Raw genomic sequence first — 72,089 nt, 5'->3', positions numbered from 1 at the left:
CTCAACATAATAAAAGCTATTTATGATAAACCCACAGCCAACATTATACTCAATGGGCAAAAACTAAAACCATTCCCTCTATGAACAGGAACAAGACAGGGATGCCCACTCTCACCACTCCTGTTTGACATAGTACTGAAAGTACTAGCCATTGCAATTAGACAAGAAGAGGAAATAAAAGGCATCCAAATTGGAAAAGAAGAAGTAAAGTTATCCTTATTTGCAGATAACATGATATTGTACATAAAAAACCCAAAGGACTCCATTAAAAAACTAATTGACTTAATAAATGAATTTGGCAATGTAGCAGGATACAAAATTAATGCCAAAAAATCCATGGCTTTTCTATACACCAACAGTGAAACTACAGAAACAGAGGCTAAAAAAGCAATTCCATTTACCATCGCACCAAAAAAATTAAGATACCTAGGAATAAATTTAACTAAGGAAGTAAAGGACCTATTTGCGGAAAACTACACGACACTGAAAAAAGAGATAGAGGGAGATGTAAAGAGATGGAACAACATACCATGTTCATGGATTGGTAGAATCAACATCATCAAAATGTCCATACTTCCTAAAGCAATCTATAGGTTCAATGCACTCCCCATTAAAATACCAACAGCATACTTCACTAACATAGAAAGAACTTTCCAAAAGTTCATTTGGAACAATAAAAGACCCCGAATAGCCACAGAAATCCTGAGAAAGAAGAGTAAAGTAGGAGGGATCTCAATACCAGACTTCAAACTATATTACAAAGCCACGGTTCTCAAAACAGTGGCACAAGAACAGACATATAGATCAATGGAATAGAATCAAGAACCCAGATATCAACCCAAATCAATATGCTCAATTAATATTTGACAAAGGAGGCATGAATATACAATGGAGTCAAGACAGTCTCTTCAATAAATGGTGTTGGGAAAATTGGACAGACACATGCAAAAGAATGAAACTAGATCACCAACTTACACCATTCACAAAAATAAACTCAAAATGGATACAGGACTTAAACATCAGACGGGAAACCATAAAAATACTAGAAGCATCCACAGGCAGCAAAATCTCAGACGTATGCCAAAAGAACTTCTTCACTGATACTGCCCCTAGAGCAATGGAAGCTAAAGAGAAAATAAACAAATGGGACTACATCAAAATAAAAAGCTTTTTTATGGCAAAAGAAACCATCATCAAAACAACAAGAAAGCCTACGGTGTGGGAGAATATATTTGCAAATAATACCACTGATAAAGGTTTAATCTCCAACATTTACAGACAGCTTATACAGCTAAATAAAAGGAAGATGAATGATCCAATTAAAAAATGGGCAATGGACCTAAATAGAATATTTTCAAAAGAAGACAGAAGGAAGGCCAAAAGGCACATGAAAACATGCTCAAAGTCACTAATTGTCCGAGAGGTGCAAATCAAAACAACAATGCGGTACCATCTCACACCTGTCAGAATGGCCAACATCAACAAATCAACAAATGACAAGTGTTGGCAAGGTTGTGGAGAAAAAGGAACCCTCATGCACTGCTGGTGGGAATGCAGACTGTTGCAACCACTGTGGAGAACACTGTGGAGTTTCCTCAAAAAACTGAAAATGGAACTCCCATTTGACCCAGTAATCCCACTTCTAGGAATATATCCCAAGAAACTGGAAACACCAATCAGAAAGGATATATGCACCCCTATGTTCATAGCAGCACAATCTACAATAGCCAGAATTTGGAAACAGCCTAGGTGTCCATCAGCAGATGAATGGATCCAAAAACTTTGGTACATCTACACAATGGAATACTATGCTGCCATAAAAAAGAAGGAATTCTCATCATTTGCAGCAACCTGGATGGAATTGGAGAGCATCATGCTGAGTGAAATAAGCCAATCAATGAAAGAGAAACACCACATGACCTCACTCATTTGTGGATGATAAAGAACATTATAAATTGATGAACCAAGAGACAGATATAGAGACAGTAAAACAACAGGCAGACTGTAGAATTATAGTGGGGAGGGGAGGAAGATCTGGGGGAGATAATAGATCAACCGAAGGACTTGTGTACAGCCATATAAGTACAACCAATGGACATAAAACTCTGGGGAGGGAGGGTACGTACGGGAGGGAGGGAGGGGGCAAAAAAAATCAATAAAATACATTTAAAAAAATAAAATAAAATAAAATAATATAATATAAAATAATATAAAATAAAATTAGTCACAAAAAAAAAAGAATTTTAGAAATCTGAGACAGGACTTCTAGAATTCTGTGGAAGAGTTGACCTCTAGAATTTTGTAGAATATGGTATTTCTAGAATTCGGAGGAAAGGAGGACTTCTACAATTCTATTGAATAGGGGATTTCTAGAATTCTGTGGAATAGAGAATTTTTAGAAATCTGTGGAATATTAGAGTTCTAGAATTCTTTAGAATAGATCTTGTGTATAATTCAGAGGAAGGGAGGATTTTTAGAATAATTTGTAATATGAAATTTCTAGAATTCTAAGGAATAGAGGACTTCTACAATTCTGTGGAAAAGGGATTTTCTAAAATCTGAAGAGAGGACTTCTAGAATTCTGTGGAAGAGAGGATTTCTAGAATTTTGTGGAAGAGAGGCCATATAGAATTCAGCGGAATAGAGAATTTTTAGAATTCTGTGGAAGACAGGACTTCAGGAATCCTGTGGAATACGGAACATCCAGAATTCTGTGGTAGAGTAGACTTCTAGAATTCTGTGGAATAGGGGATTTCTATCATTCTGTGGAATAGATGATTTGTAGAAGTCTGTAAAGAGAGGATTTCTAGAATTCTGTGGAAGAGTTGACTTCTAGAATTCTGTAGAATTGGGGATTTCTAGAATCCAGAGGAATGGAGAAATTCTACAATTCTGTGAAATAGAAAAATTTCTAGAATTCAGAGGAAAGGAGGACTTCTACAATTCTGTGGAATAGGGAATTTCTAGAAATCTGAAGAGAAGACTTCTAGGATTCTTTGGAATACAGGATGTCTAGAATTTTGTGGAAGAGAGGCCATATAGAATTCAGTGGAATAGAGTATTTTAGAATTCTGTGGAAGAGAGGACTTCAGGAATCCTGTGGTATGTGAAATATCCAGAATTCTGTGGAAGACTGGACTTCTAGAATTCTGTGGAATAGGGGATTTGTATAATTCTGTGAAAGAGATTATTTCTAGAATTGGAGGAAGGGAGGATTTCTACAACTCTGTGAAATAGGGTATTTCTAGAAATGAGGAAGAGAGGACTTATAGAAACCTATGGAATAGAGTATTTCTAGAATTCTGTGGAATAGCAGATATCTGAAATTCTGAGTAAGAGAGGATATCTGGAATTCTATAGTATAGGTGATTTCTCAAATTGGAAGGCAGGGAAGACTTCTAGAATTCTGAGGAAGAGGGGACTTCTAAAATTTGGAGGAAGGGAGAACAGCTAGAATTCTGTGAAATAGGGTATTTCTAGAATTTTGTGGAAAAGAATTTTTAGAATTCTGTGGAATCGGGCATTTCTAGAATTCTTTAGAATAGAGCATTACTATTGATAGAATTCTGTGGAATAGGGGATTTCTAGAATTCTGTGGAATAGATTTCTAGAATTTTGAGGGAGTGTATATAGAAATCTGTGGAAGAGATAATTTCTAGAATTCTGTGAAATCGAAGGTTTCTAGAATTCTGTAGAATAGAGTACTTACAATATTCTGTGGAATAGTGCGTTTCTATAATCCGGTGGAATAGGAGATTTCTACTATTCTGTGGAAGAGAGTACTTGTAGAATTCTGTGGCAGAGAGAATTTCTAGAATTCTGTGAAATAGAGGATTTCTAGAATTCTGTGGAATAGAGGGTTTCTACAATTCTGTGGAAGAAAGGATTTCTGGAATTCTGTGAAATAATGAACTTCCAGAATTCTGTGGAAGAGTGGACTTTTAGAATTCTAGAAATCTGAGACAGGATTTTTAGAATTCTGTGGAAGAGTTGACTTCTACAGTTCTGTGGAATAGGAGATTTCTAGAAATCTGAAGACTGCTAGAATTCTGTGGAAGAGATGATTTCTAGAATTCTGTGGAATAGTTGACTTCTAGAATTCTGTATAATAGGGGATTTCTAGAATTCAGAGGAAAGGAGGACTTCTACAATTCTGTGGAATTTGGAATTTCTAGAATTCAGAGGAAAGGAAAATTCTTACAATTCTGTGAAATAGGGGATTTCTAGCAATCTGAAGAGAGGACTTCTAGAATTCTGCATAAGATAGGATTTCTAGAATTTTGTGGAAAAGAGGCCATATAGAATTCAGCAGAAGAGAGGGTTTTTAGAATTCTGTGGAAGAGAGGATTTCAGGAATTCTGTCAAATACGAAACATCCAGAATTCTGTGGAAGACTGGACTTCTAGAATTCTGTGGAATAGAGGATTTCTATAATTCTGTGGAAGAGATGATTTATAGAATTGGAGGTAGGGAGGATTTCTACAACTCTGTGAAATAGGGTCTTTCATTCGACCAATGAGTGAGCAGCACCGGCCAGGCTCTTCTGCTCCTCACACACAGGGGTGTAGCTCCCCACCTCTGGGAGCACTGACCCACCCCTCCTGAGGTACTTGCTAGTCACCGGGCCCTGAGGTCTGCCTTTCTGCCCCATTCACGTGGAACGCCCTTCCTTGAGGACAAGGGACCTTCTTGCTGGCATCCAGTCAGAACCATGGGAAGATGGGGCTTTTGTGGCCACTTGGGACCCCAGTCCTCATTCACAGGGCCTTATCCACTTGACCACTTCCAGGTGTACCCTGGCCCCAAACCATTCGTGACTTGGACGCTTCTGGCTGATCACCTGGCCTGCCCCCCAATACCGTCAGCCCCCTTGTTTAGGTCACCACTGCCCGGCGGCCAGCCTGACGGCCAGCAGGCCTTTCCACCATGTCCCCGCCCACCAGGCTTTCTCCTGCTTACCTCACAATAACCGGCTCTTCACTTGGCCCCACGCCCTTGTTGCCATGACTGCCTTCAGCTATTCACCTGGCCCCGCCCCCTCATTGATTTGACAGCCTTCAGCTCTTGGCCTGGCCCTGCCCCTTTGTTCCAGAAACACCGCCCCGTAGTTCATTGGACCAATGAGCGAGCAGCACTGGCCAGGCTGCCCTGTTCCTCACACACAGGGGCCTACCGCCCCACCTCTGGAAGTGGTGTTCCGTGCCTAAAAGCCCCAACTGCAGATGGCCCTTTGCTCACAGGGTGCCTCCCACCCAGGGGCCAGATCCCCAAGCATGGGAAGACCAGCCCCCCATTTAGGACAGCCATGGGCCTCCATGAGCCCCGGGGACCCCCATCGCTCCCACCACAGAACATCTCACAATGGAGTGTTCTGGGATGCCCACAGCCCTGTCTATGGTCTTTGACATCAGGGAGAGAGCTGTGTCAAGTCCCCAAAAATCACTTTCCACTCTGTGGGCACTGACCCACCCCTCCTGAGGTACTTGCTAGTCGCCGGGCCCTGAGGGCCGGCTTTCTGCATTCACGGGGAACGCCTTTCCTTGAGGACAAGGGACCTTCTTGCTGGCTTCCAGGCTGGACCACGGGACTGTGGGGCTTTTGCGGCCACTCAGGACCCCCGTCCTCATTCACAGGGCCCCATGGACTTATCTACTGAACCACTTCCAGGTGTTGCTCTTGGCCCCAACCCATTCTTGGCTTGGCCGCTTCTGGCTGATCACCTAGCCTGCCCCCCAAACCCCCCAGCCCCCTTGTTTAGGTCGCCGCTGCCGGACGGCTGGCCTAACAGCCAGCAGGCCTTTCACCCATGTCCCGACCCACCAGCCTTTTTCCTGCTTACCTCACAATTTCCCGCTCTCCACCTTTTATATACAAGGGCTAATACTCTTTTTTCTTAAAATTTAATTAAAGTCCATTGCTTTTTTTACATTCAATTAATATGAGGCTAGGCAGGCAAGATCAAAGTATAATGCCCAAGAAATGAAAATCCTGATTGAATAAGTGATTAACTAGAGATGGAATCATTAGATTACATTATCTATATGTCATATTATATTTAACACATCTTCTAGTGGAGGCATCATTATTGTTATATTATTGGAGAACATGATGTTACAACTTTAGTCATTTTATTTTTTCTACACATTTTCAAAATGTCTAAATTTCCAATTTTTTATGTTCTATTTGGTTTCTTTTGCATCAAATTTCTATCTAGTTTGTAGGATATTATTCAAAAGAAAAACATATAAAAGTAATCCAGATATACTCTAGGTCCAATAAAGCTATTAAAAGTCCAGACAAAATGAATATATTTTACCTGTTTTCCAACTAGTGTTATGAATGAATGTGTTTGCCAAAAGTGTTTTACCCAAACTCTGAAATTTAAGTTTCTTCTGATTCACATTTACTTGTGTAAGATCTTCATCAATGTTGACAGGTGATTGTTTGGGGCTATAACATGTTGGCTATTTCTTTCTCCAATTTTCTTGATTTAATGCTCTCAAAAAAAGGAAAGGATAAGGAGTTAGTTTTATAAATTACCATGCAAAAACTAAATGCTATATTATAGTCAATCCACTATATTAAAATATGTATAATTGTAGGGATAATGAACACTTCTTTGAACTAATTCATAGAACAAGGTTTTATGCCTAGATTTAGGTTTTGTGTTTTACTATGAGACACTATAAAAAGAGTTCTATCTAACTGAAACCAAAATGCAGGTTCAGCTGCCTGCCCCAAGGAAAGCCAAACTCCTGAGATGGATGTTGGTGCAAAAGAAAAGAGGTTTATTCAGGTGCCATGTGCTATAAGAAGGGTGGACTTCTGTCTCAAAGACCATTCCCCTTTCCTGCTCAAACCAGTGCTATTAAAGGGATGGAAGGACTTTTTTCTATCCAATTATCTTTCTAGCTTTTGGTGCCCTGGGCCCTCTCTCATTCATTTTCTAGATTTTGGCTCACTCAGACCCTGTCCATTCATCTTTCTAGCTTTTGCAATGCACAGGGTAAGAATCTCCCCGACTCCCCCAATCATGTTGGTTGATGGGGGAGACTCCCCCATGTACCCCGTCTACCGTACAGAACAACCACTTCAAGTGTAGAGATCAATGCAGCTTTCTTTAGCCATCATACTTTTCCAAATCCACAGAAAGCCTCGTTGTGTTATAAGGCACTGAGCCTTAGCCCCCAGGGCTCCAGACTGAAAGGTGTGCAGATGACGGTGCAGACTTCCCTAGCACTCTCCCTGTGGGCTGTCCCCTTCAGACCTCTTCTCCCCCCTGTCATTAAACGATGTGGTTTCATTTCCATCTTCTCAGGGTCTTATTCATAAAAACACAATCACCAGCACATCATTGAACTATCTCTTTCATCCCCCCACATCCCATTTTTTATGGTCATAAAACCTACCAGACTTTATTGTTTAAAATTAAGAAAAATATAACAGGGCTTCTGTAAATATTTGGCTTACAGTGAAGTGAATGCCCGCGCACCTGTTCCACAGAATTAATAATCCTCTGAACCAACACTGCTCTGTGCTGCAGCAAGACCTGAAACCTCAAACCATCGCTCATAATCTTGTCACTGGACCTTCTGTAGCCAGCACCCAGGCAGTGCTAAGAGCAGCTGTTTAATTTAAAAGTCATTAAAATATATTAAATGTTGCAAGACCAAGTCTTAAACTTTTCTCTGGTTAAATTAGCATTTGTTCTATAGCCTGGTATCAAATATTTACTAATCAAATCAGAAAACCACATCTGAAAGTGAACAAGTTGCAGAAACCATGAAGAGTTCTTATTGCTCTCCCCACTCACACCATGACCAGCAACCCCTTCTAAAAAGGAGGAAAGGGCTCAGGGATTAGGTAACTCTGTGAATAATGCCATGACCTTTAATTTGTGTGATTCCAAACAAGTCCGCTGTGACTGTGGAGTCAGGGTTCAGACTGAAGGCAATGCAGGAGATGGACTTCAGGACCTTTCTGTAGTGTTTGCTGTTAAGTTACCTCACTGAAAGTCGGGAACTACCTGTGGGGCGATGAGAGGGATGCAGAGTGAGATTCTTTACTTTGTTAATGCAGGCTGGCCATCACTGATGATATAGCAGATACAGAACCAAAGAGCCCTGGGAGTGGCTCCGTGGTTTGAGGAAAGGACGCTGTCCTAGAATGGCTCTGAACGTGGCTGCGAGTCCCTGTGGACTCCCCTGTGCTCACCACCTTCCCTCTTCTCCAGCAGCTGAGCAGCCAGGCTCTCACAGCAAGAAAGCAAGGGCTCAGAGGTGATGCAGGGTTTCAGACAGTCACTCCACCATCGAGTATGCCCCCAAGTGTCCTGTCCACACACTTATTATTGATATGGGGCTGACTCTCGGCTCTGTTCCCTACTTTTGCTAAAGGGACCGAAGACTCAGTGTGAAGGGGACCCATAAGCCAATCCAGCCATTGCAGCATGTGCTGCCCCATCACTGGATAGTGGGCTGCTTGTGATCTGATGGCATGAGGTGCCACGTGGCCTCTCATCATAGGTGAGTCATTTCCCCGGGAGGGCCCACCTGTGTGCGGGCCAGGCTGGCCGCAGTTGACCTGATGGGAAGTGGGAAGAGCAGGTCCTCCGTCAGGGGAGGGCTGTTGGACCCGCCCATGGCATCCCCGCATTCTGCACAGGTGGTTCCGGGCGGAAAGAAAGTGCGGCCACAGGTGGGACCTGCATGGATGATGGAGGCCGAGCAGCCAGGAAAGCCCCGGGGGTCTGAGGAGAGGTGGGGACAGACGTGTCTGGGGACTTACCTTCATTCTCCACGGTGGCGGCTGCTGCAAGTGCAGGAGGTTTTCCGTGTCCAGGCGGCCGCAGGGGCACTGATGGCAGTGTCAGCACCAGCGCCTCCACCTGGGACGGGGGCGCCCTCCCCTCCTCCATACCTTCTGTGTGCCCACAGGTGGGCTCATGGTGGGATTTCAGGGGAACCAGAGGGGTGTGCACGCACTGGGGGACGCCTGCTCCTCCTCCTCAGCAGCCAGGCTGCGGCCACATGGGCCAAAGGGGGATGGAGAAGCAGAGCTGCGTGCCTTCCTGGGTCCGTCTCTGACGGGGATGCTCTGGATGCTGGGATGAGTGGGCCTGGGGTGGTCACTGGCCCCAGGGCCCCCACCATCCATGGGGCCGCAGGACTCATACCCACAGGCGGGCCTGCAGGTGTAAGGCAAACTGAACTTCTGCTTCCTGGTCTAGCATCTCCATGACAACGCCACACCAGTGTGTGGCTCTGGGCTAACAGGAGCGCTGGGGAGCGGGTCCCTTCTGGGGCCAGGAGGATCCCTCGGGTGGGCTGAGGGGGTGTGGGGCCAGTGGGACGGCCTGAGGAGCAGCAGCCCTCAGGGCCGGTGGGCCGGTGCGAGGACGGCAGGGTCCCTGTGCGTCACGCTGTACTGGATTTGGTAAACCGGCAGGAACCTCAGGCTGGAGTCAGGGTAAGTTATGATTGTGCAAGCACAGCAAGTGGGTGTGGTGTCCATTTCCATGTTCTCAGTGCCTGAGGTGGAGGTCGGCTGAGAGGTGAAACCTTCATTCCCCACGGCTGTGATGGGAGCCGCCACCTGCCCAGTGTGAGGGGCCGGGGTCGGGGGGTCTGCCATCGCTGAGCCAGGAGCGGGGGAGGCAGGGGCAGACTGAGTGGCACCCCAGGCAGCCCCGGCCTCTGTGTCAGCGCCCAGGAGTGAGTCACCTGCAAGGCAGGGCAGCTTGGGAGGCGGGGGCAGCTCCCCTCGGTCCCAGCGCAGCCGGGGCAGCGGGAGCTGGAGGGGCAGGGGCAGCGGGAGCTGGAGGGGCAGGGGCAGCGGGAGCTGGAGGGGCAGGGGCAGGGTCCTCTTGCAGGGCTTCCTGGGGGCGGGGGCCGGGGGAGGGCTGCTCCTTGGTGGCTCTGGAGCCTCCATCTCCCCGCACAAAGGTGGTGCCGCGGGGCCACGGGGCCGGGGGTCTGCCCGCGGCACCCCCTCTGCGGGCCTCTGTGGCTGCAGCAGGCAGCCTGGGCTGGGGCTGGGCTGCGGGGCAGGTGGGGCATCTCCCGCGGGGCCTCCCCAGGAGCGGGGCCTGGGGGACGGTGGGGCGCCCTCACTCCAGCTGCCTCGTGGGCGCTGGGCCCTGAGGGCCAGAGGCCCGGGGCTGCTCCTGCCGGAAGGGAGGACGCCCGAGGTCTCCGGGGTCCTGGGTGTGAGTGCGGCGTCCCCAGCGCTGTAGGGGCTGGCCTGGCCACCCCGATCCTTCCTCTGTACCTGGTGGTCTGGGATCTGAGCCCTCCCTTCTGGGGGCTCTTCTCGGACCTTCACCTCCCTGTCCTTGGGGCAGGGAGGTGGGATGGCACCGGCTGGTCTGGGCTGCACAGCCCTGCCTGCCTGCCCGGGGAGAGCAAGCCTGCGGCTTGGGGGAGGGATGTAGATGGTCCTGGGGTTCCGGAAGCACAACCGGGGCTTCCTGGGGGGGTCCTCCCACCTCACCAAGGGGAGGACCCCCAGAGGGAAGCGCCTGGCCTGGGGGAGGGGACACGGCCTCCCCACCGCTGGGTGACCAGAGTCTGCCGGTGAGGGGTCCTGGGGGCGGAGCCAGCGCGCAGCGCTGGTGCAGAGGCCGCAGGGTGGGCACGCCGGGCGGGGCGACGCCCCTGCGCCCCAGGAGCGCCCCCGGGCGGCGGACACCGGGCAAGGCCCGGCGGCGGCGGGTTAAAGGACGAAACCTAGACAGCAAGTTGCCCATCGAGAGGTAGCTGTGCGCCAGCGAGCCGAGGTCAGAGCAGAAACGGAGCTTCTCCTTCGCGTCCTGCTCCTCTGGGCTCTCGCACGCACTGAGCTGACCTCATCCAGGAGCTCTGATATCTCCATGGAAACTTCAATGGAGAGAGGGGCACGTGCCAGGCCACGCAGGAAGAGAGGTCAAAGGGCAAGGAGCAGGGCCTCAACGACAGGCCAATCCCCTTCTGACTCTCCAGCACCTGGACCTCCAACTGTGGGGCAAGTGCTGGCACCCGCTGGCCCTGCAGGAGAAGCCTGTTCCAGACACCGCGGCCCCGACCTGGCTGGGGACCACACCCCCACATCCAGAGCAGAGCCCGCAGACAACAGGACCGCACCCCCACATCCAGAGCAGAGTCCGCAGGATGTAAAATCTCTACAAGTACATGGGCTTCTTTGATATCAGCCCTGCAATGAATTTTTGGGCATGCATAATGTAAACTTACTAATCATCTTCTTTTGAACATTAGGAATTAAAATGGCATGTTTTAATGTGATATTTGTGAGCACTTATTTCTTGAAGGGATCCTAATAGGTATCCACAACAAGTAATCAAAAACTCCATGGGGGTTTAGGGAATTTAGTCTTTTTAAAGAAATATATTTTTATTGGTTTCAAAGAGAAGAAGGGAGAGGGACAGAGAGATAGAAACATCAATGATGAGAGAGGATCATTGATCAGCTGCCTCCTGCATGCCCCACACTGGGGATCCAGCCGCAACCTGGGCATGCGCCCCCAGCAGAAATCCAACACTGACCTTGTTCCTAGCTCGATGCTCAACCACTGAGCCACGCCTGCTGGGTGGGAGTTTAGTTTGCTGTTGCTATCCAGGTATCTAGAATGGTGTCTATTACACAGCAGCACGTTTTCAATAAATGTTTGTTGAATAAACATATATAGTGACTATTTTTTCTCCATTTGTGATCTTTTATGTTAAAATGAATTTTGGGAGCTTGAAGATGGCGACCGAACAGTCGGACTTGTTCTGACTCTGGTCCCAGAACAGATAAAAGTAACATCTGAGTCGCTCAGGGAGGGTTGATTGGCAGCTGAGGGGCAGCAGAGGTTTCAAGGAAGCTAGGCAGCGATCCGCTGGACAGGATTTCCAGCCGGTGGCCAACACTGCCACAGCGGCGGCCGCGGCGGCTGCGGCGGCGGCAGAAACAGCGGCGGCGGTGCTGTGAGAAAGGAGTGGCTTCTCTGAGGCCTGGAAAGCCCACTGCGGAGAGGTCCATCCAGTAGCTGAGACGCCCGAGTTGGCGCTGGCGCGTGGATTCAAAGGAGTTCTTCGGTCACCCACGGAAAGGTCAGAATTTGCGGGGAAAGCCTGAGAGATCGCGGTCCCGCGGTGCCGGCAGCCACAGTAGCTGGGGAGTTCCGGCCCTGCCTCCATGCAGCGCCCGCAAAGCTGAGCCCTAAGAAGGCTGCAGCGACATCTAGTGCTGGGTTTGGCATAAGCTTCCCCAGAAGCGGGAATTTTTTTTTTTTTTTTTTTTAAAAAGCCAGGGGACACGGGACAGAGTGTTAAGAATCGCGGCTGTCCCGCCAAGGGCGGAACATCTGGACACCTCGGCGCCTGATCCCCTTCACCCCCTAGCTTCGGAATACTAGGGAAGATCAGCCTAGTTGGGCATATCCGGGGAATTTGTAGGGAGAAAGTGCCTCCCTGGAAACAAGGGATCGGAGCCAGAAGAGATAGTCTGGGAGCCAGCTGGCACCCTGCCAGCTAGAGCCATAGAGAAAGAAGGCCGGAGCAACCAAAAAGACTGGGAGGTCAAACCGGAAACACTGACACCTAAGAGCTGAATTACAAACTGCCCTTCTTTTTTTTTTTTTTTTTTCTCTCTTTTTTTTTTCCTTTCTTTTCTTTTGTCTTTTAATTAATCAAAAATAAATGGACACAAATATCTAAGATATAGTCTACTAAAAATTAAGGATTACCTTACAAAACTGAGGTGCAGTGGAAAGCTGGGAACTGCAAGACTGTCTGGTCCGAGAATCAGAAGTGCCAAATACATTAACTGAGGAAGTGAGTGACCAGTACTGGTCATTTTTATGCTAATTTTGCTATACTTTATTTTATTTTCATTTTTTACATCTTTTATTTAATTTTCATTTTTTATATCTTTTACTTAAGAAACATTTTTTTTCTTTTTTCCTTACTTGATTTTACCTTTTCAATTACTACATTTTTCAATCTCTATCACTATTACTACTGCTATTTTGCAATTTAAAAAAAAAAAAAAAAAATTTTATTTATTTTTTTTTTCTTTCTTTCTTTTCTTTTTTTTCTCTCTCTAGTACCATTTTATTTTTTCTTTATTTTACATTGGGAGTAACCTTCATTCTATTTTAATCTCTACTATAGCATCATTCAACCCTATCTCAACTCAACCTTTACACTATCACTCTCTTACTAAACTTTACCCTTTAGTCTACAGTTTATCCTATCCCTTTCCGGCTTTAGTTTTTCCTCTATTCTCTCTCTATACCCCCTGCTAAAGCTCTCACTATACTTATAGACCTAAGTTCCAACCCCTGATCCAAGTGTATAAATACCAATCTCTGCACTATATTAACTAGTTAAAAAAAAAAAAAAAAAAATCCATTCTCCCCTCTATCCTTTTCGCATTGTATGTGTGAAGGTTGATTATTGTGAATTTTTATGCCTTTTAGTGAAATTGTTATGCTTATTCCTGTATTGTTATTGTTGCTTTGTATTTTTTTTTAAATCCTCTGTTTTTGTTTGTTTATTTTACTTCTGTATATCATAGCCTTACTTAATAATAGTGGATATTGTAGTTTGTATTAATCTCCAAGTATTGTTACTGGCATTGGCTGGGTCCAGAGGTTTTTCTATGGCAATTTTCTCCACATATATATAGTTTGTTTCCCATTTCTCTTTTAGTTTGCTTCTTCTCTCTCTTTCTCTCTCTCTCTCTCCCTCTTCTTTTTTTCCCTGTTTTCCAACTTCATTTTGTCATTACTTTTTTCTTCTTCTTCTTTTTCTATCTCTTTATCCCTCCTTTTTTTTAATTTACTTAATTTTTTTTTTAATTTTAATTTTATTTTTTTTTAATTTTTCTTTATTTTATTTTTACCTTTATTCCTTCTCTCCTATCCCCTAAGTTGCCTTTCTCTAGTGGTCACCTTTATTAGAGGTTATTAATATTGTAAATACATTCCTGTTAAGTGCCGCTTGTGTTGTACCTGGTAGTGTTGTATTTTGTACCTCAAAATCAACGCAGGAGAAGGAATACCACATAACCATACATCCTGAAAAGAGAGGCCATGGGGAGACAAAAACATAGTCCGCACTTGAAAGAAAAGCAGGCATCACCAGAAAAGGAAGTAAACGAGCCAGAGGTAAGCAGCCTGCCAGAGCAAGAATTCAGAGTAATGATCATAGCATGGCTAAAAAGAATGGAAGAGAAATTTGACAAAAGCCAAGAAGAAATGAGAAAGAACCATGAGGAAATGAAGGAGAGCCATGAGGAACTGAAGAAGAACCAAGAAGAAATGAAAAGTGACATCGCTACCATGAAGAACTCAATAGAAAGCATCAAGAGTAGACTAGATGAAGCAGAGGACCGCATCAGTGAGCTAGAAGATAAGATGGAAAAAAATACCCAAGTAGAGCAACTTCTAGAAAAAAAGATTAAAAAGCAGGAGCAGAGCCTACGGGAGCTTTGGGACAAAACAAAACAAAATAATATTCGAATAATAGGGGTTCCAGAAGGAAAGGAAACTGAGGTAGACATGGAAAAAGTATTTCAAGAAATAATGACAGAAAACTTTCCTGAAATAGAAAAGAAAAAACCCACACAAATCCAAGATGCCCGCAGAGTCCCAAGCAAAATGAATCCCAGAAGACAGACTCCAAGGCACATTATAATTAAATTGGCAAACAACAACGACAAAGTAAGAATCTTAAAAGCAGCCAGAGAGAGACAGAAAGTTACATACAAAGGAACCCCCATCAGACTAGCAACTGATTTCTCAACAGAAACTTATCAGGCCAGAAGGGAATGGGATGAAATATACAAAGTCATGCAAAGGAAGGGTCTGAATCCAAGAATACTGTACCCAGCAAGGCTATCAATCAAAATTGAAGGGGAAATCAGGAGCTTCACAGACAAAAAAAGACTGAAGGAATTTATCTCCACCAAACCAGCAATGCAAGAAATGCTAAAGGGTCTACTGTAAAAATAAAGAAATAAGAAGTGAAGAAGGAACACGGGTATAGAATAAAAATGGCGTCAAATGAGTACCTATCAATAATAACCTTAAATGTAAATGGATTAAATGCTCCAATCAAAAGACATAGGGTAACAGATTGGATAAGAAAACAAGACCCATACATCTGTTGTCTACAAGAAACCCACCTCAGAAAAAGAGATGCACACAGACTGAGGGTGAAGGGATGGAAAAAAGTTTTCCAGGCAAATGGAAATGAAAAAAAAGCTGGGGTAGCAATACTTATATCTGACAAATTAGATCTCAGAGTGAAGGACATAACAAGAGATAATGAAGGCCACTTCATAATACTAAAGGGAACAATCCAACAAGAAGAAATAACCCTGGTAAATATATATGCACCCAATACAGGAGCAACCAAATACATTAAAAAACTGCTAGAGGACATTAAGGGAGAGATTAATAGCAATACATTCATAGTAGGAGATTTTAATACCCCACTGTCACCCTTCGACAAATCATCTAAACAAAAAATCAGCAAAGAAATATCAATCCTAAATGACTCACTAGACCAGATGGAATTAATTGACATCTTCAGGACACTCCACCCCAAAGCCACAGAATATACATTCTTCTCAAGTGCACATGGGACATTCTCAAAGATAGACCACATTTTGGGACATAGGCAAAGTCTCTTCAAATTCAAGAAGATAGAAATCATATCAAGTATCTTCTCAGACCATAATGGCATAAAACTGGAAATTAACTACAATAAAAATAATCCAAAGAAATCAAACACATGGAGACTAAACAGCTTGCTATTAAACAAGGACTGGGTTACCAGAGAAATCAAGGAAGAAATTAAAAACATCCTGGAAACAAATGACAATGAAAGCACAACAATCCAAAATCTTTGGGACACAGCAAAAGCAGTTTTGAGAGGGAAGTTCATATCCTTACAAGCCTATTGCAAAAAACTAGAAAAAATAGTAACAGATGATCTAACTCTACAACTCAAAGAGTTAGAAAAGGAGCAACAAGAAAAACCCAGTGTAAGCAGAAGGAAGGAAATAACAAAAATCAGAGCAGAGATAAACGACATAGAGACCAAAAAAACAATACATAAGATCAACAAAACCAAGAGCTGGTTCTTTGAAAGAATAAACAAGATAGATGGACCTCTAGCCAGGCTAACCAAGAAACAAAGAGAGAGGACCCAAATAAACAAAATCAGAAATGAAAGAGGTGAAATAACAACAGACCCCACCGAAATACAACGGATTGTTACTAAATACTACGAACAACTCTATTCCAACAAACTGAACAACCTGGAGGAAATGGACATATTCCTAGAAAAATACAAACTTCCAAAACTCAATCAGGAAGAATCTAAAAATCTCAATAGACCAGTGACTTGGGAAGAAATTGAAACAGTCATCAAAAAGCTTCCAGCAAACAAAAGCCCAGGGCCAGATGGCTTCACAGGAGAGTTTTACCAAACATTCAAGGAAGAACTAAAACCTATCCTCCTCAGACTATTCCAAAAAATTCAAGAGGAAGGAACACTTCCAAACTCCTTCTATGAAGCCAGCATCACCCTAATACCAAAACCCGATAAAGACAACTCAATGAAAGAGAATTACAGGCCAATATCCCTCATGAACATAGATGCCAAAATCCTCAACAAAATTCTAGCAAATCGGCTCCAGCAGAGCATCACAAAGATCATACACCATGACCAAGTAGGATTTATACCAGGAATGCAAGGTTGGTACAATATCCGCAAATCAATAAACGTGATACATCACATAAACAAGTTGAAAGATAAAAATCATATAGTCATATCAATTGATGCAGAAAAAGCATTTGATAAAATCCAACACCCTTTCCTGATAAAAACTCTTAACAAGGTGGGAGTACAAGGATCATACCTCAACGTAATAAAAGCTATATATGATAAACCCACAGCAAACATCATACTCAATGGGCAAAAACTAAAACCATTCCCTCTAAGAACAGGAACAAGACAGGGATGCCCACTATCGCCACTCCTCTTTGACATAGTACTGGAAGTACTAGCCATTGCAATTAGACAAGAGGAGGAAATAAAAGGCATCCAAATTGGAAAAGAAGAAGTAAAGTTATCCTTATTTGCAGACGACATGATATTGTATATAAAAAACCCAAAAGACTCCATTAAAAAACTAATTGGCTTAATAAATGAATTTGGCAATGTAGCAGGATACAAAATTAACACCAAGAAATCTATGGCATTTCTATACACCAACAGTGAGTTTATAGAAACAGAAACTAAAAAAGCAATTCCATTTACGATCGCACCAAAAAAATTAAGATACCTAGGAATAAACTTAACTAAGGAAGTAAAGGACCTATTTGCGGAAAACTACACGACACTGAAAAAAGAAATAGAGGAAGATGTAAACAGATGGAAGAACATACCATGTTCATGGATTGGTAGAATCAACATCATCAAAATGTCCATACTTCCTAAAGCAATCTATAAGTTCAATGCACTCCCCATTAAAATACCAACGGCATATTTCACTGACCTAGAAAGAACTCTCCAAAAGTTCATTTGGAACAATAAAAGACCCCGAATAGCCACAGCAATCCTGAGAAAGAAGAGTAAAGTAGGAGGTATCTCAATACCAGACTTCAAACTGTATTACAAAGCCACTGTTCTCAAAACAGCCTGGTACTGGCACAAAAACAGACATATAGATCAATGGAATCAAATTGAGAACCCAGATATCAACCCAAATCACTATGCTCAATTAATATTTGACAAAGGAGGCACTAATATACAATGGAGTCAAGACAGTCTCTTCAATAAATGGTGTTGGGAAAATTGGACAGATACATGCAAAAGAATGAAACTAGATCACCAACTTACACCATACACAAAAATAAACTCAAAATGGATACAGGACTTAAACATCAGACGGGAAACCATAAAAATACTTGAAGCATCCACAGGCAACAAAATCTCAGACGTATGCCAAAAAAACTTCTTCACTGATACTACCCCTAGTGCAATGGAAGCTAAAGAGAAAATAAACAAATGGGACTACATCAAAATAAAAAGCTTTTTTACAGCAAAAGAAACCATCAACAAAACAACAAGAAAGCCCACTGTGTGGGAGAACATATTTGCAAATGTTACCACTGATAAAGGTTTAATCTCCAACATCTACAAACAGCTTATACAACTAAATAAAAGGAAGATGAATGATCCAATTAAAAAATGGGCAATGGACCTAAATAGAATATTTTCAAAAGAAGACAGAAGGAAGGCCAAAAAGCACATGAAAACATGCTCAAAGTCACTAATTATCCGAGAGATGCAAATCAAAACAACAATGCGGTACCATCTCACACCTGTCAGAATGGCCAACATCAACAAATCAACAAACGACAAGTGTTGGCGAGGTTGCGGAGAAAAAGGAACCCTCGCGCACTGCTGGTGGGAATGTAGACTGGTGCAACCACTGTGGAGAACAGTGTGGAGTTTCCTCAAAAAACTGAAAATGGAACTCCCATTTGACCCAGTAATCCCACTTCTAGGAATATATCCCAAGAAACTTGAAACACCAATCAGAAAGGATATATGCACCCCTATGTTCATAGCAGCACAATCTACAATAGCCAGAATTTGGAAACAGCCTAAGTGTCCGTCAGCAGATGATTGGATCCAAAAACTATGGTACATCTACACAATGGAATACTATGCTGCCATAAAAAAGAAGGATTTCTCATCATTTGCAGCATCCTGGATGGAATTGGAGAACATCATGCTGAGTGAAATAAGCCAATCAATGAAAGAGAAACACCACATGACCTCACTCATTTGTGGATAATAAAGAACATTATAAACTGGTGAACCATAAGATAGATATAGAGACAGTATATCAACAAGTAGACTGTCAAGTTACAGTGGGGACGGGAGGAAGATCTGGGGGAGATAATAGATCAACCGAAGGACTTGTATACATGCATATAAGTGCAACCAATGGACACAAAACTCTGGGGAGGGAGGGGATGTGTGGGAGGGAGGGAGGGGGTAAAAAAAAAATCAATAAAATATATTAAAAAAAAATAAATTAAAAAAAAAAAAAAAGAAATATACCCAGAAAAAAATAAAAATAAAAAAATAAAAAAAAAAATAAAAAAAAAATAAAATGAATTTTGATTTTTACCAAAATCAGGATGGTCACCTCTTAGGGTGCTCTATTCAAGAACTAGACATGGTTGTTGTTAGGTAGTTTTACTTGCACCCAATATAGGAGACACACATCTCCAAAACTCTATCTTGGAGAGAGCTAGATATTTCTTATATATACTATTTGTCAACTACAGTTAGAATCTGCTCTCCAATTATCAGTAGACTATTAATACCATCTTAAGTTATCAGTAGACTGTTAATAGCATCTATTCTCTCTCTCTCTCTCTCTCTCTCTCTCTCTCTCTCTCTCTCTCTCTCTCACACACACACACACACACACACACACACTCGTTCAGCATTGTGGGAACTTAAGGCCTGTGCTTTCCTCAGTGCATGTGCAGCTGCCCCACCCATTGTCCTGTCCCATGCGCTCTGCTCTCTAGCGCTGAGTGTTTGCAGGCGGGTGAGAGTTTGGGGGGGCTGCCTCCACCTCTCCGAGGCCAGGTCTGGATGTAGATCTGGGAAGGCGGGAGGGTGGCCCAGCCCCAAGGTCTCCGGGAGCAGGCATCTTAATTATGGTGTGTCTTGGTGTGGTCCTCTTTGGATTCCTTTTGTTTGGGGTTCTATGCACTTCCTGGACTTGTAAGTCTATTTCTTTCACCAGGTGGGGGAAGTTTTCTGTCATTATTTCTTCAAATAGGTTTTCAATATCTTGCTCTCTCTCTTCTTCTGGCACCCCCATAATTCTGATGTTGGTGCACTTGAAGTTGTCCTAGAGGCTTCTTACACTATTTTCAACTTTTGGATTCTTTTTTCTTTTTGCTTTTCTGGTTGATTGTTCTTTGCTTCTTTGTATTTCAAGTCTTTGACTTGATTCTTGTGTTCCTCTAGACTGCTATTGGGTCTCTGTATAATATGTTTTATTTCAGTTAGTGTATGTTTTATTTCTAGCTGGTCCTTTTTCATATCACTGAGGCATTAGTTTAGGTGTTTACCTATGTCACTAAATTTATCGGACTTTTCTAGGAAATTTTTGAAAAACCTTACAAATGTGGTTTTGAACTCTATATCCAGTTGTTTGTTTTCATCCATTTCTTTTGTTTGTGATCTGTTTCCTTGTCTTCTCATTTTCGCTACCTCTCTGAGTTGTTAGGGTGGCTTTGTGTGCTAGGTGTCCTATATAGTTTAGTTGGTCAGTTTCTCTGTTACCTGAGGTGGTCACTCTTGGTGCACCCCTTTGTGGACTGTGTGTACAGTCTTGTTGTAGTTAAGTCTTGATTGTTGTTGATGTCACTGGGAGGAATTGACCTCCAGGCCAATTGGCTATGAGGACCTGCTATGTCTATAATGGAAGAGTTGTGGTGCTGGAGACACGTTTATGGGGCAGGACTTGTTCCAGTGGGGCTTTGGTGCTCACTGAGTCTGCCTTTTGAATGTGTCCCTTATGAGAGAAGTTGAAATCTGGTGTCTCACACAGACCACTGGATACACTAGCTTCTGGATCTCCAAAGGGGTGCAAGTCAGCTACTGTCTGAGACCACCCAGCAGGAGCTACAGTTTTCTCCTCTTTGCTTGTTGCTTGGAGGTTTTGGAGCTATAGTTGATTTGGTTAAACTGCTTCAGGGCAGGCCATTTATATGCAAAAGCCACTGAGCAAAGCTTGGGTGTGTTTGTAGATTGTGCGGGGTGGGGTCTCAGGGTGTCACTAGGCTAGGGCATAGCAAACAGTGATGGCTGCAAGTCAGTCTTTTCTGCCTTTCCTCGTTTCCAGTTCCCTTGTCCTGTGCTCCAGTGCAGTAAACAATGATTGCTGGGTGCACCTCTGCAAGAAAGTCACCCTCACTTTCCGACCTGATGGCTGACAGTCCAGCTTCTCCCCGTAGGAATTTGGGTCCCCCGCATCTCCCCAGAACTGGATTTCAGAGTAATCAGGAACTTGCCTCCCTTCAGGTTGAAAAAAAGCAGCATGACCAGTCGCTCGCCACCATCAGCCAATTCGCGTGCTTCCATACCTCAGCTTTTCAGCACTTGTGCTCTTTTCTTTTTCCTTCTAATTATAGAACTTCAGCCAGCTTTACCCTGGTTCTGAGTGATAGACATTTTGTCTTTTAGTTGTAGTTTTGAAATTGTTGTGTGATGCAGCCATTTAGGTGTTTACCTACGCCACCATTTTGGTTTCCTCAGAAGTTTAAGTTTAAAAAAATGTGGCTCTCAAAAGAAATTTCAATTGTTGTACTGTTGATATTTGGCTCTGTTGACTCTAGAGTTACCAGCAGCCTTGCCAAAAATATGCCTTTGCAATAAGAGAAGATAATGTCCAGTTAGTGCTATATTCCCAGAAAATCAGGAGATTATTGTTTACTCTGTTTTTATAATAGTTGGTAATATATAGAAAGCCTCCTTTTTAAAATATTTTCTTGGATTCTTAAGATACTTAAAATCATCTCCCTAATCCCCCCTTTTATATAGAAGTGTTGAGGGTTATGACTGGATTTGCTATCTTGTACAGGATCATCTACCCACCAGATTGGAACCATTTCACCCCAGGGGCTTGAGTTACTAAGTGGAAGCAGATGACAATGTCTCAGCTGTAGGCCCTGGGTTATGCTCTAGTCGTGATTGCTCTCTTCTCCCTGCCTGGTTGGTCTCCTTTTCAGGTCACGGACTTTTATTCCAACAGGTGGGTGCCTCATCTAAAGACATGCCTATCTGCCTGCCTGTGCAGGGCCTTCAAGCTAATAATGAAAAGTCTCTGTGAAGGCAGGAATTTTTATCTGTTTTATTCACAATGTATCCCAAGTGTATGAAACGGTCCCTGTATACGCTGGGCACTCAGAAATATTTCTTGGAGATAGAATTATCAAAGTGATCTGAACTTTTATTTTCCTTTTGTTGTTGCAAATTCTCTTTTTAGATTATTCATCATTTATTGTAGTTAAAGGAAATTATTGCTGTAAGCTCCCCCTCAAAGACCTGTTTTGGACAATATTCTAAAATTGTTAAAAGACACTTAACTTGCTCTTAATATTCAGATGTGTACACTACTGTCCTTCAAATCTTTGTCAGTTATGTTCAGTAACCTGGTGCCCAATTCAAAATTTTATCTATGTATATATCCATTTTTATTAGCATTTTAAGATTTCAGGCTTTGTTTGTAAGCACCAAGTCAAGCAATATTGTAAAACAGCAATAATGGTAAATCAGATTTTCAATGTAAACCAAGTGGGGAGACAAAAGAATTGGCTTCAGTACCATCAATTTAATCCACTGTACTAATGGTTACATTCACTTTGACTTCCAAATAGTCATGCTGGCAACTCCAAGAATATTTTTATTTTCTTGGGTTCAAGAATCTACCTCTTGGGAGAGATTTATGACCCCCAAAGGAGGGGCATAACACCTGTTCTAACCTGCCCCCTCGCTTGTCTTTTCTTGCCAGTTGCATAATTCCTCTCATAGATATCCCTGGAAGCCCAGCAGAAATAACATATTCTGTCCTGCTAGGGAAGCTTCACATTGTTATGAGGGAGAAACATGTTTGTTTTCTTGTTGGAGACTGGACAGTTTTCAAATACCATTAGACTGCCTAGCCACATGGCTTTGTTAGTGATCTTATGGTGTTCTGTGGATCAGATGGCACAACTGACAGAAAAATATAACTCAACTATCTGCTGACTGACTTGATACATAATTAATAAAATAAACTATGTGGCCTGATGTTGTGGCAGTTCTGCTATACATATACCCAAAATATTTGAAAAAGAAGTAAAAACTTGGACATGAATGTCATAGCAGCACTGTTCACAATATCCAAAAGATATAAATAATTGAAACTGTCCATCAACAGTTAACAAAATGTGGTATATTTGTAAAATAAAATATTCAGTTGTAAAAAGAAAAAAAGTACTGATGCATATTACAAAACAGACAAACCTTAAAACATGCAAAAGTGAAAGAATAGACACTAAAGGCAGACTTCACAGCAAAGGCTAATTCTAAGGTAGAAAATGACATTGCATGATAAGAAGTTCTATCCACCAAAAATACAAGCCTCTGTGTACAAAACAAGATATCACCACATGTGAAACCAAACATCCCTCTTTCAGCAATTGGCAATTCCACTCAGTAGGAAATCAGTAAGGATATAAAAGGTCTGAACAGTACCTAAACCAAATAAATATAATTCCCATTACAGATCACCAGCAACAACAGAATACACATTTCAAGAACAAATGAAACATTCACTCTGAAAGGCTATATATTATATCATTAAAAAATTATAAATTTTTAAAAATATACAGATTATGTCCTATGACTATAATGAAATCAAACTAGAAATGAATAACAAAAAGATAACAGAAAAATATAACATTTGTAAATGAATCAACACACTTATCAATATTACATGGGACAAAGAGAAAGTTAAAAGGGGAATGAAAAAGTAATTTGAATTGAATGTGTGTGGTGAGGGAGCTTGTGTGGCTTTGTGCCTTGGCTTTAAAGCAGTGCTGATGGAAATTTATATCACTAAATGCTTACATTTAGTAAAGAAGGAAGGTCATCAAGTCTAAGAGCTCATCTCAGGAAACAAACAAACAAAAAAAGAGTAAAATAAACAAAACAAGGGAAGCAAAGAATGACATAAGAGCAGGGTTCAATGATGCTGAAAACATAAAGAGAAAATCCATTAAACCTAAAGTTGATCATTTGAAAATAAAACTGATAAAAATTTACTATGACAACAACAAAAGAGAGAAGATACAAGTAACCAAATTCAGGAATAAAAATGTTACAACTGGAGTATCCAAGATGGCTGCACAGGTAAACACCTAACTGCAGCCGCACACAACAATTTCAATAAAATACAACTAAAATATAAAATGGACATTGCCGCCAGTGATGACTAGGAAAGGCTGAGCAGCTCCAGCAGACGTATAAAGAGAAGACTTCAAGCCTGGCTGGGCATGGCTTGGTGGTTGAGTGTCAACTTATGAGCCAGGAGGTCAGAGTTCGATTCCAGTCAGGGCGCATGCCGGGGCTTCAGGCTTCATCCTCAGTGTGGAGCATGAGGGAGGCATCCAATCAACGATTCTCATCATTGATCTCTCTCTCTCCCCCTTCCTCTTTGAAATCAATAAAAAGCATTAAAAAAAATAAAAAAATACTTCAAGATCTTAAAAAAATAATAATAAAATAAAATAAAATAAAATGGACATTGCCCAGAGCTACAGGAAAGTCGACTGAATGGAAATTCTACAACTAGAAGGAAAGAGAAAACCAGAAGGAAAATCAGAGGAGCTGTAAAAGCCTAAGGTACGGGGACACGCTGCACACACGGAGAGGATGGAGCCGGAGAGGAGGGGGAGGCTGAGTGCCTGGCTGGTGTTCCCTAGCGGGAAGGAGGTAAAAGCTCTAGATTGTGCTGAACCCCAGATCTGACAGCATGGAACCCCAGTTCTAGGCCAGACCCTGGGCACCCAAGCTCATACAGAGGTAGCCTGGGCTGTAAGGCGGAACCTCAGAGGAGTAGCAAAAAGCAGAACCCTCAGAGGCATGCACATTGCGCACAGAGAACGAACGGTTGGCTGTGCCACGGGATTGCCCTGGCGAGAAGGAGATAAAAGCTCCAGACTGCTCTGTACCCCACTTCCAACCCCACTTCCAACTGAACTGAACCCCAGTTCCAGGCTCATTGGGGGAGACACTAGACTGTTAGGTAGCAGGCGAAACTCGAGCGCACCTCACTCTCAGAGGTGCTTGCAGCGAGTACTGAAGAACCCTGAGAAACACTGCGATTCAGGAGCCGCATAAGGCGTGGCTGATGGAAACCAAGGCTGTAGGCTCCACCCTGAAACTCCAAGCAGAACACAGAGACTTTTAAAGCTACCAACTCAGGGAAGCTGTGAAAATGCCAAGACAAGGAAATAGATCACAAACGAAAGAAATGGAGGACAAAAAGTGACTGGATATAGAGTTCAAAACCATGCTTACAAGGTTTTTCAAGAATTTCCTAGAAAAGATCGATAAGACCTATGAGGATATGAAAAGGGATCAACTAGAAATAATAAGGGATCAACAAGAAATAAAGAATACATTGACTGAAATAAAAAATATTATATAGAGTCCTAAAAACAGAATGGAAGATCGCAAAAATCAAGTCAAAGATTTGGAACATAAAGAGCCAGAAGACACTCCTCCGCAGAAGCAAGAAGGCAAGAGAATCCAGAAAATTGAAGATAATGTAAGAAACCTCTGGGACAACTTCAAGCGAACCAACATCAGAATTATGGGGGTCCCAGAAGATGAGAGAGAGCAAGATATCGAAAACATACTGAAAGGAATAGTGACAGAAAACTTCCCCCACCTGGTGAAAGAATTAGACTTACAAGTCCAGGAAGCGCACAGAACTCCAAACAAAAGGAATCCAAAGAGGACCACACCAAGACAAATCATAATGAAAATTCCAAGAGCAAAAGACAAAGAAAGAATATTAAGAGCAGCAAGAGCAAAGCAGGTAGTTACCTATAAAGAGCACCTATACATTGTCAGCTGATTTCTCAACAGAAACTATGCAGGCCAGACAGGAATGGCAAGAAATATTCAAGGTGATGAATAGTAAAAACCTACAGCCAAAGATAATCTGCCCAGCAAAGCTATCACTCAGAATCGAAGGCCAGATAAAGAGCTTCACCAATAAAAAAAAAGCTAAAGGAGTTCATCACCACCAAACCAGAATTATATGAATTGCTGAAGGGGGTTCTTTTGGAAGAGAAAGTAAATAAAGATAAAAACTATGAACAACAAATACATAACTATCAACAAGTGAATCTAAAAACCAAGGAAATTTTAAAAAATCTGATTAACAATATTAACTGTGAATATAATAGAATCAGAGGTATGAAAGGGGAATGAACTGATGATTCTCAGGGAAAAGGGGAGGGGGGGGTGTGGGAAGAAACTGAACATAAACTGTGCACCTATGGATGAGGACAATGAAGGATGGGGAAAGGGCAGAGGGTGGGGTGGGAACCTGGTGAAAGGGAGCAATGGAGTGGGGAGGGGGGGGGGGGAAGAGGAACATTTGTAATAAAATGAACCATAAAGATTTATTTTTAAAAATGTTACAATTGGTACCACAGAAATACAAAGGCTCATGAGAGACACTATGAAATATTATATTCCAATAAATTGGATAATCTAGAAAAAATGTATGAATTCCTAGAGACTTATAACTTACCATGACTGAATTATGATAAAATAGAAAATCTGAAAACAATTACTAGTAAGTAAATTAAATCAGAAATAAATCCAAAACCAGACAACTTCATTAGTAAATCCTACCAAACATTCAAAGAAAAATTAATATCAACACTTCTCAAAACTCTTCTTCCAAAAAGAACAAAGCAAAAAAAACTCTTCCCAATGCATTTTATGAGGCCATCATTCCCCCGATGTTAAAATCAGACAAGGATACCACAAGAAAAGAAAATTACAGGCCAATATCCTTGGTAAACATAGATGAAAAAATGCTCAAAAAATATGAGCAAACCAAGTTCAACAATACCTTAAAATAGGGGTGTCGAACTCAATCAGAGAAGGGGCCAAAATCTAAAATCCAGCCTAAATCGCGGGCCGAATGGTTTACTGAACAGTCATAAACTGACAGCGGAGTGCAGTGATGACAGCGCGGTGCGGGCCACATTGCAAGGCCTGGCGGGCTGGATTTGGCCCGCGGGCCTTGTGTTTGACACGTGTGTCTTAAAAGGATCATACACCATGATCAAATAGGATTTATTCTAGGAATGCAAGGATGGCTCAACAATTTTTAAAGCAAACCATAAGATTCATCACAGTAACAAAATGAAAAATATCACATAATCATCTCAATAGGTACAGTAAAAGCATTTGACAAAATTCAACATCCATTTATGATAAAAATTTCCAACAAACATGATGCGCAAGGAACATATTTCAACATAATAAAGGCCAAATACCATATGATTTCAAGTATATGTGGAATCTAAAGAATAAAATAAAACTGAAACAGCTCCTAGAGAACAAACTGATGGTTGCCAGAGAGAAGGGAGGTTACCAGGTGAGTGAGTGAGAAAGGTGAAGATATTAAGAAGTACAAATTGGTAGTCACAAAACAATCACAGGGATTGAAAGTACAATGTAGGGAATACTACATAATAAAAGAGCAATATGAAAATTAACCATCACTCTGCTCCACAAGCCACGCCCACCAGCCAATCAGAGTGAATATGCAAATAAACCCAACCAAGATGACTACAGCTACAGAGAGCAGGAGGGGAGCTTGTCCCTGGCATCGAAGGAAGCCAAGCTTTTCACCTGCCCTTGCCAGCCTAAGCCTCCACTCAAAGCTACAAAGTTTTAATTATAGAAGGTAAACAAATCCAAACAGAAATGGCTGCCTCCACGGAGCAGCAGGAGGCTTGGCTCTGCACCAGGCTACAACGTTTCAATTGTAGAAAGTAAATATATCCTAACTTGGGTCTCTGGTGGGCGTGGTCAGCCTGCAAACAACCACAGGCCCTAGCTCAGGCCTCCCCAGCCCCCAAGGGAACCCCCACCCTGTTCCAGGACACCCTTCAGGGCAAACCAGCTGGCCCCCACCCCTGAACCAGACCTCTATCTTATCTAATAAAAGAGTAATATGCAGGTTGACCATCACTCCAACACAAATAGCTGCCCCCATGTGGTCAAAGATCCTGCCCCTCTGTGGACACAAGATGGCCAGCAGGGGAGGGCAGTTGGGAGGCACCAGGCCTGCAAGGGAGGACAGTTGAGAGGGACCAGGCCTGCAAGGGAGGGCAGTTGAAGGCAATCAACCCTGCAGGAGAGGGCAGTTAGGGGTGATCAGGCTGGCAGAGGAGGAAAGTTGGGGGCAAACAGGCTGGCAGGGGAGCAGTTAGACATCAATCAGGCTGGCATGGGAGTGGTTAAGGTGTGATCAGGGTGGCATGCAAAAGTGGTTCGGAGCAATCAGGAAGGCAGGCAGGCTAGCAGTTGGGAGCCAGCAGTCATGGATTGTGAGAGGGATGTCCGACTGCCTGTCTAAGTCTGATTTCATCAGGATCAGGCCTAAATGGGTAGTCAGACATCCCTCAAGGGGTCCTAGATTAGAGAGGGTGCAGGCTGGGCTGAAGGACATCCCTCCCCCCCATGTACGAATTTAGTGCACTGGGCCTCTAGTATAATCAATAGTGTTGTAATAACCAAGTATGATGTCAGATGGGTACTAGATTTATCTGAGGGATAAATTATATAAATGTCTAACCACTATGCTGTACACCTGAACCTAATACAAAATAATATTGTATGTCAACTATAGTTTTAAAAAATAAAAATTTTTTAAATGCATAATAAAGGCCAAATATGACAAGCCAACAGTTAACATTATATCCAATGGTAAAAAGCTAAAAGCTTTTCCACTAAGATCAGGAAAAATGACTAGGATGCCCATTCTCACCATTTTTATTCAACATAGTATTAGATGTCTAGCCAGAGCAATTAAGCAAGAAAAATAAATAAAAGGCATCCAAAATTGGGAAGAAGTAAAACTCACTATTTTCAGATGACATGGCATAATATAGAGAAAACCCTAAAGACTCCATCAAAATAAAAATTTTTAGAATAGTTAAAAACAAGTCAACTGAGTAAATTTTAAAGATCTTGTTGCCTTTATTCAGTTATTAATGAATCAAGCAGCATCCCATCTAGCAAATAGAAAGGCATTCTGAGGAGTTGTACAAAATAAAATACTTTCATAGGCAGAAAGGAACTGAACAAGTAAGTCATACCAACAAAAAGCAAATTGATTGTGGCACCGTCGGCTACCTTCTTTGGGGGACAGCGGAAGGCTACCAGACCGATTACTTCACTAGTGAGGACCATATAATGCCAGATTGGCAGGTTTACCCTCTCTGATTTCAAACTATATTACAAACTATATTTTAAAAGTGTGGTATAGAAATAGCTGGGACCGGTTTGGCTCAGTGGATAGAGCGTCGGCCCGCGGACTGAAAGGTCCTGGGTTCGATTCCGGGCAAGGGCATGTACCTTGGTTGTGGGCACATCCCTAGTAGGGGATGTGCAAGAGGCAGCTGATCAGTGATTCTCTCTCATCGATGTTTCTAACTCTATCCCTCTCTCTTCATCTCTGTGAAAAATCAATAAAATATATATATTTTTAAAAAAAGTGTGGTATGGAAATAAAAATAAACATATAGAACAATAAAAAAGGGAGATGCCCAAAAATAAACCCATGCATACAAGGCTAATTAATTTATAACAAAGGAGCCAAGACTATACAATTAGGAAAGAACTGTCTCTTCAATAAATGGTGCTGGGAAAACTAGACAACTACATGCAAAAAAAAATATGAAATCCAACCATCTTAAACAAAATGGATTAAAGACTTAAACATAATACTTGAAACCATAACATTCTGAGAAGAAAATATAGGCGGCTCCTTGACATATGTCTTGACCATGTTTTGTTTTGTTTTTTTTTAATCTGAAAGCAAAAGCAACAAAAGCAAAAATAAACAAGTGGGACTACATCAAAGAAACTTCTGCACATAAAATGAAAAGGCAACCTACTGAATGAAAGAAAATATTTGAATATCATGTATTGATAAGGGGCTAACATCCTAAATATATAAATTATCTCACACAACTCAAAATCAAAGTATAAAATGGGCTTTTTGGCCTATAACTTTACTGAGTTTGTTTATTCTGTTAAAAGAGACAACAGGTACAAAATAATTTTAAAATGGGCAAAAACAACCTGAATAAACATATTTCAAAGATAATATACAGATAACCAATGTGGAAAAAAATGCTCAACATCATAATCAGCAGGAAAATGCAAATTAAAAGCACAAGGAGATATCACCTCACACCTGTTGAATGGCTATTATAAACAAATTGTTAGCAAGAATGTGGATAAAAGGCAATATTGTGCACTGTTAATGGGAATGTGAATTGATGCAGCTCGGCTAGTATTGCTCAGTGGGAGAACCAGGAATCAAGAGATCACCAGTTTGATTCCCAATCTGGTCACATGCCCAGGTTGTGGGCTTGATCCCAATAGGGGGTAAGCAGAGGCAGTCAATTGGTGATGTTCCTCTCTCATCAATGTTTCTACCTCTCTATCCTTCTCCCTTCCTTTCTCTCTCTAAAAAGTAATAAAAACACATTAGAAAACAAACAAAACACCAAGCAAGTTCCTAAAAAAATTAAAAATAGGATCCAGCAATTCCCCATCTGGGCATTTATCCAATGAACATGAAAACACTAATTGGAAAAGATATCTGCACCTTATAATCATTGCAGCATTATTATTTTAAAACTAGAGGCCGATGCATGAATTTCCTGCAAGAGTAGGCCTTCCTTCCCCCAGCTGCTGGCACCAGCTTCCCTCTTGCACCTGGGACCTGGGCTTCCCTAACAGCCCGGGCTTACAGAAGGTCATCTGAAAGGATGTTTGGTCCAATTAGCATATTACACTTTTATTATTATAGCTATATTTTCATTTATTTCAGAGAGGAATGGGGAGGGAGAGAGAAACATCAATGATGAGAGAGAATCATTGATCAGCTTCCTCTTGCACATCCCCTATGGGGATCAAGTCCACAATCCGGGCCTGTGCCCTGGACCCCAATGGAAACTGAGACCCTTCAGTCCACACACTGACGTTCTATCCACTGAGCCAAACCAGCTAGGGCCACTGCAGCATTATTTACAATGGACAGGATATGGAAACAACCTGTTTCCATTGATGGGTAAATGGATAAAAAATTGTGATACACACACACACACACACACACACACACTGAGTGGCCAGATTATTATGATCTCTGAATGCATAATAATGTGACCACTCAGTGTGTGTGTATGTGTGTGTGTGTGTGTGTGTGTGTGTGTGTGTGTGTGTGTGTATTAGAGGCCCAGTGCATGAATTCGTGCACGGATGGGGTCCAGCCAGCCTGGGCATGGGGAGAGGACATGGGCAGTTGGCCAGCCTTCCTGCTAATTGAATTCCTGATTGAAGGGACAATTTGCATATTAGCCTTTTATTATATAGGATTATACACTGAGTGGCCAAATTATTATGCGATCAAAGATCATAATAATTTGGCCACTCAGTGTGTATGTATCCATTGAATGGTTGTTTCCATATCTGAGCTACTGTGAATAATACTGAAACAAACCTGGGAGTGCATATATAATGTTTCAATATCCTGTTTTTATTTCCTGTGGGTATATACCCGAAGTAAATTTGTTGGGTCTCATGGTAGTTCTATTTTTAGTTTTTTTAGTAACTTCCATAATGTTTTCCATAGTGGCTGTACCAATTTACATCCCTATCAACAGTGTGCAAAGGCTCCGTTTTCTCCATTTCCTTACCAACATTTATTTTGTCTTTTTTATAACAGCCATTTTAACAGGTGTGAGATGATAGTTAATTGTAGCTTTGATTTGCATTTCCCTGATGATTAGTGATGTTGAGAATCTTTTGGTATACATGTTGGCTATTTACATTTGTTATTTTAAAAAATATATCTTTATTTCCAAGAGGAAGGTAGGGGGAGACATAGAAACACCAATAATGAGAGAGAATCATTGATCGGCTGCCTCCTGCACCCACCTACTGTTACAGAATTTACCAGGAGACCAAAAAATACACAGGAGTACAGGAAAAAAACATTTATTTCCAGATGTTTCAGGGAGGCTGTTTCTCTACAAATTATAAGCAAGCCAATATGGAGGAAGCTTTCCCTTTAATATCCTTTGGTTTCTTTGTGTCCCAAATATGGGATGGGATTTTCAGACTTTTCTCAGGCTCTGCAAAAAGCCCCATGTGTTGGGATGGGGGCCATGAGGCCACATCTAAAGGCCTGGCCTGGCACCAGTGCTGATAACTTCGTCTGGGGGTTGTGTATTGTTCATGGTTTATGGCCTCTCTGAAATGAGGTAAACAGGACTTGTAGAACCATATAATTAAAGAAGGGGCAGTGGCTAGACTATAGGCTAACAAGAATGTGCATTAGATAACTGACACAGATTCAATTGCTAGCCGCCCCTCCACCCCCCAATGTCTCATTTCCCCCATCATCCCCCCCTCCCTTGATCCTCAAGCTGATTTTCAGCGTTGGCGATTCAATAGAAGACTCAAAGCTAGGGTGTTCAGCAGCTCAAGTTTTGTGTGTTTGTTTGTTTGTTTTCATCTTCATCACCTAAGGGATTGTGATGGTAGTCCAGAGACCTGGTCTGGAGTAACATCTGGGGCTTCAGGGCTTACTACTTCTATTAGCTGTTCTCAACTTGTAGAGGATGGATGGTGAGTCTGCACAGGTTTCTTAATTTCCGGCCTCAGAGCAGTGAGAAGCACACCTTAAGGTCCCATCTATTTCTTCTTCTGTTGGCTCATCGTCCTTGCTCTGCTCGTGTCTGTCTAATGGCCTAACACATCTCCTCAAAGGTCGTGGCTCTAAATTCTTTCAGGGAAAATATATGTCATTGGGATCCCCTGCTACTTCCATGCTGAAGAGGGATCGAGTTTTCTTTCAGAACCAAGAGATCCTTGCTCTTTGTCAGAGGGACGATGAAGCCTGGGCACAGAAGGAGGTGGGCTTGTGACCTGGCAGAGACAAAGTGTATTATAAAATTTAGTATTATTGAGCAATTATAACAGCAAGAGTTACAACAAATGGTCTGGTGGAAGAAAAAGAAAATATTTCAGTTCTAATAACTCCTATTGAAATAGAATTTTTCTCCTTAAAATCACCCATATTTTTATTTAAGAGCCAAATTAAGACCAATTTATCTATTGCATTCAATTTGTCCTGATTGTTTGAATAAATACAACAAGAATAGTAACTGACCATCCTTGCCGGAATTGCATGATTGAATCTCATGTGCCCCATAGGGCAGGGAAGCTAAGCTATCCAGCTGCTGCCAGGCCTGCCTGCAGTATCTGCTGAGTTAGGTGAATTCCTCACCTGGAGCGACTTCATTTGGGATGGGGCCCTTGGCTTCAAGGCCCATCACAAGGCCCTCCTGCTTGTTGGAGCCTAGAGTGCATGGGGGTTCCACGGGGACACAGAGGCACCCTCATTGCTCCCCTTCCACTCTGACCAACCGCTAGCAATGGTAGGGTATGGGCCTGATGCTCCAGAGCCAGCCATTTTCAGGGCTCCCAAGCAGAATGCCAGGCTTTCTCCATGGCACTCAGAGTCCAGACAGGCTTTTTAAAACATGATACTTCAGTCAAAGTTTTTGGTCAATAAAACTACAATTGGAAACCGGTCTTATTGAATTTATGCAAAGAAATGTAATGCCATAATTCATTCATTAAGTATTGCCAAATTATGGAGGGATACTATAGGGAGAAAATTCACTGATCTGCTTTAAGATCTTCTGATTTTCCTTGCCAGTCCTTTCTATGGACTTTTCAGAGTAATATATTACCAAATGTATTATAACAAAGTAGTAACTGTCTGCAAATAAGGAGAAAGTAAAAATGACATGGTTATGGATTTCATTATAATGTAAATGATATGGAATGTTGTCCTTTCTGTAAACCCACATTCTATAATATTATAACTAATAACCATTAATTATAACTGTATTTGACAAAGATTCCTATGTGCCTTCAGTATAAAACTTTCCTTTATGAGAGAGAAAACAAACATTTGAGGCATTTTAGAGCCTAGTGGGATGATCTACTAGTAAAGCCAATTCTAGGTCAAGAGAAATTTTTCTTAAAATTCAAACCATTGAAGGATTGTCAAACTTGATTTACCAAAATATTAAATATTATGAAATATTAAAGTATATTTAATATAGGCTAGTAAACTTCAGTTCCTTTATTAAAACATAGGCTAATAAACTTCAGTTCCTTTATTAAAAGATGGTCCCTTTTTTATTAAATACCTAATTAATATAACATAATTATTTTACTAGAAAAGAACTGACCAAAATAAGGCTTATTTCCTAACTTCATTTGTCCTTGGGTGTGGACAGCAAATAACATTATTATAAGTGGATTTCTTCTATCAGTCTCCCTGAGTACTTTGGTGTAAGCTATTTACCCTCTGTTTAGGGAGGCACAATGCAAATCATTGACTTTTAAGTGTCCTTGGTTTGGGGAAGACAGAGTTTTCTAGATGGTTGCAAATTGCTGTTTAAATATGTCAGTTTCCCTGTTCTGCTTGTCCTGGCTTACTGGCCTATATCATTTAATTATTTTCTCTTTTCCTTCTTATTACATACACAACCTCACAAATTTCACACTTCCAAATTAGCCTTTAAACCTTCCTTCTTTGGGTTTCAGGATTCTTCTTCCTGTCTGGCCAGGTTTGCCATTTCTGCCTTGGGGCCACTGATAGCAAGATGACTTCAGGAAATACCAAAATACCCTGCCCCCAACTTCAAAGCCACAGATCGTTTGCCAAATGGTCAGTTCAAAGATATCAGCCTATCTGACTACAAAGGAAAATATGTGGTGTTCTTTTACCCTCTTGACCTTACCTTTGTGTGCCCCAGGGAGATCATTGCTTTCAGTGATGGGGCAGAAGAATTTAAGAAACTCAACTGCCAAGTGATTGGTGCTTCTGTGGATTCTCACTTCTGTCACCTGGCGTGGATCAACAAACCCAGGAAGCAAGGAGGACTGAGACCCATGTACATTCCTTTGGTGTCAGATCCCAAGTGCACTATTGTTCAGGACTATGGGGTCTTAAAAGCTGATAAGGCATCTCATTCAGGGGCCTCTTTATCATTGATGATAAAGGTATCCTTTGCCAGATCACTGTAATGATCTTCCTGTTGGCCACTCTGTGGATGAGACTCTGAGACTAGTTCACTGACAAACATGGGGAAGTGTGCCCTGCTGGCTGGAAACCTGGCAGTGATACCATCAAGCCTGATGTCCAGAAGAGCAAAGAATATTTCTCTAAGCAGAAGTGAGCACTGGGTCATTATAGGGTCATGTGGTGATGTACAGCCATGAGAACAGATCCTCTCCTACTATTGTCATGCTTAAAACAAAGTCTTAGAGTTAGCCCAGATGGGGCCCTTCCTGTAGGGCTTGGGGAGGGTCAGCCATACTTCTCAGGAGGAAATTATCTCATGTGAACAGTAGTGGTACATCACCTTTTGGTCTTTTGTAGTTTCTATTAAACTTGAACTGAGAATTTTAAAAAAATAAACCTTCCTTCTTTGTCCTTCAAAAATGCAAAGCCATGCCTCAGACATTCCATTAAGTATTTCTACTCTAATATTCTTTCTTTCTGTCACACCTTCAGCAACTTGTACTGGCCTTTTCCTTCCTTCCTTCCTTCTTTCTACCTTCCTTCCTTCCTTCCTTCCTTCCTTCCTTCCTTCCTTCCTTCCTTTAAAATGTATTAGAATTCTTCACTTTTAGAAACCTTAATGGTTTTTTCAATAATTACCAAAAAGTAAACAGTATTTCTTAGCTTTACTTTTATGAAAGCATTTTAAATGCACTTTTACTTTCAAGAAAATATACCTTCAACAAAGTACAGAGACCTTCTGTGATAAAAACTAAAAGCAGGCAAATTAAAACGTGTAACATTATGTTAGTTTTCTGTTTTTGCCTTTCTTATTCTTATGTACATAGATTTTCTGAGCCTCTTTTAACAGCTTTTCTACACTTCTATTCTTCCAGTTCTCCACCTTTGCAGTTTTCTTGAGATGTCAGGCCAACTATTGGTGACAAAATGTAATTTTTAATATTTCTTGGCCCAACAGGTCCATTTTGGAAGAAAATTGATCAGTGCCTTACAAAACTAAATATATTCTTACCATATGAACCAGCAATCATACACACAGGAGTTGAAAACTTATGTCTAACAGAAACGCACACTTTGAAACCTATATGTTCATGTTGACCAATGTCACCCCAATGAATTTAATGAAAAAAAATACTGCATACCAATGTTTACATCAGCATTAGTCACAGTTGTCAAACTTGGAAGCAACCAAGATGCCCTGAGGTAGAGGATGGGTAAATACTGTGGAGCATCCAGACAATGGAATGCTATTTGGCATCAGACAGAAGTCATGAAAGACAATGAGGAATTGGAAATATATATGGCAGTTGACCCTAAAACAACACGGGTGTGAACTGCATGGGCCCGCTTATAAGCAGACTTTTTCAATAAATACCTCTACTGGGGTATTTTGTTATATTTTTATTATTGATTTTAGAGAGAGTAGAAGGGAGGAGAAAGAGAGAGAGAGAGTGAGAGAAACACCAATTTTTTGTCCCACTTATTTATGCATTCATTGATTGATTCTTGTATGTGCCCTGACTGGGGATCAAACCCACAACCTTGGCATATCAGGATGATGCTCTAAGCAACTGAGCTACCCAGCCAGGGCCATGATCTGTAATTGGAAGTTAGTGGATGTGGAGGACTGACTGTCTGCATTGACCTATGACATTTTATCTAAGGGACTTGAGCATCTGCAGGTTTGGGCATCTACAGGGGTCTTGGAACCAACCCCCCTTGGATATTGAGGATAAAGTTTAGGGGGAGTCAACGTTATGGGAGGATTTCCGACTGCATTGTGTGTGTGGGGGGGGGCCCTAAGTTCCACATTGTTCAAGGATCAACTGAAAGAAGACAACCCACAAAGTCTACATATTGTATGATTCCAACCATATGACATTCCGAAACAGGCAAAACTATGGAGACAATAAAACAAAATCAGTGGTTATAAGGGTTGGGTGAGAGGGAGAGATGAATAGATGAAGCACATAGGATTTCTGGGGCAGTGAAACAGTGTTGTATGATACTACAATGGGTACATGTCTTTGCACGTTTGTCCAAACCCACAGAATGTACAGCCCAAGAGCGAACGGTAATGTAAACGACAGACTTGGTGATAAGGATGGTCGGTGCGGTTCATTGGCAGTAACAAACGCAGGCTCTGGTGCGGGATGGTAATGCTGGAGAAGACTGGGTTTACAGGGACCGGGAGGGCAACTCTTCCTATTTTCTGTCAATTTTGCTGTGAACCTAAAACTTCTCTAAAAAATACAGCCTATTTTTTTAAATTATATTTAATTCTCACTTATATAACAGGTAACAGGGGTTTTGTTCAATTTATTTGATTACATAATTCTCCCTTTCCCTTATGTGAAAATTTTGATTATTCTTTGCTTTATCCTGCAGAAGACATATAATAGTCTTGAAATCACAATGCTAATACTGGCTACTACTACTATTATTATTAAAAAGAGTAAGATTTCTTAGTATTCTGTGTTTGTTTGTTTTTTCTAATCAAAATACCCTTCTAGAGAATCCAAGATGGCTGCCCAGGTAAACACCTAGCCGCAGCTGCACACAACAATTTCAATAAAATACAACTAAAATATAAAATGGACATTACCCAGAACTACAGGAAAGTCGACTGACTGGAAATTCTACAACGAGAAGCAAGGAGAAAACCAGAAGGAAGCAAGGAGGAGCTGTAAAAGCCTAAGGTATGGAGACACACGGTGCGCGCGGAGAGGACGGAGCTGGAGAGGAGGGCGGCTGAGTGCCTGGCTGGCATTCCCTAGCAGGAAGGAGATAAAAGCTGTGACTGTGTTGGGCCCCAGTTCTGACTGCTCTGAATCCCAGTTCTAGGCCAGACCCTGGGGACCCAGGCTCAAACAGAGGGAGCTCGGCTGTAAGGCGGAACCCCAGGGAGCAGCAAAAAGAGGTCCCAGAGGTGCACACATTGCGCTCAGAGAAGGGACAGTTGCCTGTGCCGCGGGATTGCCCTGGCGGGAAGGAGACAGGGGCTCCAGACTGCTCTGAACACCACCTCCAATCCCACTACCAACTGAACTGAACCCCAGTTCTGGGCTCACTGGGGGAGAGCTTAGACTGTTTGGTAGCAGGCGAAAATTGAGGGCACCTTTCTCTCAGAGGCGCTGGCAACGAGTACAGAAGGACCCTGAGACCCAGGAGCCACATAGGGCGGGGCTGACGAAAGCCAAGGCTGTAGGCTCCACCCTGAAACTCCACCCCATCTGTAGCTGCAAAATGCGACAATGAAATAGATCACAAACGAAAGAAATGGAGGACAAAAAGTGACTGGATATAGAGTTCAAATCTACGCTTACAAGGTTTTTCAAGAATTTCCTAGAAAAGATCGATAAGACCTATGAGGATATGAAAAGAGATCAACTAGAATTAATAAGGAATCAACAAGAAATGATAAGGGATCAACAAGAAATGGTAAGGGATCAACAAGAAATAAAGAATACATTGACTGAAATAAAAAATATTATATAGAGTCCTAAAAACAGAATGGAAGATCGCAAAAATCAAGTCAAAGATTTGGAACATAAAGAGCCAGAAGACACTCCTCCACAGAAGCTAGAAGGCAAGAGAATCCAGAAAATTGAAGATAATGTAAGAAACCTCTGGGACAACTTCAAGCAAACCAACATCAGAATTATGGGGGTCCCAGAAGAAGAGAGAGAGAAGATATCGAAAACATACTGAAAGAAATAGTGACAGAAAACTTCCCCCACCTGGTGAAAGAATTAGACTTACAAGTCCAGGAAGCGCACAGAACTCCAAACAAAAGGAATCCAAAGAGGACCACACCAAGACAAATCATAATGAAAATTCCAAGAGCACAAGTGATGAAGGCTTAGATCTGGATGTGTTGAGTTAGTATAGTGCTGGGGTGTTGATCTGTGAGTGCCTTGGGTGGGGCCTGGATGAGGCTGGTTGACCTATTTGGAAATGTCTTTTGTGTGAAGTGTATCATTGGGCATGTGGAGGTATTATTGATATGAGAAAATGCTAAGTAACTGATTTACTATCTGAAAAGGGATTTACTATCGGGGAAAGGGAGGGAGGAAGAGACTGAACATAAACTGTGCACCTATGGATGAGGACATTGGGGGATGGGGAGGGGGCGGAGGGTGGGGTGGGAACCTGGTGGAGGGGGGAAGAAATGAGGAACCTTTGTAATAATATGAACAATAAAGATTGAAAAAAAAAAGACAAAGACAGGCTATATTCCTATAAATTATGATCACTTTTACAGCATGTAAAATTAATAGCATGCAAATTAGAATTACCTGAACTCAATAAGCTCAAATTAAAATATTCCAGAAGAATTTAAAAAATAATAATAATAAAATAAAATAAAATAAAATTCCAAGAGCAAAAGACAAAGAGAGAATATTAAAAGCAGCCAGAGCAAAGAAGGTAGTTTCCTATAAAGGAGCACCTATACGATTGTCAGCTGATTTCTCAACAGAAACCATGCAGGCCAGACGGGAATGGCAAGAAATATTCAAGGTGATGAATAGTAAGAACCTACAGCCAAAGATAATCTATCCAGCAAAGCTATCACTCAGAATCGAAGGCCAGATAAAGAGCTTCAATAATAAAAAAAAAAGCTAAAGGAGTTCATCACCACCAAACCAGAATTATATGAATTGCTGAAGGGGGTTCTTTTGGAAGAGAAAGTAAACAAAGATAAAAATTATGAACAACAAATATGTAACTGTCAACAAGTGAATCTAAAAACCAAGGAAATTAAAAAAAAAATCTGATGAACAATATTAACTGTTGAATATAATAGAATCAGAGGTATGGAAGGGGAGTGAACTGATGATTCTTGGGGAAAAGGGGAGAGGGGATGTGGGAAGAGACTGAACATAAATTTTGCACCTATGGATGAGGACAATGGGGAATGGGAAAGGGCAGAGGGTGGGGTGGGAACCTGGTGGAGGAGAGCAAGGGTGGGGGGGAGGGGGGAAAAGGAACATTTGTAATAATATGAACAATAAAAATTTATTTAATAAATAAATAAATAAATAAATAAATAAATAAAAAGAAATTTAAAAGTTTTAAACAAAGAAAATAAAATTTTTTTTTAAAAATACCCTTCTAGGGATGTAGAGTAAAAATGCTATGTTTTAGAGACATTTGAAATAGCTCTTTAATATGTGGATATGCCATTAGCTTGGAATACAGCTATGTTCATTTATGTTTATTTTTTTCAATTAAGGGATTGTATTACAATTGAATTAGCCAACAAAAAGGCTCATACTAGAGTCAAAACTTACTTTCCTACTTAGCTCTGAGGTTTTCTCTCAGTTTGTCCAGTTTTTTCAAACAGAAGAGTTCACTGGACCTATGAGATAGTAGGTGCTCAATAAGTGAGTGTTGATTATTAAATGGATGAGGGAGTAAACAAATAGACTTACCATCTTTACTTCTCTTCAGTGATGGATTTCCCAACAATCCAAATAACTAGATTACAATTCAACATGAAATGAGAATGTTTCCCTAAATCCAAGAATTCCTGCATTTCAAACTGGCTTTTACATACTGATGAAACCTTATTTCTTCATCTGTTTACTAAATTGTTGTTTACTACTTACTAACTTCATAAAGAAACACTCAGTGACATGGGCTGGCACGTTTTAAAGAAAGAATAAAAGGTTGGTTCCCTTTGCCAGGCTGATGTGGCTCAGTGTTTAAGCATCTACCTATGAACCAGGAGGTCAGGATTGATTCCCCACAGGGCGCATGCGGGGCTGCTAGCTCAGATCCCCAGTGTGGGGCATGCAGGAGGCAGCCCAGCAATGATTCTCTCATCATTGATGTTTCTTTTTTTTTTCCTTTTATTAATAAACCTTTATTGTTCATATTATTACAAAAGTTCCTCTTTTTTCCCCCTCCACCAGGTTTCCACCCCACCCTCTGCCCTTTCCCCACCCCCCATTGTCCTCATCCCTAGGTGCACAATTTATGTTCAGTCTCTTCCCGAACCCCCCACTCCTCTTTTCCTTGAGAATCATCAGTCCACTCCCCTTCCATACCTCTGATTCTATTATATTCAACAATTACTATTGTTCATCACGTTTTTTAATTCCCTTGGGTTTTTTTTTTATTATTGGCTTCCAAAGGGGAGTTTAAGGTCTAAAGGAGCTTCCAGTGTGCCCAGATCCCTTTCATCAAAATCTGGGTAAGCTCCCTATTTTTTGGTACAAGATTTAGCTTATCGAGACCTGAGTGAGTCAAGGTCCTCATTCCAAGCACATGGATTAAGAAATCAGCACTGATAAGAGGATTCTGCCAGTGACCTCGGGCTCAGCTGATAAGAATTAAAAGAATGTCCATGTGCCCTCTCAGGCGGCTCTCTACATCTCACCTTTTTTTACTAATTAAAATAACATTTAATCTGTCAGAATGGCCAACATCAACAAATCAACAAACAACAAGTGTTGGCGAGGTTGCGGAGAAAAAGGAACCCTCGTGCACTGCTGGTGGGAATGCAGACTGGTGCAACCACTGTGGAGAACAGTGTGGAATTTCCTCAAAAAACTGAAAATGGAACTCCCATTTGATCCAGTAATCCCACTCCTAGGAATATATCCCAAGAAACTAGAAACACCAGTCAGAAAGGATATATGCACCCCTATGTTCATAGCAGCACAATCTACAATAGCCAGAATTTGGAAACAGCCTAGGTGCCCGTCAGCAGATGATTGGATCCAAAAACTATGGTACATCTACACAATGGAATACTATGCTGCCATAAAAAAGAAGGAATTCTTATCATTTGCAGCAACCTGGATGGAATTGGAGAACATCATGCTGAGTGAAATAAGCCAATCAATGAAAGAGAAACACCACATGACCTCACTCATTTGTGGATAATAAAGATCATTATAAACTGATGAACCAAAAGATAGATATAGAGACAATAAAGCAACAAGCAGATTGTCAAATTTCGGCGGGGAGGGGAGGAGGATCTGGGGGAGATAATACATCAACCGAAGGACTTGTATACATGCATATAAGTACAACCAATGGACATAAAACTCTGGAGAGGGAGGGGATGTGTGGGAGGGAGGGAGGGAGGGGGGCAAAAAAAATCAATAAAATATGTAAAAATAAATAAACAAATAAATGGTTAAAAAAATAAAATAAAATAAAATAAAATAACATTTAAACATCAATAATAGGGCTCTAAAATTAAAAACAATTGCAAACAATGCCAATGCAAAAACTAAACCACATACATGCTATTTTCAAAACTTGAATGTCAAGAGCAAAATTCTGGCTATTAAATAATAACAACAATGCCGATGCCAAACAACAAAATGAGAAATCAGAATTATGGACATATTAATATTTTTAACTACTAAATGAGTTTCTTTTGTTGCTGGTGTAGATTTACTCAGAGTCCTTGGACTTGCTGCACAAGACTTTGCAGAAGACTGGAAGCTAACAGATGCATGAGCTGGAACATGCTGCTCAGGGCCTGGCTGCTCCGGGCCTGGCTACTCTGGGCCTGGCTGCTGCTGCTCAGAGCCTGTCTGCTCTGGGCCTGTCTGCTCTGGGCCTGGCTGCTGCTGCTAAGGGCCTGGTTGCTACTGCTCCTGGCCTGGCTGCTCCAGGCCTGGATATTCTGGGCCTGGCTGCTGCTGCTCCTGGCCTGGCTGCTCGGGCCTGGCTGCTCTGGGCCTGGATGCTCTGGGCCTGGATGCTGCTGCTCCAGGCCTGGCTGCTCTGGGCCTGGCTGCTCTGGGCCTGGCTGCTCCGTCATCATTGATGTTTCTATGTCTTTCCCTCTCCCATTCTCTCTGAAATCAATAAAAAATATATATGCATATTTTAAAAATGTAACTCTAAACTTAAGATCTGTATAGTACACCATTAATGATTACTTGGGAAAGAAAGTGGCAGGGATTGGGTTGAAGACGGAATATAAACTAACATAGTAGCAATGCTATTGGATCCCATATATGGTTGTCCTGGGTAAGGAAATCCTGGGCACCTGGTTCTCCTGAGAAAGAACTCAGGTCAGTTGGAGAGACTGCTTTCTTCCTAAATAACCCTTGTCTCCCCTTGGACCCATCTTACTCTTCCTACCAGGAGTGTTTCTGTCAGCAACGCCCAGGCATCCAGACCTGCGGGGCGGGGTGGAAACCGAAAGCCGCACATCCTCACCTCGGAGCCGCTGCATGCAGAAGCTCAACCCGGTGACCCACTCCGTGAGCAGCCCGCTTCCCGGCGCCCTGTACCTCCCGCTGCGCCTGGCCTCCACAAGCCCCGCCTCCCACTGCGCCCGGCCTCCAAAAGCCCCGCCTCCGCAAGCCCCGCCTCCTCAAGCCCGGCCTCCACAAGCCCCGCCTCCCGCTGCGCCCGGCCTCCACAAGCCCCGCCTCCCGCTCGCCTGGCCTCCACAAGCCCGGCCTCCCGCGCACTCCGCCTCCCAAAGCCGCCCCCAGCCCTCCGCTGAGCCCCGCCTCCCCGTGACCCTGTGCCCACCTCGGCGCCTCCGTGTCCCACTCACTCGGGCCCACGAAGCCAGGGCGCGATGGCCGCCCCGATCACGGCCCCGATCACGCGGCAGGTCAGCGGCCGCACCGCCACAGTCCCGGTCCCGGGCGGCCCCGCGCGCGGGCAGCCCCTGGCCGCCGCCGTGGCCGGGCTTCCGGTGCTGGACTCGGACCGGAGGCGGGTGCCGTTCGGCGCGCTGTTCCGGGAGCGCCGGGCCATCGTGGTCTTCGTGCGGGTGAGCGCGGGCGGCGGCCTGACCGGCGCAGGGACCTCGGCCGCAGCTGGGGTGGAGGTGGCCTCCCCAGCCCGGGCGGGGAGACCCTTCGGGGCCCCGGAGGGCGGGGTCCAAGGCGGACTCCGCCCGGCCCTTCCCATGGCCGCCCCCTAGGGGCGTCCGACCGCGCCAGCGAGTCCCGGTCTTCAGCCTGAGGAGGCCGAGGGAACGGGTGCGGCCCGGCTTTAAAGTGCATCGGCCTCCGCGATACCTTTTCCACCCAACCGGGGCGCTGGGTTAGCACCCTTCCCACCCAACCGGGGCGCTGGGTTAGCACCCTTCCCACCCAACCGGGGCGCTGGGTTAGCACCCTTCCCACCCAACCGGGGCGCTGGGTTAGCGCCCTCTCCACCCAACCGGGGCTCTGGGTTAGCGCCCCTTCCCACCCAACCGGGGCGCTGGGTTAGCGCCCTTCCCACCCAACCGGGGCGCTGGGTTAGCACCCTTCCCACCCAACCGGGGCGCTGGGTTAGCGCCCTCTCCACCCAACCGGGGCTCTGGGTTAGCGCCCCTTCCCACCCAACCGGGGCGCTGGGTTAGCGCCCTTCCCACCCAACCGGGGCGCTGGGTTAGCACCCTTCCCACCCAACCGGGGCGCTGGGTTAGCACCCCTTTCCACCCAACCGGGGCGCTGGGTTAGCACCCTTTCCACCCAACCGGGGCGCTGGGTTAGCACCCCTCTCCACTCAACTGGGGCGCTGGGTTAGCGTCGTGCGAAACGAAGCTCTTGGTCTTTGCGGAACCCGGAGGGTGTCCCTCGCTAACTTGTTCTTTTTGCCGGTTGGAGTCCCAGCATTTCCTGTGTTACACCTGCAAGGAGTACGTGGAAGATCTGGCCAAAATCCCCAGGAGTTTCCTACAAGTAAGTCTCCTGAGCGTGAACAGCAGTGTGCCCGCCTCCAGGACCCTGTGCCGGTCGCCGCATTGATAAGCAGCGCAGCGGGGGTCGGCGAGGAGCCGCTTATCCCTGTTATCAGCTTCCCGGACTCCCCAGCGCCCCCTAAGGGAGGGGCGCATTAGAGACCCATCCCCTTCTCCAGGTGCTGGTTACTGCGGCTTATAAACATGCTGACCACAGGAATGCTTTTGGTGTTACCTAGTAACGTGCCTATCCACAAAAGTTGAATGATAATGACCAAAAACACAAATGCTGGCAATTGAGATTTCTTTCCTTTATTTTGTAATAAGAACACCACATAGTTGTTCATTATAGGAAAATACTAATATAGCTTAAAAGTGAAAAATTGTATTAGTAATGGGGTGCACATTCCACATCCCTATGACAACCAAACACGTGTGTTTTTCATCAGGCACATACATGGAGATTTGTCCCCAGGTGAACTTTCGAGTGAAGGCATTGGGCAGCTTTTGTAAAACTCAAATCTTGGTTCCCGAGACCTTACCATTGGGATGTGAGAAAATAAAACTGATTAAATAATACTACTTTAATCATTTTTATTCTTTGCTTAAATATTTTTATTGATCTGTTTTAGAGAGGAAGGGAGAGGGAGAGAGAAACCTCATGTGGAGAGTGAAACATCAATAGGCTGCCTCCTGCATGCCCCCTAGCGGGAACTGAGCCCACAGCCTTTGGTGCTAACTGCAGGACTATTTTTTTAAGTACACCTTTGGGGGAGTGTAGGGAATTATTGACTATATTAAAGTTCTTAGCAAAAGATCATCAGAATGAAACATTTTACAGTACATTTCTTTGACTCACACACTTTTCCCATTTATTCCATCCTTCCAGAAGCCTATAGAGGCTTTGGAATGGAATGGGTGAGGGGAAGTTGTAGGAAACATAATTTCTAATAGTATTTACATGTATCTATGTTTTTTCTCCTAAAGGAGGCAGATGTCACCCTTATAGTGATTGGACAGTCATCCTACCATCATATTGAGGTAAATTTATAACAAATTGAAAAATTAGCAGATTAAAACTAACAGACATAGCAAGAATATGATTTGAACCACTAAATGTAGGTTATATTTACTGAAATTAAGTTATATTATAATTACTTTTCTCTTACTTTTTTCTTATAAAGATCTCACATATTCTCTTTTTTGTAGCCTTTCTGCAAACTGACTAGGTATTGTCATGAAATCTACATTGATCCTGAGAGAAATTTATAAAAGATTGGGAATGAAAAGAGGTGAAGAAGTTACCTCCTAACCCTCGTGCACTGCTGGTGGGAATGCAGACTGGTGCAGCCACTGTGGAGAACAGTGTGGAGTTTCCTCAAAAAACTGAAAATGGAACTCCCATTTGACCCAGTAATCCCACTCCTAGGAATATATCCCAAGAAACTAGAAACACCAATTAAAAAGGATATATGCACCCCTATGTTCATAGCAGCACAATCTACAATCGCTAGAATTTGAAAACAGCCTAGGTGCCTGTCAGCAGATGATTGGATCAAAAAACTATGGTACAGGACACTGGGAAGAGGATCCAAGATGGCTGCACAGGTAAACACCTAACCTCAGCAGCACACAACAATTTTGATAAAATACAACTAAAATATAAAATGGACATTGCCCGGAGCTACAGGAAAGTCGACTGACTGGAAATTCTACAGCAAGAAGGAAAGAGAAAACCAGAAGGAAAAGTAGAGGAGCTGTAAAAGCCTAAGGCCTGGAAACACGCTGCATGCATGGAGAGGACGGAGCCAGAGAGGAGGGGGAGGCTGAGTGCCTGGCTGGTGTTCCCTAGCAGAAAGTAGATAAAAGCTCCGGACTGTGCTGAACCCCAGACCCGACAGCACTGAACCCCAGTTCTAGGCCAGACCCTGGGGACCCAGGCTCAAACAGAGGGAGCCTGGGCTGAGGCGGAATCCCAGGGGAGCGGCGAAAGGCAGGGCCCCCGGAGTCGCACACATTGCACACAGAGAATGGATGGTTGGCTGTGCCTCGGGATTGCCCTGGCGGGAAGGAGACAAAAGCTCCAGACTGGGAAGAGCGCGATGAGGAGCTGATGAGCTGCTGCCATGGGCACTGGCAAGGAGCCGGGCGACAGGTCCCCCTGGGGGGAGGTGCCACTGGGCCTTCGACTGCTGATCATGGGCCATGGAGCCGAGACCGGGGGCTGCTTCCTGGGCGGCGCTGACCCTGGCAACAGGCTGAAGCCACGCAGGAGGCCGCGGACAACAAAGGGGCACCGTGGGCGAGCCTGCTGAGCTTCCAGGACGAGGAGGAAGAAACTGAAGAAGTTTTCAATGTGAAAAAGTCAAGTTATAGCAAAAAGATAGTAAAATTACTTAAGAAAGAATACAAAGAAGATCTTGAAAAATCAAAGATTAAGACAGAACTCAACTCATCAGCCAACATAAATGCGTTTAAAGAGAGAGAGAGAGAGAGAGAGAGAGAGAATGAATATGTTGGAGCGGCTGTGGCCAGGCCCAGAGTGGCCAGGCCGAGGGCAGTGGCAGCCGGGCCCGGAGCAGCAGCAGCCAGGCCCCAGAACAGCAGCAGCCAGACCCGGAGCAGCAGCAACCAGGCCCGGAGCAGCCAGGCCTGGGGCAGTGGCGGCCAGGGGCAGTGGCGGCCAGGCCCGGAGCAGCCGGACCTAGAGCAGCCACGCCCAGAACAGCCGGGTCAGGAGCATCCAGGCCCAGAGCAGCAGCAGACGGACCTGGAGCAGCAGCAGCCAGGCCCAGAGCAGCTGGGCATGGAGCGGCGGCAGACGGGCCCGGAGCAGCCAGCCCCAGAGCAACAGAGGCCAGGCCCGGAGCAACAGCGGCCAGGCCCGGAGCAGCCGGGCCCAGAACAGCTCGCTCCTCGCCTGCCCATGCCCCAGGGCTGCTTCTCAGACATGGCTGGAAACTTTTGGGAGAACTTGAGGGTCTGCTGAATCAGTGATGAAGCTTAGATCTGGATGTGTTGAGTTGTTGTAGCACTGGGGTGTTGATCTGTGAGTGCCTTGTGTGGGGTCTGGATGAGGTTGGTTGATCTATTTGGATGTGTCTTCTGTTTGAAGTGTATCCTTGGGAATGTGGAGGTATTATTGATTAGAGAAAATGCTAAGTAATTGATTTGCTACCTGAAAAATTTAAAGTTCTGAAAGTTTAAGGTCTCTTGCCAAAAAGAGGTTTTAAAGCTAAGACCTTAATTTTACTGGAGAAAGGGGAGGACAAGCCCACCCAGAACAGGTAATCCAATTCCAGCCAGCAGCTATCTTTAAACAATGTGTTCATTTACATTTGAATTGCTACGCCTTTTGATAGCCCAAGGGCAAGTTTACATGTGAACAAGTTTGCTTTTCAGTTCCCAGGGCAGAAAAAACAAGGCTTAAAATTATTAGATTTTAAAATTTATTCTTAAAAATATAAAAGTTTATTAATTTTTTTTAAAAAAACAAGGAAATTAAAAAACCTGATGAACAATATTAACTGTTGATTATAATAGAATCAGAGATATGGGAGGGGAGTGGACTGACAATTCTCGGGGAAAAGGGGAGTGGTGGATTTGGGAAGAGACTGAACATAAACTGTGCACCTATGGATGAGGACAATGGGGGGTGGGGAAAGGGCAGAGGGTGGGGTGGAAACCTGGTGGTTGGGGAAGGGAGAAATAAGGAACTTTTGTAATAATATGAACAATAAAGATTGATTTAAAGTTTAAAAAAGCCGAAACTGGTTTGGCTCAGTGGATAGAGCTTCAGCCTGCGTACTGAAAGGTCCCGGGTTCGATTCCGGTCAAGGGCATGTACCTGGGTTGCAGGCACATCCCCAGTAGGAGGTGTGCAAGAGGCAGCTGATGGATGATTCTCTCTCATCGATGTGTCTAACTCTCTATCCCTCTTCTTTCCTCTCTGTAAAAAAATCAATAAAATATATTTTAAAAATAAAAAATAAATAAATAAAATTAAAAAAAAAACCTATGGTACATCTACACAATGGAATATTATGCTGCCATAAAAAAGAAGGAATTTTCATCATTTGCAGCAACCTGGATGGAATTGGAGAACATCATGCTGAGTGAAATAAGCCAGTCAATGAAAGAGAAACACCACATGACCTCATTTATGGATAATAAAGAACATTATAAACTGATGAACCAAAAGCTAGATATAGAGACAGTAAAGCAACAAGCAGGCTGTCAAATTACAGCGGGGAGGGTAGGGAGATCTAGGGGAGATATTAGATCAACCGAAGGACTTGTATACATGCATATAAGTACAACCAATGGACACAAAACTCTGGGGAGGGAGGGTCTGAATGGGAGTGGGGGAATGGTAAGATATGTACACAGATAATAATTTAATTTTAAAAAATGTGAGAGGGGAGGGATAAAAAGAAGTTACCTCCTCAGGTAACTTACACATGACATGTCTCAAGTAGAAAAATAAAATGATGTATTTTTTACATTTGAATCTACATGCTTAGGGAAACAAATGGTAAGTTAATAACTCAGACCATTTTTTATGATTCCTGTAAACGATCCAGATACAACAGACCCTAAAAGATTCCTTTCTGGGGTGTAATGACATGGAAAGCTGAGAAGTACTAAACATGGGCTGTGGTGTGTGTGTGTGTGTGTGTGTGTGTGTGTGTGTGATGAAAAATATTTTAAAAGATATTGCAGTGCTAACCCTGACTAATAGAAGTGAGAAAAATGGCTTTTATGTGTTTTTAAAATGAGTACATTTTACTTTCGTGATTAAAATAAAATTTTTGATTAAACTAATATGCACGAATTCATGCACCTTGAAAGGAACTGTGAGCCATGAGCTGTGGTGGGCACAGAGGCGAGTCTCAGCACATCCTATGCAGGAACACCCCCCCCCCCCCTCCTTCTGCCACTGCTGTCTCCTGACTGCCAGCAGCCCCACCCCTGCCACCACTGCTCCAGCCGCTGACGGCACTGACTCCTCTCATATCTGCTGACCGTGTGGAGCGATTAGGGCCGGTGCCAGCAGCAGGTGCAAGTGGAGCCGGCACCGTCAGTAGGTGTGAGTGACGGCTGCTACTCCTATCACTCCTCAGGAGCAGGGGGAGGTGGAGAAGTCATCTGAGGCAATCAGGGCCAGCAGCTGCCACACGCACCTGCTGATGGCACGGAGCGATAGAAGCTGGCAGCGGGTGCCAGCAGTGGGTGCGATTGGTGGCTCTGGTGCTGGCACTGGGTACAAGTGGGGTCGGTGCCGACAGCAGGTATGAGTATTTGGTGGGACCATGGGGCACGGGAGCAAAGAATTTACAGTAACCACCAGAGGCTCACCCTGATGATAGCGACTGGTGCCCCATCTTGGTCTGGTGCCCCCACTCTCCTGCTCCACCATCCCGCCACGGCTAATGCCCAGCATGTTTTGCGCGAGCCCCCTGGTGGTCAGGGCACGTCATAGCAACCAGTTGTTCAGTTGTTCAGTTGTTCTGCCAATTGGTCTATTTGCATGTTAGGGTTTTTATATATATATAGGTACCTTATCTTCATGATTTTGAATGGTTTATGTCCTTTCATTGATGAAATCTTGGTTTCATTTGAAGCCCAACTCAAAGGGACTCTCACTAGCTCTTTGATTAGGAGTAAATGCTCCCCTCGCTGTATTGGAACGGCACCTTGCACTTCCTTGTATACTTAGTTACTGCGTGTAAAGTGGCTGGGAGTGTAGTTAGTTGAAGAGTTTGATGTTTTATTCACCATGATGTGGTCCACATTCCCTGCCCTTAGCACAGTTCTTTATAATTAATAGAGCTTGGTCAGCTCTAGGTGAGCTGCTAATCTGTGATTTATAATAGGTTGGAAGAACTTGGCTCTGAGATGCCAGTAAGAGAACTCGAACTCGGATCATTCATCTCCACAAACATTATTGAGCTCTGGCTAGTGACAACTACTGTGCTGGCGCTCCGGGGGGTGGTGGTAGAAGACAGACACAGCCCTGCCCTCTGGCACATCCTCTACCCTGAGAGCCAGAAGCAAACAGCTCATTCTGATCCAGGTGAAGGGTTTGTAAGAGAGGAAAGCATGTGCTGGGGATACCTGCACCAGAAAATCGAGGGGAGAGTGTATCTGGGAAGACTTCTCAGAGGAGGTTGTCTAAGCTCACTTTTTAAATGTTTTTATTTATTTAATTTTTTTTTTTTGAGAGAGAGAGAGAGGGAGATAAATAAACATTGATTGGCTGCCTCCTGCATGCCCCCTACTGGGGATCAAGCCCCCAACCCAGGCATAGCTTTCATGATGGTACCCAGTCATGAAATGGATCCAGTGACCTCTTGATGCATGGGAGGAAGCTCGATGCCCTGAGCCACACCGGCCAGGCTAAGCTCACTCTGGGGAAGTCCAGGTCCCTGCATCTCGCCAGAGTCTAAAAGGCAGTTTGGGAATTGGTGTGAGCCAAGGGGCAGGTTGTGGGCCAATTCATGCCGAGTATGGGGTGACTGTTCTGGAGGCAGTGTGCGGGTGGGGCTCGTACAAGTACTTAAAGTGACAAGTTATGACACAGTCACACTCCAGGTTGTAATGAAGGGTGGGAAAGAAGTGAGGCCTGACATCCTAGGGGTGGGTCACAGGAGGGGACAGATTGGGAAACTATTTATGAGTGAGTTAACATGACCCATTTCTAATGTTTTTTTAAAAAGCAGCTTAAACTTCACGAAAGCTGTTGGTGAACTGGCATAGATACTGAGTTCGCACCTTTTTTCTCTGTAGTGAAGGAACTTTCAGAGTGCCGGTGTGGACTCACTCTTTGATAGGCTGATTTCCGGTGCCGCAGTGAAGTCTCAGTGTGTCTCAGAGCATCTCAGTCTCACTTAGCACTTTAGATGTAAACTGTGAGTTTCCCTTCAGTAGCACCTCCCCATGCATTGCCTCAACAAAGACAAGGATTTGAATTTTAGACAAAACATATCCTGTGATTACAAGAGTGGGTCTAGTCACTTTTTTGAGCCTCTTTGGCCTGTGTTAAAATACTATATTTAGGTTCTTATATCATAATTTTAAAAATTTCTTCCTGAAACAGTATAAATCTCAGTCAAACTCAGAATAGTCCTCCTTGAGATCAATGCACTAAAAATAATATACAGCTATAAATTTATTTTATTGTTATTTTAATCCTCACCCGAGAAGTGAGGACATTTTTTCAATTGATTTTAGAGAGAGTGGAAGGGAGGAGGAGAGAGAGAGAAACATTGATGTGACAGAGACACGTCCATTGGTTGCCTCCCAGAGGAGTGTGCTTCTCAGCAGAGACTTAAATTCTAGGCTCTCGAACCTCCTTCAGTTGAAGTTCTAACAATTCAGAAATATCAAATGACCTCTTCTTGGACACAAGGAGATAGTTTCGATTTCTGAATATTTATTATAGGTGAAGAATCCTATAAAACAGTAAAATTTAGCCTTTCCCCATGTCTTCAAGTGAATGCTCCTGTGTTTGTTTCTTGGTAAGATGACTGCATTCTGATGTAAACATGAAAGAAATGGAGGAGTTCATGAGATGTAGGAAAATAACGGGAATCTGGGAATACTAAGAAATCGGGCAATTGGCTCAGGCTGGGTAGCTCAGCTGGTGAGAGCATCATCCCCATATGCTACAGCTGCAGGTTCGATCTCTGGTCAAGGCACATACAAGAATCAACCAATGAATGCATGAATAAGTGGAACAATTTTCTCTCTCTCTCTCTCTCTCTCTCTCTCTCTCTCTCTCTCTCTCTCTCTCTCTCTCTCTCTCCCACCCTCTCTTCTTCCCTCCCTCCCTCCCTTCTTTCCTCTCCTCCCTCCCTTCCTCTCTAAAGTCAAGAAATAAGAAAATTTAAAAAGATATCCTCACCCAGGGACACTTTTGCCCCCAGGGGACATTTGACTTTGTCTGGAGAATTTTCAGTCATCACAACTTGGTGGGTAGTGGGTGCCATGTCATCTAGTGGGTGTATATGGCAAGGGGGCTGCTAAGCACCCTACATCGCACAGGACAAAGAATGATCTCGTCTGAAGCATTGTGGAAGGCTGAAGTAGTGGAAGGCTGAAAAACCATTCTTTTAAGGAAAAATAGACAAAAGATGACACAAGAAAGAGGAGCATCATTACCTTTTTAATATCTAATCGAATATAAACTGATAGCATCTAAAGACACTTTCTAATATTTCAGGACCGAGCCCTCATATAAAGTCAAACATCCTCTCAGGAAGCATTTGGAGCCTGTGGCAGGCGGTGACTGGCCCTCTGTTTGATTTCCAAGGAGATCCAGTTCAGCAAGGCGGGACCCTTATTGTAGGTCCAGGTAAGCATCAAAGCCCAGAACCAAAGGGCACCTCGTGCGCTTTAGAAGTCCAGAGGCTACCTGCTTTCTTTGTAAAACAGCGAGAACGTAAAAATGGGCAGCTTGACATGGTAGCAGTCAGGATGCTATGCTTTCTCGGGGGCACCTTGTGCTTTCAAAGGCTTGTGTATATTTTGGTGTCTGTCTGTTGAATGTAATGTGCTCATCATCCTAGGCCCGAGGGTTTTCAGGTATTTGGGACAGGAAGTTAGCAGTGGTTTTGGTGGACTCTAAATGGCTATAACACTTGAAAGAAACTTAATGGAAACCCTGTCCAGGTGGCTCCATTGGTTGGAGCATCATCCTGTACACCAAAGGGTTGTGGATTAGATATATGCTCAGGGCACATACATAGTTATGGGTTCGATCCCTGGTCGGTGCGTGTATGGTATGCAACTGATGGATGTTTCCCTTTCACATTGATATTTCCTTCTTTGCCTCTTTTTCAAATCGATAATTTAAAAAAATCCTTGGTCTCACTGATGTGGCTCAGTGGTTGGACCCATGAACCAGAAGGTCGTAGTTCAATTTCAGGTCAGGGCATATGCCCAGGTTTTGGGCTCTATCCCCAGTGGGGGAAAGGGGTGCAGGAGGCAGCCAATTGATAATTCTCTCTCATCATTGCTGTTCCTCTCTCTCTCCCTCTCCCTTTCTCTCTCTGAAAATCAATAAAAACATTTAAAAAAAAATAAAAACATATCCTTGAGTGAGGATTGGAGGGAAAAAAGGAAGTTCAGTGGAGGTGAACATTCCAAATAGGAGAAAGTCATCAAGCACTTCTTTGGGTCAGTAGATGAGTGAACCTGGGTAGTTCTCTCTAACAAAATGAGGAGATTTGGTCCATTCGAAAAGCACATCGGCCCCAGGGACAGCGCATTCAATAACAGTCACAAAAGCCCATGCTTCCATGGCTTTATTGATCAGTTTGGAGCACCTGGAACTCCTTTGGCTTCGCTCTGCTCTGTGGGTGAAGGCTGAATCTCGGCCACCTCCCAGGACTGCAGTCAGGGACAAACACTCACAGTGACAGTGCCAAAAAGCAGTTATAAACTGTTTTCTGGGTTCTTCTTCCTCTTTAAAATGGTCCAGGTTAGTGAATGTAGCTTCTAAGAGTTATAAAATTCACACTTACTTTAATCCATTCTAGATAGCTAGAAGGAACTTAGAGGATTTTTGTCCAAACAGTATGATTTTGGGCCTGTTGTGTGTGGAGCACTACAAGCTAAACTCTGTTACTTAAGTTCCCTTTCCCTCTCGGGGATGAAGCGAGATGCAGTTAGACCCGAAACATGAAGAGTCCTGTAATTCACCCGGAACAACAGTAGCCACGTTTCCGATGGACTGGTTTCCGTACTCAGGTTGGACGGTGTTTTCTGAGACCCTCCTCTCCATGTCTCGGTGCCACCAGCCCCCACATTCAGTGTGTAAGAATGAGAGCGCAGGGAGAATGTCCTTTGTGTCCAAGTTGGGAACCACTTACTAGGAGATTTTGATGCTACCTCCTGGAGGAAATAGCTCAACTAAGGAAAAAGCCAGGTGTGTATTTATACACATCTGTATCATGGTTAAGCCAGTATTTCATTTGCTTTACTTATATTATTTGATAATAAGCCAGTTTATGATATTAAATCTCTAATGATGACTAAAGATAGCAGATAAGTGCAGTGCAGAAGATATGCCTCTAATAATGTTTCCTTAATTTATTGTTTTAAGTTAAAATTCTCATCTTGAGCCCAAGAATATAAGTAAACTGAACTGGACTATAAATTATGACTTATTTATATTTGAGCAAAGAATTGTAGACATCTAAGTGTATCCTAACTGATTGTTTTAATGTCCTTATTTTCAGCTCCTTTTGGTCTACAGTTATAATGCAGATAGACTTTTTTAAAAATATTTTTTATTTGGGAGGTGGGTGAAGATGTACAAAGGAGGGGAACACCTATAATAATGTCAACATTAAAATTTTTTAACAGCCGGGACCGGTTTGGCTCAGTGGATAGAGCGTCGGCCTGCAGACTGAAAGGTTCCAGGTTCCATTCTGGTCAAGGGCATGTACCTTGGTTGCGGGCACATCCCCTGTGGGGGGTGTGCAAGAGGCGGCTGGTCGATGTTTCTCTCTCATCAACGTTTCTAACTCTCTGTCCCTCTCAATTCCTCTTTGTGTAAAATCAATAAAATATATTTTAAAAAATTAAAAAAAATTTAACAAATAAAAATAACAGGAAAATAAAAAGATACTTGCAAAGTGAAAAGAAAAATATCTTTTTTATTTTTAGAGAGAGAGGAAGAGAGAGAAATATCGATGTGAGAGTGGAACCTCAATGGCTACCCTGCACGCCCACTATGGAGCATGAAACCCTGGCCTGTGCCCTGGCCGGAAATAGTGTGGGCGATCTTTCAGTCACAGGACAGCGCCCAGCCAACCGAGCTACACCGGCCAGTGTGTACAGGACAGTGCCCAGCTAACCGAGTTACACCGGCCAATGTGCAGACAGCCTCGTAAATCAGTATTTGGGAGTGAATATTTTTAAGCGAGTGATTTATTCCATTATTACATTTAAGAAACAGATGTGATTTTCTAGCTTGCTATCTATGTCAGTTCCATTTTCTACCTGTTTGACAGGATATTTTACTTAACTATAACCTAATACAAGGTCATAATTTAAGAATGGTGCCCCTTGAATCTCATAAACATTAAGTATCACTCTTATTTAACCACATTCTTGTCATGCTTTATTACCTTAATTTAAAATTATTATAGCACTACACATAGAATATAATGTACTCTGGATGATTAATTTTTTCCAGTGGACTAATTAAAAGTTGACAAGCGTCCTTAATTCTAGTAAGCAATAAATCCAATAAGTAATAATGTATGCCAACCTCTGCCTTTTATTCTTACTGCCTTCTAGGTCATGACATCCATTTCATACACCATGACAGCAACAGATTGGATCACAAACCCATCAATTCTGTTTTACAGCTTGTGGGAGTCCAGCAGGTGGACTTCACAGGCAGACCTTCAGTTATCCATGTGTGACAGACTGTCACATTCAAACGGACCCTCAAGACCTGGCGCAAAATGTCGGAGTGTGTATCCTTGAGTAGTGTCTGGTTTGTCAGCCATTGAGGAGCTCTGAAAACACAGAGACATGTACCAGTTAAACTGCAAGCTGAGAGGCATTGATTGTCAAAAATGTGATGTATATTTATAATTTTATGGCTTTTAAAGTTTTAAACAAATTTTATTTATACAAATACAACTTTTTTGTTACTCCTCACTTGAGAAAGTTTTCTCCATTCATTTCCAGAGAGAGTAGTATTGAAGGGAAGAGACACAGAGAAACATTAATTGAGAGAGACACATTGATTGGTTGCCTCCCACATGCACCCTGACCCTGGGCGGGGATCGAGCCTGCAACCGAAGTATGTGCCCTTGACCAGAATTGAACCTGCAACCCTTCAATCTGTAGGCCAATGCTCTATCCATGGAGCCAAACTGCGTAGGGCCAAATAAAATTTTAAAAGCCATAAAATAGTAAATACTATTCTTTATCTTATATTATGGTATATTCATTCAATTAAAGGTTTTGGAAGGGCCATAAAAGTATAAATCCTTATGAAGAACATATAAGAGGAAAGTTAAGGAATTCAACACAATTTTATCCAGTGGAAAAAGTAAAAAAAAAAAAAAAAAAAAAAAAAAAGGGAGGGGGGTAATTAAATTTTATCTATTTTATAACATAATCAAATTTTTATATGTATTTATATTTTTGTAAACTTAGAAAAAAAAAGAAATGGAATATTTTAAAAATTTATTGTTTTAAGCCTGATTCGAGAATATTTTTCCATCACTTTTTTAATTAAGAGTGGAAGAAAGGGAGGAAGGGAGAGAAAGAGAGAGAAATATCAATGTGAGATAGACACATCAATTGGTTGCCTCTTGCATGTGCCCAACCAGGTCTGGGCAACAAACCTGCATCACAGGTATGTGTCCTTGACTGGGAATCAAACCCAAGATCCTCTGGTTCCTGCGATGACGCTCTAACCACTGAGCAAAGCCAGCCAGGGCTACACACCAAAATCTTGCTTGTAGGTATCTCTGTATGGCAGGATTTATTTTCTTTTTCACACTATTCTATATTTCCCAACTATTACATAGTGAGCTTTTTTTTTTTTTTTTTTTTTTTTAGCCAGGAAAAGGTCTTTAAAAATTACATGAACGATAGTATATTCCTATACAACAAGCTCTAGGTCCTCAATGGTGCCACTATATAGGCTGCAAGGCCATATATTTCTACCGCAATTGCTCTACTCAGAGGAAATAAGGCAAACCACATCTTTCCTATAATCTGTTCAGAGCACCTGTTCACCCACACCCACTATCCACTACACTGGGACCTTTTTTGGGGGTGAGGGCAATTCTCTGATTATCAGTGGAGTTGAGCATCTGTCCATAAGCTTTTGGATATTCAGGCCATTCTCTATGGGTCACCCATTCACATCCATTTCAGTTTTCTCCTAGGTTGTTAGACTTTTCCTTACTATCTGTAAATCTGTGCACATCCTGAACCCTAACTGTGTGTCGGGTACAGGCCCTGCAGACATTTGCGCTCAGTCTGCAGCTGTCTTCTCTTGGTTGGAATGTGCTTTAGTGTTTGCCAGGATTAATTTTAATATCGGGAAATTTTCCCTTTATGATTTATGGGTATTTTTGTTTTATGTGAGAATTCTCTCTTTATACAAAAATATTATTCTCTTTTCTTTATAAAATTGTACACTTCCACATTTGGTCTTTAATGCATATGAGATTTACTTTGTATGTGCTCTGAGATAGGGATTTAATTTTATTTTCTCTATAGTGAGCATTGGTCCAGATACTTACTGAATAGTTCATTGTTCCCAATTATTCATAGTGCCTTGCCATTAAATTCAAGTTCCTAAATATGAACGGAGATCTCAGAAATTCATCCCTCAGGATTTTTTTTTGGTGGAGGGGAAGGGAAAATATACTTTAGATATTTAAGATACATATTTAAAATATGGTGGACATGTTTTGTTTTGTTTTTAAGGAAATTTTAATAATTTCTTAGCCTTGGCTGGCTTGATAAGTGGTTAAAGCACTGAGGGTGGCGAGTTTGATTTCTGGTCAAGGGCACATACCTGGGATGAGGTTCAATCCTTGGCCCCAGTCAGAGTGCATAAGGAAGGCAACCAATCAATGTGTCTCTCTCACATCGATGTCTCTCTCTCCCTCCTCCTCCCTTCCACTCTCTCTAAAAATCAATGGGAAAGAGATCCTCAATAAAACAACAATAAGCAACAGGAAGAAAATGGTTTACACTAAAAATACTTTATAGCTTAAACATATACTGTGATTTGTTTACTTTCTAGACAGCTTCCATTTCTTAACCCAAATTGCTTTTACTTAGTGGATTGTCATCCTTTATTTTTTCTAGAATCTTAATATGAAGTATCCCAGAAATTCTGATAAAAATACAGGATGGAGCAAAAGTAGGGGTTTATAGTTGCTCATATGGAAAAGAATACAATAATTACAAATAATGAACTCTGTTTTGTATACTCACAACTGTAAACCTACTTTTAGCCTGCCCGATATTGGTAATTATTAGCAAGTATAATACTGCATTGAATTTACAATTTTTTATCTAGCATATGAAGTCATTCAAAAATATATATTTAAAGTATCCAAATATTTGAATGTATTTTCATGTACATATACATGCATAATCATGTTCTTAATAAAAATAAAATTGCTCATAAAATTGAAAATTAAGCATTTTTGTGCTGTTCTATAATAAGGAAAGGCTGATTTTAAGGATCTCTCTTTTTTTTTAATATATTTTATTGATTTTTTACAGAGAGGAAGGGAGAGAGATAGAGAGCTAGAAACGTCGATGAGAGAGAAACATCGGCCAGCTGCCTCTTGCACACCCCCTACCAGGGATGTGCCCACAACCAAGGTACATGCCCTTGACCAGAATCGAACCCAGGACCCTTCAGTCCCCAGACCGATGCTATACCACTGAGCCAAACCAGTTTCGGCGGAAAGGCTGATTTTAGACTTAAAACTGCTGAGTCATAGCTTACATAAAATTTTTATACTTACAAATGTACACATTTTTTCTAAAATATATAAATGTTCTTTATGTGACTTCAGAGAGGTATAGTTACATTTACAATACAGTGGTAAACTGCCTATCCAAACAAATGTTTAAACTTGTAATAGGTGTATAAAATATATAAACACTAGAGGCCCAATGCACAGAATTGTGAGAGGGCACAGGGGAGGCTGAGGGACCCCACCAGTGTGCGAACAGGCCAGGGAGGGACTGTGGAAGGGCTCCGGGCGTGTCCGGCCTGTCTCGTCTCACTCAGTCCTGATCTGCAGAACCCCGGCAGCAGCTCACCTACCGGTCAGAGCACTTGCCCCCTGGTGCTCAGTGCACATCATAGTGAGTGGTTGAGCGGCCTTAGCATATCATTAGCATATTATGCTTTGATTGGTTCAATGACTGACCTGTTGACTGGACACTTTGCTTATTAGGCTTTTATATAAGATTTTCCACATCCAATAATATACTGGATTCAAAGTATCTTAAAACCTTCCTGCAATAAATACATAGAATACTGGATAAAAGAATAACATCTAACACAGAGGTTCCCAAACTTGTTTGTGCCGTAGACCCCTTGTCATGTTTTTCGGTTTTGGGTAGACCCCCTACTTACCTGATATTGATTTTTTTGTAAATTTCTAACTGTAGTGAAATTTAGTGTTAAAATTTAATAAAAAATAATGTACCTACTTTTCTCCGGCATTCTCAAACAAAATAACACTGACTCACTATAATTTGTATGATAAACTACCAGTTTATATTTTTTAAATATTTTCTCAGCACTTTCCTATTCAAGATTCAGGAAATGAATGAACATATTTTTCTCACATTCATATTTATAGAGTGACGAATTGAACAAGTTGGTGCAATTTCGCGAAGCTTTGAGACAAAAATTGGCAAGAATGTTTACTGCGCGTTTGCTTGTAACAAGATGATACTGGTATATCATTATGTGCAGGTTTTTATCCTACAACTTACACAATTTTATAAACATATATAATAAATTTTTTACTTCATAGGTACTTTTATAAATAATTTATATGTTTTTATATTATAAGATAATATGATGTAAGTAAATAGGTACTATCAGTGTATGTTGAGATCCACTATCGTGGACCCCCATTTTCATTTCATGGACCCCCAAATTTTTTTTCGCTGATGTAGACCCCTTGCAGGTTGTCATAGACCCCTGGGGGTCGATATAGACCACTTTGGGAATCACTGATCTAACACATATATGGTGCTAATTATTTGCCAGATACTATTTCAAACGCTTTACATACAGTATATTAGCTTTATAGAATTGATACTATCATCATCATCATTTTACAGAGAAGAAACAGCATCATTTTTAAAGCTGAGTTCATAAGAAAGTGGATAACTCCAGCACGCTGACACTAGACACTGACGCCATGGGCTGCCCTTAGGGAATTAGAGAAGGCTAGTCCTTGGTAAACTCCAAGGTCTTGCAGGGGAGAGTTAAAGGCTATGGCATAAAGTACAACCTGTGACTTAGTATGTCTAAGGGCTACAACAGTGCAAGAATGGGCTATAGTAGTGCAAGAATGGGCTACAACAGTGTAAGAATAAGCTACCATCACACCCACTCATAAATTAAGGAACTCAGTGAGGACACGTGTTATATGCCTTCTGTAATGAACAGTTGGGGCAACAAGAATTACAACAAAATGAAAGTGAATGTTTAATATTTAAAAATCAAATGCTTTTGTTTCTCAAGATTAATGATGAGCTAGTAATTGAATAAAATTTTTGTTTTTGTCACGTCCCGTGTGGAAAGGGTTCCAATTCAGGGTTCAGGTTCTGGAGAAGGGCTGCACACAAATGAAAAGAGACTTGAAGAAATTCAATTTGGTGATATGGGGTGCCAGGCGGTAGTCCAACTCTAGCTGGGAGAGCAGAAACACTCCTGTGTGTTCCAGCCTCCAGCCCTGCCCTGCTAGTGTCGGTCTGCAATGACAGACAGGTTATTCTTTTAAACTGTAAGTCAACACCATCCTTCAACACCAATGGATAAAAACCCAAACCCTCCAAACCTTCAACTCACCTTCCTGAGTGAAGAGAGACAGTGTGTTCATGACCTGGAACACTCAGCATGACCAATCTGAATGCTCCCCAAATCAATGCAGACTAGAGATGCTACAGATTCCATGCTATCAGATGAAGAGTTCAGCAGGCTTTCTGACAGAAAAAAACTTTCTGTAAACAAAGGACTTAGACAAAATGGCAGAAGAATAGATAGGCGGATTCTGAGCCTTGTCCCGAAGCAGAAAGAGAGAGCAGCTGACGGTCTCGTGCTGTGAGTGTTTATTAGCAAGCCAAGAGACAACTGAACACCAGAAGACACTGCTGGGGGGCCGCTGACCAGGGTGCCCCTCACAGGGAAGCACCCACGCCGGGCGAGGTCCCTTCTGGGAGCTACCTATCGGCTTGGACGAGAAAATATCGCCATCTTGTAGGGAAATTGAATCGTGTCAGAGGCCTGAATATCCACAGCCTCAGCGACCACCAAGCAGCTGTGACCCCCAGAACACTTGGACTCACAGGAGTGCCCCACTGCATGGCGAGAAAGTCAGACTTCGCAGGGAGAGGGTGAGTGAGCACTCGTGGAGAAGACAAAAGCTTGCATGCACAGAGCACAGGGAAACTGGAGGACAGGGGAGGTGATTACAAGTAGAAGCCCCGGCTGTTGGGCGGGTGTCACCTGTGAAAGTGGACGGGGCTCCCAATAGGGGAGATATCTAAAGAGCAACTCATTTGGATCTGACTCGGAGAGATATAGGAGAATTACAGGAGATTACAGTTGACTCGGACTTGCCCCCTCCCAGCCTCCATAGATCAGTGCTGCAGAGAGGGGGGGGAAAAAAAAAAAAAAAAAAAAAAAAAAAAAAAAAAGCTAGAGAGGCTTTAGAGCACATGTGTCAAGCACAAGGCCCGCGGGCCAAATCCAGCCCGCCAGGCCTTGCAATGTGGCCCGCACCGCGCTGTCATCACTGCACTCCGCTGTCAGTTTATGACATTGTCAGTTTATGACTGTTCAGTAAACCATTCGGCCCGCGATTTAGGCTGGATTTTAGATTTTGACCCCTTCTCTGATTGAGTTCGACACCCCTACTTTAGAGCCTGGAAAGTCAACCTAGAAACCAGAGGCTAATTCACAAACTGACCCTAGTGTAATAAAATCAAAACAAGAACGGCTTAAAAATCAGGACTGGATTACAATAAAGGAAGCGAATGACCTTCACTACTGCAAATTTTATTTAAATTTTTTTAATTTTTTTTAATTTTTTAATTTTTGTTTTTTATTTTTGTTTTTATTATTTGCAACCTTTACTCAAGAAATTATTTTTTTTCTTTTTCCTCACTTGATTTTACCCTTTTTAATTATTACATTGAATACATAATTAACATTATTACTGCTACTATTTTACCTTTCTTATCTTATTTTTTTTGGTTTATTTTTATTTTTTTTTCAGGATTATTGTTCTACAGTCTATATTTATCTTTCCTTCTCCAACGCTTTATTCTATCTCAACCCTACCTTTATGCCTTCACTCTCTTCCGAACCTTTTCCTTTGGTGCCCTGTTTATCTTAACCCTTTCCTGCTCTAGATTTTCCCCATTCTTTCTGTTTACACCCTAAAATTTCACCCTACTTGTGTATATCTAATTTCCAACCCCCTGCTCCAAGCCCATTCACATCTCCCTCGTTACTGTCCTAAAAACAAAAAACAAAACAAAACAAAAAACAGTCTTACTATCTCTTTGTAGTTGTATATTGAATGTTAACTATATTGAAATTGTATGCTTTATTTTTATAAGATTGATTTTCCTATTCTTTTTGTTTGATTGTACGTTTTTGTTAGCTGGGTTCTAGTCACCTTTGTTGGAGGTTATTAATATCGCAAACACATTTCTATTCAGTGCCTTGTGTGTTGTACCTGGTTGTGTTGTATTTCGTGCCTTTAAATCAAAGCAGGAGAGAGAACTACACAACCAGACATCCTAAAAAGAGAGATCATGGGGAGACAAAGAAATGGCCCGCATATGAAAGAAAAGCAGGCATCACCAGAAAAGGAAGTAAATGAGTTAGAGGCAAGCAACCTACCAGAGCAAGAATTCAGAGTAATGATCATAAGATGGCTAAAAAGAATGGAAGAAATATTTGACAATATAAGTAAGAACCAAGAAGAAATGAAGAAGAACCAAGAAGAAATGAAAAATGGCATTGTTACTGTAAAGAACTCAATAGGAAGCATCAAGATTAGACTTGAAGAAGCAGAGGACCGCATCAGTGAGCTAGAAAACAAGATGGAAAAAAATACCCAATTAGAGCAGCTTCTGGAAAAAAAAAATTAAAAAGCAGGAGGAGAGTCTAAGGGAACTATGGGAAAATACAAAACAAAACAATATTAGAATAATAGGGGTTACAGAAGGAAAGAAAACTGAGGAAGACATGGAAAATGTATTTCAAAAAATAATGACAGAAAACTTTCCTGAGATAGAGAAGAAAAAACCCACACAAATCCAAGATGCTCACAGAGTCCCAAGCAAAATGTACTCCAGAAGACTGGCGCCAAGGCACATTATAATTAAACTGGCAAATACCAACTACAAAGTAAGAATTTTAAAAGCAGCCAGAGAGAGACAGAAAGATACATATAAAGGAACCCCCATCAGACTAGCAACTGACTTCTCAACAGAAACTCATCAGGCCAGAAGGGAATGGGATGAAATATACAAAGTCATGCAAAGGAAGGGTCTGAATCCAAGAATACTGTACCCAGCAAGGCTATCAATCAAAATTGAAGGGGAAATCAGGAGCTTCACAGACAAAAACAGACTAAGGGAATTTATCTCCACCAAACCAGCATGCAAGAAATTCTAAAGGGTCTACTGTAAAATTAAAGAAATAGGAAGCAAAGAAGGAACACAGGGGTATAGGATAAAAATGGCATCAAATAAGTACCTATCAATAATAACTTTAAATGTAAATGGAATAAATGCTCCAATCAAAAGACATAGGGTAACAGATTGGATAAGAAAACAAGACCCATACATCTGTTGTCTACAAGAAACCCACCTCAGAAAAAAAGATGCACACAGACTGAGGGTGAAGGGATGGAAAAAGGTATTCCAGGCAAATGGAAATGAAAAAAGGCTGGGGTAGCAATACTTATATCTGACAAATTAGATCTCAGAGTGAATGACATAACAAGAGATAATGAAGGCCACTTCATAATACTAAAGGGAGCAATCGAACAAGAAGAAATAACCCTGGTAAACATATATGCACCCAATACGGGAGCACCCAAATACATTTTTTTAAAAAAATACTGCTGGAGGACATTAAGGGAGAGATTAATAGCAATACAATCATAGTAGAAGATTTTAATACCCCACTGTCACCCTTGTACAAATCATCTAAACAAAAAATCAGCAAAGAAATATCAATCCTAAATGACTCACTAGACCAGATGGAATTAATCAACATCTTCAGAACATTCCACCCCAAAGCCACAGAATATACATTCTTCTCAAGTGCACAAGGGTCATTTTCAAAGATAGACCACATGTTGGGACATAGGCAAAGTCTCTTCAAGTTCAAGAAGATAGAAATCATATCAAGCATCTTCTCAGATCATGGTGGCATAAAACTGGAAATTAACTACAATAAAAATACAGTGGTGCCTCGCATAAAGAACGCCTCACACAGCGAACGCTGCACACAACGAACTTCATTTCATGATTCATACAACGAACTTCGTTTCACACAACGAAGTCGCCCGAGCTTCCAAGACCACTTTGCCCGAGCTTCCACGACTGCTTAGCCCGAGCTTCCACGATCGCTGCCGAGGTATTGCATCCTTCCGCGCAGGCACTGCAGGCAGTCGTTAGTCACTGCGCTTAACTTAAGCATGTATCGCGGCAATCGTTCTTCATTACGAATTAAATCACGCACGTATCTTGGCAGTCGTCCTTTTAAGTTAAACTCAATACAATGTATCCGGATTCAGCTGAAGCAAACAGGATCAATGATCTTTACTCCGATACTCTTGTCCGTTATTTCCGGCAGATGTTGGAGAAAAGAGAAAAACAAACGACTTTGGACAGGTTTTTCATGAAACCATCGGCCAAAAAGCAGAAAATGGATGAAGATGTGCAAGATTCGGTAGACTCTACTTAGTCTGTCTTAAAATTAAAAAAATGTGTGTTTTTTTTTTAAAAAATTATGTTTTTAGATGTATCTAAATAAAAATAATAACAAAAAATGTATTTTTTTATGTCATCTTAGCATATTTTATGCTACAGAACGAATTATTTTTTTTAACATGTATTGTTATGGGAAAACGCATTTCACATAACGAGCTTTTCGCATAACAAACTTGCTCCTGGAACGAATTAAGTTCGTTGTGTGAGGCACCACTGTAATCCAAAGAAATCAAACACATGGAGACTAAACAGCATGCTATAAAACAAGAACTGGGTTACCATAGAAATCAAGGAAGAAATTAAAAATATCCTGGAAACAAATGACAATGAAAACACAACAATCCAAAATCTATGGGACACAGCAAAAGCAGTTTTGAAAGGGAAGTTCATATCCCTACAAGCCTAATGCAAAAAAACAAGGAAAAATGGTAACAAATTATCTAACCCTACAACTCAAAGAGTTAGAAAAAGAGCAACAAGAAAAGCCCAGTGGAAGCAGAAGGAAGGAAATAACAAAAATCAGAGCAGAGATAAATAACATAGAGACCAAAGAAACAATACATAAGATCAACAAAGCCAAGAGTTGGTTTTTGAAAGGGTAAACAAGATAGATGAACCTCTAGCCAGGCTAACCAAGAGACAAAGAGAGAGGACCAAAAATAAAATAAAATAAAATAAAATAAAATAAAATAAAATAAAATAATAAAATAAATAAATCAGAAACGACCCCGCCAAAGTACAAAATACTACAAACAACTCTATTCCAACAAACTAAACAACCTGGAGGAAATGGACATATTCTCAAGTGCACATGGGTCATTGTGCACTTGTATGTTGGCTGTGGGTTTATTCAGCCAACATACAAAAATACAAACTTCCAAAACTTAATCAGGAAGAATCTAAAAATCTCAATAAACCAGTGACTTGGGAAGAAATCGAAACAGTCATCAAAAAGCTTCCAGCAAACAAAAGCCCAGGGCCAGATGGCTTCACAGGAGAGTTTTACCAAACATTCAAGGAAGAACTAAAACCTATGCTCCTCAGACTATTACAAAAAATCCAAGAGGAAGGAACACTTTCAAAATCCTTCTATGATGCCAGCATCACCCTAATACCAAAACCAGATAAATACAACTCAATGAAAGAGAATTACAGGCCAATATCCCTCATGAACATAGATGCCAAAATCCTCAACAAAATTCTAACAAATTGGCTCCAGCAGAACATCACAAAGATCATACACCATGACCAAGTAGGATTTATTCCAGGAATGCAAAGATGGTACAATATCCACAAATCAAAAAACGTGATACATCACATAAACAAAATGAAAGATAAAAATCATATAGTCATATCAATTGATGCAGAAAAAGCATTTGATAAAATCCAACACCCTTTCCTGATAAAAACTCTCAACAAGGTGGGAGTACAAGGATCATACCTCAACATAATAAAAGCTATATATGATAAACCCACAGCCAACATCATACTCAATGAGCAAAAACTAAAACCATTTCCTCTAAGAACAGGAACAAGACAGGGATGCCCACTCTCGCCACTCCTGTTTGACATAGTACTAAAAGTACTAGCCATTGCAATTAGACAAGAAGAGGAAATAAAAGGCATCCAAATTGGAAAAGAAGAAGTAAAGTTATCCTTATTTGCAGATGACATGATATTGTACATAAAAAAACTAAAAGACTCCATTAAAAAACTAATTGACTTAATAAATGAATTTGGCAATGTAGCAGGATATAAAATTAATGCCAAGAAATCCATGGCATTTCTATATACCAACAGTGAAATTACAGAAACAGAGACTAAAAAAGTAATTCCATTTACCATCGCACCAAAAAAATTAAGATACCTAGGAATAAACTCAACTAAGGAGGTAAAGGACCTATTTGCGGAAAACTACACAACACTGAAAAAAGAGATAGAGGAAGATGTAAACAGATGGAAGAACATACCGTGTTCATGGATTGGTAGAATCAACATCATCAAAATGTCTATATTTCCCAAAGCAATCTATAGTTCAATGCACTCCCTATTAAAATACCAATGGCATATTTCATTGACCTAGAAAGAACTCTCCAAAAGCTCATTTGGAACAATAAAAGACCCTGAATAGCCACAGAAATCCTGAGAAAGAAGAGTAAAGTAGGAGGGATCTCAATACCAGACTTCAAGCTGTATTACAAAGCCACTGTTCTCAAAACAGCCTGGTACTGGCACAAGAACAGACATATAGATCAATGGAATCGAATCGAGAACCCAGATATCAACCCAAATCACTGTGCTCAATTAATATTTGACAAAGGAGGCATGAATATACAATGGAGTCAACACAGTCCCTTCAATAAATGGTGTTGGGAAATTTGGACAGATACAGGCAAAAGAATGAAACTAGATCACCAATTTACACCATACACAAAAATAAACTCAAAATGGATATAGGACTTAAACATAAGATGGGAAACCATAAAAATACTAGAGGCATCCACAGGCAGCAAAATCTCAGACATATGCTAAAAGAACTTCTTCACTGATACTGGCCCTAGGGCAATGGAAGCTAAAGAGAAAATAAACAAATGGGACTACATAAAAATAAAAAGCTTTTTTACAGCAAAAGAAACCATCAACAAAACAACAAGAAAGCCCACTGTGTAGGAGAACATATTTGCAAATGTTACCACTGATGAAGGTTTAATCTCCAACATCTACAGACAGCTTATACAACTAAATAAAAGGAAGATGAATGATCCAATTAAAAAATGGGCAATGGACCTAAGTAGAATATTTTCAAAAGAAGACAGATGGAAGGCCAAAAGGCACATGAAAACATGCTCAAAGTCACTAATTATCTGAGAGATGCAAATCAAAACAGCAATGTGGTACCATCTCACACCTATCAGAATGGCCAACATCAACAAATCAACAAATGACAAGTGTTGGTGAGGTTGCAGAGAAAAAGGAACCCTCGTGCACTGCTGGTGGGAATGCAGACTGGTGCAACCACTGTGGAGAAAAGTGTGGAGTTTCCTCAAAAAACTGAAAATGGAACTCCCATTTGACTCAGTAATCCCACTCCTAGGAATATATCCCAAGAAACTAGAAACACCAATCAGAAAGGATATATGCACCCCTATGTTCATAGCAGCACAATCTACAATCGCTAGAATTTGAAAACAGCCTAGGTGCCTGTCAGCAGATGATTGGATCAAAAAACAATGGTACATCTACACAATGGAATACTATGCTGCCATAAAAAAGAAGGAATTCTCATCATTTGCAGCAACCTGGATGGAATTGGAGAACATCATGCTGAGTGAAATAAGCCAGTCAATGAAAGAGAAACACCACATGACCTCATTTATTTATTATAAAGAACATTATAAACAGGATAATAAAGAACATTAAAAACTGATGAACCAAAAGATAGATATAGAGACAGTAAAGCAACAGGCAGACTGTCAAATTACAACAGTGAGGGTAGGGAGATCTGGTGGAGATAATAGATCAACCAAAGGACTTGTATACATGCATAAAAGTACAACCAATAGACACAAAATTCTGGGGAGGGAGGGTATGTATGGGAGGGGGAGGCAATGTTAAAATATGTACACAGATAATAATTTAATAAAAAAATTAATCTCCACCTTTGCCGAGAGAGAGAGAGAGAGAGAGAGAGAGAGAGAGAGAGAGAGAGAGAGAGAGAGAAGGAGGATTATTCTTACATTCCAAAGTTTTGTTATCATAGATGCAGGCTCAGTCAGGCTCAGTTAAGGTAAAGATTCTTTTGTCAGGGAAGATATCAGCCTAGGACATTATTACCCACCATGAGCTGCTTTTTGTTAGGAAGTTTTATTTCAGACCAACCTATGTGGTTACTTTAGGTCTCTGAGTTTATAAGGACCAACAATCAGCTCACCCCTACCCCAACTCCTGCCCCCGAGCTTGTCAGGTTTAGCATGTGGCCCTTTTAGTCCACATCCATCTAAAATGGATGTTCTCTTTGCAATTGGAAAAACACAACATTCTATTGCTTTGTACAGCTGTGGAGCATCATACAAGATAAATGTCCCATATCCCAATATATTGACTGATTTTTCTGTCTTACTAAAATATTTTGGCCACTAGGATACTATGGATTCTTTATTTTTCCATTCAGAATTTAGAATGCTGGACATGGGGTGGGGATGGGGATCAGGAGAAGTCAGAGCCTTTAACTACCGATGAGAAATTTCATTATGTTTTATATTTGAATGTGTAATTTCATTAGTGATTTTTTCTTTTCTTTTTTCAATTTCCAGTGACTATTTCACAGTTTAAAACTACAAATTTTATTTTGAAGATGTAAAAATAAATTTGACTACTTTAATTTATAATTTTGAATTTTCAAATAAAATAAGAATACATAGTGGTTGTCCTAACCTGTTTGGCTCAGTGTCTTAGGTCAAGGGCACATCCCCAGTAGCGGGTGTGCAGGAGGCAGCTGATCCATGTTTCTCTCTCTTCGATGATTCTAACTCTCTATCTCTCTCCCTTCCTCTCTCTAAAAAATCAATAAAATATATTTTTTAAAGAAAAGAATACATAGTGGTTGAGGTCCTAGCCAATGTAATAAGATGAAAAAAATAAGGAAGTATAAATAATGAAATTATGACTGTCTTACATACAAAATTCAAAATAACAAATGAGAAAACTAGTGAAAGTAGCAGGTGTTTCATCAGCTGGGCAAATATGGTTTCAACAAACAATAATCAGTAGCTTTTCTATACATGAGAAACATTGAATTAGAAAATGTAATGCAAAATAATACCCCAAAACTTAGAAACCAAACTTAATCAGTAAATTTAAATAATCCTAATGGGACTTGAAAAGTGAATCCCAAAGTTCTTCTGCAGATAAAAGAAATAAAATTTGCATAGAAAATGATAGAGTCCTATCACATGTAAAACACTAGTGGCTCTGAAATGAAACATAATGGCTTTGACCAGTGAGAATTAAGCACATGACCAAGATCATAGTTCAAAAAAGTAAAAAAGAATGGATAATGGGTTTTTTCCCCAAAAAACAAGTATTTTTGCCACATGTTTTTATTTTTTAATTTATTTTTGTTATTTTTCTTTATTGGTTAAGGTATTACATATATATCCTAATCATGTCATTGCTCCCCTATCTCTTCCCCACCTCATGCCCTCACCCCCCAGTTGCCTGTGTCCATTGGTTAGGCTTATATGCATGCATACAAGTGCTTTGGTTGAATTCTCCCCCATCCTCCCCTATCTTCCCTCTAGGTTTGATGGTCTGATCAATGCTTCTCTGTCTCTGGATCTGTTTTTGTTCATATTTTTTGTTGTTCATTATAATCCACAAATGAGTGAGATCATGTGCTATTTATCTTTCTCTGACTACCAAGAATGGATAATGTTTTAAATGGTTTTGAGACAACTGTCCATACAGGAAAATTACTATGTCTTTCTAGTTTAAGAATCACATATTCTTTATTTTTTTGTATTAAGAATCCAAATTTAAGAAGGTAAAATTTTAAAAGCACAGTCGACCCATGTACAATAAGGGTTTGAACTGCATAGGTCCACTTATACAATGATTCTTTTCAATTGACCATAGTTCAATTTGAGGCAGGTTCGTAAGAAACTAGAAAATTCCCTGGCAAATGGAAAGAGGAAGCAGCTATCAAAATTTAAAGTGTAAGTATACACTATATAGAATTACATTTCTAAAAGGCTGTCCTAGACAAGTACTCATGCATGTCTATGATGTCTAGGGAAGTACTGTTCATCATCCTATATAATAAAAGTCTAATATTCTAAGTATCTGATCAGCCATTCAACAAATCAAAGCATAATATGCTAATTATATACTAATGCCGCTCAACCACTCATTCTGATGTGTACTGACCACCAGGGGGCAAATAGTCAACTGGTTGACCAGTTGCTATGACAAGCACTGACCACCAGGGGACAGATGCTTCGACTAGTAGGTTAGCTTGCTTCTTGGGTCCAGCTGAAGGAACTAGGCGAGATGGGCCAGACATGCCCTGGAGCCCTCCAGTGGTCCCTCCTTGGCTGGCCAACCTCTTGCATTCCTTCCCAGCCCTGATCCTGTACCAGTGGGGTCCCTCAGCCTGGTCTGCACCCTCTCACAATCCAGGACCCCTTGGGGGATGTTGAAGAGCTGATTTCCATCCAATCCCACAGGCCAGGCCCAGAGACCCCACTGGTGCACGTATTTGTCACTGGGCCTGTAGTAAGAAATAAAACCCTAAATGTCCATCAGAAGGGGAATTTAAATAAACCATGGCACCACAACACTGCAGCAAATGATGTAGTCGTTAAACAGAATTAGAACATTCCAGGTCAGCACAGAAGACCAACAACACCTCCCACCTCCCACCTCTCTGAGACCTCAAGCCTAGAGCAATGTCATCTTCCTCCTGGGCCCCTTGCCAGCACACCCTATGGTGCAGTCTGCTGGTCCAGGGCTGTCTCCTGAGCTGAGGAAAGATCCCTGGAGGCATGACCTCCATCCAAACTCCAGCACCAAGTTCCACTGGCCACTGAACCCTCCTGCAACAGCCAGAGCCACTGCAAAAAAAAGAAGCCTGGCTCCCCAGGGCAACTCTTGCCTCACAG

General features: G+C 41.9%; 1 protein-coding gene, 1 long non-coding RNA gene and 1 pseudogene across 3 annotated transcripts; 2 read left to right on the top strand and 1 right to left on the bottom strand.

The window, feature by feature from the left end:
• Positions 1–31,881: 31,881 nt before the first annotated feature.
• LOC311630204 lies at positions 31,882–43,638 on the bottom strand. The gene is made up of 2 exons (XR_014796345.1): positions 43,518–43,638; positions 31,882–32,830 (listed from the first exon to the last, which is right to left on the bottom strand). It is a non-coding gene; the product is annotated as an uncharacterized lncRNA (long non-coding RNA).
• Positions 33,340–35,492, top strand: LOC311630234 (peroxiredoxin-1-like; annotated as a pseudogene). The gene is made up of 2 exons: positions 33,340–33,399; positions 34,595–35,492. The product of its transcript is annotated as a peroxiredoxin-1-like (transcript).
• On the top strand, positions 43,567–56,347 carry LOC311630203 (peroxiredoxin-like 2C; the record flags this gene model as incomplete). The annotated part of the gene is given in 7 exon segments (XM_084899089.1): positions 43,567–43,764; positions 44,597–44,665; positions 45,652–45,705; positions 45,874–45,920; positions 45,922–45,964; positions 52,870–53,020; positions 55,975–56,347. Coding segments are annotated over 7 exon segments (690 nt in total). The 3' UTR covers positions 56,103–56,347.
• Between the last annotated feature and the right edge of the window lie 15,742 nt (positions 56,348–72,089).

The sequence above is a fragment of the Pipistrellus hanaki genome (assembly GCF_964339955.1).
Source record: "Pipistrellus hanaki genome assembly, chromosome: 11".
In the NCBI taxonomy this organism is placed as follows: Eukaryota; Metazoa; Chordata; class Mammalia; order Chiroptera; family Vespertilionidae; genus Pipistrellus; species Pipistrellus hanaki.
This window is presented reverse-complemented; position numbering and strand designations above follow the sequence as displayed.